This window comes from Hibiscus syriacus, unplaced genomic scaffold, assembly GCF_006381635.1.
Source record: "Hibiscus syriacus cultivar Baekdansim isolate YM2019G1 unplaced genomic scaffold, ASM638163v2 tig00110160_pilon, whole genome shotgun sequence".
In the NCBI taxonomy this organism is placed as follows: domain Eukaryota; kingdom Viridiplantae; phylum Streptophyta; class Magnoliopsida; order Malvales; family Malvaceae; genus Hibiscus; species Hibiscus syriacus.
Window position 1 is genome coordinate 1,389,984 of NW_024062608.1, and position 63,337 is coordinate 1,453,320.

Sequence of the window (63,337 nt, forward strand, 5' to 3'; positions counted from 1 at the left end):
TTTAATTGGGTTTAAAATTAATTGAGTTTAAAAATATTAATGGGTATAAGGTTAAAATTTATTAAGTCTTAACATTTCAAACGGGGTTTGGAGAACATAAACTAATGAACATAAACGAAAAAATATAAATGAAAATAAATGGACGGATTAACGAACGTTCACGAACATAAATGAATGAACGAGCCTTTTTCGTGTTCGTTTATTTAATTAAATGAACATAAAATCTTGTTCATGTTCGTTCATTTAATAAATAAATGAACTTCTCGTCGAACGGTTCACGAATGGTTCGTTGAACGTTCTATTCATATATTGGCCTACATATTACTTTTCTTGAGAAAAAAATGTGAGAATGTGTTTGGGGGACTCTACTTAAAAAAAATTAGCAGATGGCTGTGTAGTTAGGGGCTTATTAGGTTGTGTCTACATATGTCATATTTGGTTGTTTTACGAGTTAATCTCTGTATGAAATAGGTTTTGTAGTCAACTTTTGTTATAAGCATGGTCTTGGTTACTTTTCGTACATAGAGACCACACTAGGCTTTATAGAACATTCCTTATTTTCTTCAACATTCAGATTGACATTGCTCTTTAATTTCAAACTCGGCATCATTCGGAGATTCTCATGTTTATACATTTTATTGTTTTGAAGTATTGCTTTATTTTTTGGTTTGTAGCTTTGTAGATATTTATTAGACTTTTACATTTTATTTTGAACATATTTTGAAAGTGTAATTAATTTTAAATTATGTATAATGACTATAAAGTCTTGGGTGTTACGATACTAATGTTATGTGATTAACCATTCTCATATAGAAATAAGCAATGAATTATAAAATATAACTTGATCTCATATAGTAGCAATAATAATTCTCACAATAAGCTTCAATAAAAGGTTGTCTGATTTCACATATCATTATGCTAATTATGCATAGATAATACAACACTCAATAAGACTCACAGGCCACATATATCACACAACCATTTAAGGTAGATTTATTACACGAATATTGGTTCAAAATCAATCAAGTGGGGATACTTCTCATTTTTATTCTTAACATTTTTGCATTAAACAATTCCATTTTCATACTCGTTATTAGTAAGCTTAAGATGTGACTTACACATTATTGATTCATTTTTCTCTTCTATTACCAGTTACTTAAGGGCATTTTTCTAATTTTACTTACTTAGGGTATTTTCGTAATCTACCCCATTCGAGGGTGTTTTATTCATATTAGCATATTTAGACCTCACTCTAATCTTAATTAATCATTATGAACCATCATTTAATCTATAATTCATTTTAAAAGTTAAACTTAACCTTTTTGAAGTATTGAGTATCGATGCCAAACAAAAGGTATTGATACTTAATCTTAGAGTATTGATACTTATTTTGAGTATCGATATCGATTTCATATTCGAAATAACTTTATTTCACATAGGTCTTGATACTCCAATACAAGTATTGGTACTCACCCTTTGGGTATCGATACTCATCTTAAGTACATAAACCATTTTTAATCTAGATGATTCAATTAAACTCCTTGATATTGACGTCTTACACTCAATATCGATACCCTATGAGCGATATTGATACCTTCATAAATAGTATCAATACTCACAATTATTTTTCTCAAGTTTCTACATATTCATATGGTATTAGTACCTGATGAACAATATTGATACAAAAACACATAAATGATCCTTTTAAAGCTTGAAAATTACTCCAACACCCTCTCGAACATATGAGACATGACCCAATTGATTTTTATGCCTTTTAAAGAAAAAAGGTGTCATTTAACACAAATATAGCACATGTTAAACATTAAGTACCACATATTGAATCCAGAGCATGCTTTATCTCTTAAACACCCAATAAGCATACACAACAAGCAAAACATCATATTAAGGGATCACATGTAGTATTTCAAAGTTAGAAGTGTATTACCTTGATATTAGAATCCCAAAATGAAGTTTATTGTTCAACTTCCACCAAATGTCTCTTTCTTCTTGCATTATATGGTTCTACAAACTTTTTCACTAATAACTATGCATGGAACCAATTACCAACATGACTAAGGGCTTAAAAGGAATATGAAAATACATTTAGTATGTGTAATACCCTAAATTTCATACTAATAGTTTCAGGTTTACCCGTGAGGTATGTGGGCCTCGATAATTTCATAATTGAAGTCTTTAAGTCGAGTGTGGGTTTAATTGGATGAGGATTTGGGCCCAATTAACCATAAAAAGTGGATTTCTATTATAAAACAAAATATGAAGGATTAAAGGTTGGATTCTCTCATTTGTTAGAAGATGCGGGTTTTATATTCTCCTTTATATTCTTCTCCTTATTTTATTTTTTCTATTTTTCCTTCTCACCCTCTTCTCCAAATGTCATAGCTACAGGTGTGTCCTTTGAGCCATTTTATACTTATTTTAAGCTTTACTTTCATTCCTAATCCCTCCAGTAACTTTGTTTTAATGATTCAAAGCCTTGGGTTCTTTGGTTGTAAGAATAAGTGAGGGTTTTATCATCCAAGTCTTGGAGAAGAGTGATAGCTGGCTAAAAGAGCTTCATTCTGGGATTCTTTAACCAAGATAGTATATTTCTAATCCTTTTATTGTGTTATGAACTTTCTAAACATGATGCCTTGTTGAGGATATGGGTATTTGAGCATATTTGGGGGGTTTACTTGATTTATGTTACATGATGTTTTAGGGTGTAAAGATAGTGTTTTTATTGTGCTAAAAGACCCTAAATAACTACTCTAAACTTTAAAACATGTTTTGGGACAAAACTAGGGCATGTGGAAGAATTTTTAGTGTTTCTCAAGCTTATTTCTAGGTTTTCTAGGTTAAAGTATCGATATTGGATGAGCTGTATGGATAATCGATGACCTAGGATGTTTTCTAATATTTTATGTAGGGATTATCGATACTCTAAGAAGTAGTATCGATACTGTAGCCTTGGTATCGATATTGAGGGTAATATTATCGATACTAAGGCCATTTTTGTAATCCAATAGCTGTTTTTGGTATTCGATACTCAAAGGGGTATCGATACTTAGCCTAGGAGCATCGATACTACCTGTAGGGTATTGATACTAATAATTTTGGATGGATCGTAAGAGTTAAGAATGACCCGTAATGGTGGGACTTAGTCCATGATCGACCTAAATGGCAAAATGTGCCTATAAACACTTTGGAAGTGGGTTACATTTGAAGTAACCATATTAGGTGAAATACATTCGAGTATCTTCGATCGAACATGCATTGAGTATTCATAAATGAATGATCATTTTGAAAGATGTACCCGCGAGTAAAACGATGAATGATGTGACTAGAGTAAAAAAGGAATATAGGTATTACGTGGATACCTATGATCAAATATGTGTAAGTTGCCCTATCGGCTCAAGGATGAATCGATGGGAAGTGTGATGAGAATGACTAGGGAGTCATTGTCAGTGAACTATACTCGAACTAAGTGTTGGGATGGTTATAATATACCAAGTGGGTAGCTATGAATATGAATTTCATTAAATGTATAAAACACTAAAATTCTAATAAGTTATTGCATAATGTTCTAGGTGAAAGAACAAGCGAAACAGTAAGTGAGGGAGCGATCTCACCTAATTGTATTGTAATTAATAATAATGAAAAGATAACCACGTAAGAATAATGATATATATTTTATAACCATAAGAACCCTATGATGTAAGATTGCATAAGGCTTATGCCTTCGTTTGACACTCGGGAAACAATAAGGACACCAGAGCTACTTGTATGTATGATGATCGTCTAAAATGTACGTATGTGAAATATCCAAAAATATTTCTATCAGTACCGAGACACTTTAGTATCAGTGCTAATGAACTTTCATCCTAGTGTTGAGATATTTTAGTACCAGTGCTAAGGCACTTCCTTTAAACGATGGTAATACCACAACATACATATACACACACACAATACATATTTGATATTTTTCTATGTCTCATGCGTATTGAATTTTGTTTGTTATTGAGGTTAGAGACCCACTATATGTATACTCATGGCAAGGCTCTTAGGAGAAGACTAAAGGGAACATGAGGCTTAAACTATAGCAATAGAGTTGTAAAATCTTAAGTAGGTTGCACTTGATTATGATTATGAATGTACTTACTGCTTAGTACCATGTCTTCTAGTATGTTATTGTTTATGAGATTCATATGCTACTCTAGATTAGTGATTTTACTATTGGGCTTCATAAGCTCAGCATTCAGATGTTTCAATTTGCATGTTAATAAATTGAGTCGTTCGAGGAGCACAGTCGTCGTAGGATTTCTAGTATTCCTCTCAGAGTATTATTTGATTACTTTTAGTGGGTATGTGTATTCATAGGAATGTTTCTTATGTATTGGGATTTGTAAACTTTGAGTTGTATTATTTGTTTTAAACCATGTTTTACAAAGCTCCATTTTATAAACGTATTTTATAACTATTTTGAACTATTGATTTTTAAATCATGATTATGAGTATTGATTTAAAAAAAATGGTTAGCCACTCCAGTGGTTCCGTGTAATATCTAAACCTTCTGAAGTTCATGTCAGATTGAATTTAGGTGTTACTTTTAGCGGTATCAAAGCGTTAGGTTGAGTTGGTCCTATGATCTAGTGGTAAGTTATAGTAAGGTATCAATGAATACATGCTCCTAGATACTGAAGGTACTTTTATAAGACTATAATTTTGATGGTGCTTCCTCTTTGTAACTGTTTTAATCAAAGTGGATATGGTTTAGGTTCTGAGCGTTGTCTCGATGGTAGGATGGAGAGTCGTGTCTCTCATCCCGATAACTTTTTGTGATGAGTTCCTACCCAAGGTAGAGAATCACAAGGTTCCAGTGTTTTTGAGTCATTAAGACGATAATCTTTAGAGGTTTGAGCCTCATCGCTTAGAGAAGTAGTGGCAAAAGTAAGATTAATGTGAATTGGTTTGACAAAAAGAGGGAGTCAAACAATGAAACTTTGGAATACACAAACTTTGTTTGGTTATTAATGAATCAATCTTTTAGTTTCTACCCTCGTCCAAACGATAAATCAACATTGAATAGCCACTCACTATCATTAAAATTATATTAATTGCTCTTTAATTTCTAATAATTCCCTAGTTTTTGTTAAAGCATTTTGCCATCAACAATCCTAGTTTTGTTAGCATTCAATAGTAGAACCTTGATGTTGTTAATATCTAGTTCAAGAAACTCTGCAACTTTGGTTATTGTTTCGTGTTTGTGGAACAAAAGGGTTGGAGAGAATTCACAGAGCATTACTTATTGGATATTGGATCTCTTTAGTTTTTTATTTGAAGATATTGGCATGTTCCATGTGCTAATTTTTTTATAGAAGTGTTTCGGAGACTGAATAGGCCTACACTAGAGCGGAAGATGATGGTGATGATGTTTCAGCTAGTAGGAAAAAGAAAAGAGAAACCAAATTTTTTATGTCCACTCTTTCAAATGAAAACGAGAACTAATTCACCATGTAAAACTGGTAATGGTTCGAAGTTAGAGAGTTTATCATCACAAATTATCCTTGATGACCTCAGCTCTAGAAGAATTAAGTTTGGTGAGGCATATATGAATGTCTTGAGGATGCAATCATTCCAACTGATTAAGGAGATAGTAAAATGTGCGAGTATAAAAGAGATTTCCCTTGTTTAACTCAGTATGCTTCGAAATTGTTTCCAACTGAGTCCATAAGGTATAAAAGGTACCCTAAGGGGCTTTGTATAGGTATCTAGATGCAATGGCGATATACCTGCCTAAATTATTCCCGAGGTTAAACTGACGAGTGAAGGCCATAGAGAGGATTTAAAATATAAGGATAAGTTTTGTAGACGACCTCAATTGGATGAGTATGAGGACTTCAATACTGGTGTACCTATCTCATTCGATTTTCCAAGAAGGCCAGAGACTCTCATGAGCAAAGGATGGCAAAATCAGTTCAGTTGTACTAATTGAGTTGGAGGTCTAAAGTAGATCTCATATGGGATCACTAACTTCACCACTTGAAGCAAGTGAGAAGTCCCGATAGGGTAATAAATTATTTAAAATAGAGCATTGTTGAGTGAGGCATCGAGGAAGATGCTTTAGACTCTCTATGATGTGTTAAAATATGGATCCTTAGAGCTTTATGTAAGAGACTGGCCTAAATTGGGGAGTGACCCCAGTAGCCCAGTTTGGCAGAGAATCTGTACAAAAAAATGTCAATGCAATGGTCAGACGAGAGAGCGATGGAATGGATCAGCATGTTCCCAGCTTACTTGCATATATCTTAACTTGCTAGGTCACCATAGGTTTTTTTAGAGGAAATTGATGTCACAGTTTAGATGTCAAGTATGCTTTGAAAGATTCTAGTGGATGATGTTATATTAATAAATGTAAGTTCATCCATGCATTTGTGGTGTCCATGTGAACTATGTAGGAAGAGTATTCATGTAGAAGTTCCTGGCGTACGGATCCAAGTGCCTATTTCTATGGGCCTTAGTGGGGCAGACAATGTCTACCTTAGATGTCCATCGAGGGCTTGAGTCGGGCTCAGTAGCTGACCTAACAAAGTTATCATGAGTGTTACTCTGACCTTGGGGTTGTAAATCTGGGATTATAAATTACAGTAATCATGGGAAAGCCTTTTATTGTTCTTTGTTGAGTTGATGATCAACTAAAAGGAAACATTTGGTAGTACAACCATCCACCCGAGAGTAATCCGTGAGGGAGCAACTAAGTATCTCTTCAAGGGTAAGACTAAGAATTTAGGAGCAAGCGTTTATTTCAAGAGTTGATGGTTTGTGTGACCAGTTCCGTGGAGCCTGAGTAATCCTAAGTTTTGATTTAAAATCTAATGTCTCTAAGGAAAGCTTAAATGACGTTGAGTTGTTGCGTTGTTGGTCATTGATTAATTGAATACTTAGATTTTCTATGAGTCGAGTTGAGGAGTTAGCCATATGGGGGTTATTGGATGGACCCTCCTAACGTGAGTGTGTCTAGTTCCCATTCAGATTAACTTTGTTAGTAAACATGTAGGGTATAAGTCTTGCGATGTTGTGTGACCCAGACTACACCATAAAGTCTTCTTGTGTGGTTAAATAAGAGCTTGAGTTTCTGACCCCAAACTTCATATTTTTTATCTTTGTGTTGTTATAATAGCGTGATCTTTATACAACACCTAATGTTATGCGAGTCTGAGTAACACAATGGATTAGAGTTCTTGAGACAAAGCGAGATCAAGCACCTCAAGTGTTAAGTGTCTAGCATTGCGACATGGAGTAGCACATTATAGTAAGCTATTGTGGGTACAAGGCACAGAGTCATAAAATCTTTCAAGTTAGAGAGCGGTTACAAGAAATTTCTGCTCTATTATGTGTGTTATTCAGGAGAGTTAGGTGTTTCTAGTTTTGTTAAGCGATTAACTGACTTTCAGTTGCGGTTACCTTAGATGCACGATCTGGTGATTAGCGTGTGTATGAACTACAAGGAAAATAGAAATCAATAGGGTAACATTGATGAATATTGAACCAGAGTTGTGCAGCGGAGGCATAAAAGTCGACGCTTAAGAAGTCGAGAATTGTTATCATATATTTAGTGGACAACATAGAGACTGTGGATGAAAAATGTTCGTAAGATCTCATAATGTAGTATGGTGAGCTACCTATGTTCAATAAGAGAGACTTATAGATTTCAAACAGTCTACATATTGGTTGTGTCGAGTTAGATAACGAAAAGGATTTACGGTAGCAGTTGAAATTGTGGAGTAGTGTTGCCCTCGTAAACATTCCAAGTATTATTTGTTAGATCGACCAAAATGTGACTTGGTGTTTTGCCTCCTAGAAGGGTTTTGCTTAAGTTTTGACGTAGCTAACGCCTTTTAGAAAATTGTAGATATTTTTGAAGGGTTTTAAGTTGCATGTTATGTTGTGGGAACTTTTTCCCTAAAAATCAAACTTGATAAGAGCTTAGGTGCTTCGAGGATTATCAGTGTTTGACCTATGGGTAGGTCGTTATTTAATCAAAGTAAATTTTAATGAGGAGAGAGTTATAACACCCCAAATTCTGGACTACTAGTTTCGGGTTTAATCGAGAGGTATGTGAGACTCGAAGATTTTGTAATTGAAGTCATTGGGACGAGTGTCGATTTAATTGGATGAGGATTTGGGCCTAATTCACCATAAAAGGGGATTTTTATTATAAGATAAAATATGAAGGAGCAAAGGTGTGATTCTCCCATTTGTTGGAAGATGAGGGTTGTATATGCTCCTTCATATTCTTTTCCTTATTTAACTTTTTCTCATTCTTTCTTTCTCACAATTCCTTTCCAAGTTTCATAGCTAAAGGTGAGTCCTTTGAGCCTTTTTATACTTATTCTAAGCTTCAATTTCGTTCCTAATCCTTCATGCGACTTTATTTTAGTGATTCAAACCCTTGAGATCTTTGGTTGCAAGAATAAGTGGGGGTTTTGTCATCTAAGTCTTAGAGAAGAATGATAGCTAGCTAAAAGAGTTTCATTTTGGGATTCTTTAATCAAGGTAGTGTAGTTCTAATCCTTTGTTGTGTTATGAACTTTCTAAACATGATGTCTTGTTGAATTTGGGTGTTTGGGCATATTTAGGGATTTTTGCTTAATTCATGCTAGATGATGTTTTTTGTGTAAAGATGGTGTTTTTATGGTACTAAAAGATCCTAACTAAATTTCTTAAACTTTAAAACATATTTAGGGACAAAACTAGGGCATGTGAGAGGATTTTGAGTGTTTCTCGAGCATATTTCTGTGTTTTATGGGTTAAAGTATCAATATTGGATGAACAATATAGATACTTGATGAACTAAGATGTTTTCTAACATTTTATACAGGGAGTATCGATACTATAAGGAGTAGTATCGATATTGCATCCCTAGTATCAATAATGAGGGTAACAGTATTGATATCGGGGGTCATTTTTGTAATCCAATAGTCATTTTTTGTATCAATACTCAAAGAGGTATCGATACTGCCTGTAGGGTATCGATACTACTCATTTTGGATAGTTAGATTCTACTTCATTAAGGCCCGTAAGAGTTAAGAATAACCCATAATGGTGGGACTTAGTCCGTGAGGGACCTAAATGGCAAAAGGTGCCTAGAAACACTCTAGGAGTGGATTACAACTGAAGTAGCCATATTAGGCGAAATACTTTCAAGTATCTTCGACCAAACACGTATTGAGTAATCATAAACAAAGGATCGTTCCGTAAGATGTTCATGCGAGTGAGACGATGAATTATGTAACTAGCATAATAAAGGAATTCGAGTACTACATGGATATCTATGATCAAATATGTATAAGTTGCCCTATCGGTTCAAGGGCGAACCAATGGAAAATGTGATGAGAACAACTAGGGAGTCATTGTTAGTGAATTATCCCTAAATTGAGTGTTGATCTAGTTATAATATACCAAGTGGATAGCTATGAATATGAACTGGCTTAAGAGCATAAAATACTAATAAGTTCTTGCATAACATTCTAGGTGAAAGAATGAATGAAATAGTTGTGAGGGGGCGATCTCACCTACTTGTGTTGTAATCGATAATAATGACAAGATAACCACATGAGAATAATGATATATATGATTGATGGCCATAAGAACCTTATAATGTAAGATTCTATAAGACTTGCACCTTCGTTTGAAATTCGGGAAACAATAAGGACACCCGAGCTACTTATATGCATGACGATCATCTAAAGTATATATATGTGAAATATTCGAATATATCTATATCAGTGCTGAGGCACTTTAGTATTAGTGCTAATGCACTTCTGTATCAGTGATGAGGTACTTTAGTATCAATGTTGATGCACTTCTGTATCAGTGTTGAGGCACTTTAATATCAGTGCTAAGGCACTTTCATTAAATGATGGCAATGCCACCACACAGACACACACACACACAGAGATATATATATATATATATATATATATATATTCAATATTTTTGCTATGTCTCATGCTTATTGCATTTTATCATTGTTTGGTATTACGGTTAGAGACCCACTATATGTATACTTATAGCAAGGCTCTTAGGAGGAGACTAAAGGGAGCTTGAGGCTCAAACTATAACGATAGATTTGTTAAACCTTAAGTAAGTTGCACTTGATTATGATCATGTATGTACCTACTGCTTAGTACCATATCTTCTAGCATGTTGTTGTTTATGAGATTCATATGCTGCTTTAGATTAGTGATTATATTACTAGGCTTCGTGAGCTCAGCATTTGAATGTTTTCGTTTGCATGTTAATATATTGAGTCGTTCAAGGAGCACCATCACCGCAGGATTTCCAGCATTCCTCTCAGAGTACTGTTTGATTACTTTTAGTGGACATGTGTATTCATAGGACTCTTACTTATGTATTGGGATTTGTAAACTTTGAGTTGTATTATTTGTTTTAAACCATGGTCACGGAGCTTCAATTTATAAACATATTTTATAATTGTTTTGAACCATTGATTTTTTAAATGATGATTATGAATGTTGATTTTAAAAAATGGTTAGTCCCTTTAGTGGTTCCATGTAATATCCAAACTCTCTATAGTTCATGTCGGATCGGATTTGGGTGTTATAGTATGTCTAAAATGGATTAAAATGAGTTGGGCTAACTCAAGAATTCAAAACTCTTATAAAACCCTCACTTGCCACCTCCATCTTCTATGAAATATATTGATCTTATCTTTAAGGTCAAGATGTGTTGATTCAACACTTACTTTCACTAATCATCCTCATGTTTGGGGGAGTTTATGAGGAAATAAGTTTAGCATGGAGCGTGAAGTTGTGCCACATTATCGTGAAAACGGATAGTAAGGAAGTGTTGAACTTGCTAAAAGAAGGTACTAGCATGACACGCTTATCTCCCATGGTACCACATATTGATATCATTGATCTCGTCAATAGAGATTGGAATATACAGTTTTTCTTTACCCCCTCGCGAAGAAAATAAAGTAGCAGATGTGATGGCGAAGTTGGCCTAGGGATTATCGTTCGGACTTAAGACATACACACACCCACCGAAAACAGTCAAGCTGCTGCTGCAAGGAGATGATTTGGTAGAGATATACACACTACTCGTGGCAGTGGAGATTAGGCGTTTGTTTTCTTAATTTCTTCTCTTATTCAAAAAATAATAATAATAAGGCTATTTTAATGTATTTTCAAATAATGAAATATTTTTTGTTTGGAAAAAATATGAAAATTTATAAAATAATAAAACAACAACTTAATTGATAAGCATACTTAATGTAAATTAATAAATATTTTTTATATAGAAGATACAAATAAATGTGCAGAAGTTTGATTCAATTTTCAATAAAAATGATTGAATTATTTAATAATTAATATTGACTTGTATATATATATGTATGTAGACACACAAATATTTCCAGGGCCTAAAAAAAGGGATTTACTTGCTTTGACCTTGAGACATACCCCCTGAATGTAATAGATGAAGAGGGAATTTTGCCAGACCCATCTGCTGATAAAGATTATTATAGATTGAAGCCACGAACCTGGTGCAACATCACATCTTCATATTAACCAAAGCTTTAGTCAGTTTTTATATGTTAGTCTGCCATTGTAAACTCTAAAGTTCTACTTGTTTGATTGCAGGTAAGAACATTTACCTCAGATTTGTAAGTTCATGCAGGGACTTCATTGGACACCTTTCAATCCGTCAGTTCTTGTGTAATTAGGCCTTCTGGCCTCACTTTCAATTAAAACAAAGTATACTTTCACGTTATACTTAGGTCATTATTATTGTATTAATAATATTTGTAATGAAGTGCAATTAAGTTAATGAAATGGGAAGATGAGGACAGAGAAATGGGGGGTGATAATTAATAAAGAAGGTTGGCCAATAGAATCTGACGATGGAAATGGGACCTTAAATCCTACTAATTTACTTTAGTGTTCACATCATGACAAAATCCCAGGAAAATGGGCTTCCAGCATAAACCTTGTAGGGTATGAACTTTGGGTTTTATTACGATTGGGCTACAGCACCTTTATTTATTGTTCATTCATTACCAAGTATTGCCCATTAAACTCGCCTATGCTTCCTCTTGCTTGCTTACGTGGTTTCTTAAATCTTTAAACCCTTCTCAATTGTAATCAGCCAGAAGCAGTTTACTAATCCAATACAGTTATAGAATTTTTTTTATTAAGTTAAGGTGATTACAAAATAGTATCTGTTCTGAATATTCTCAACTATTTGATAATGAACGCTCAACACCCCTACTGTAGTCACTGGTGCTCGAACTCAAAACTTCTAGGAACAACAACGATTTCTTTAGGCACTGAGATAAGTTGGTTCATGCTGTTATAGAACTCTTACAAAAATAATCCATGTATTATAAATATATAAGTATTAGATAATAACATATTATTAAAAATAAATTTAAATATATATAAATTTTAAATTTTGTATGTGTGTGTATATATATATACTTTAGACAACGCGTGCTTTAACTTTGAAATGATCCACGAGGTCTTGTCCCCATATGAAGCCAAACCTAAAACTAGGAAAAAGTAAGGATATTCATATCTGATTTATTCATAGAATATAACTTTATATATTATCCAATTAAAAAACTTTATATATTATTAATAAATTATTTTAAAATATTATGAATAAATTACATAATATATAAAACTTAATTTCTGAATTTATTACTTTTAAAAAAATTAAGGACGTATAATTTATTTTTATACATTATCAAACCATTAAATGTAGACCTGATTTTTATTAGCGTATTCCTGAGTTTTTCTTAAACAAACAATATGTTAAACTATTCCACTTACCTTGAGAATCAATCCGACTCTTACCCTTCAAAGGGCTCAAAGGCTGAATTGTTTGTTCGCCTGCAGGGGATGGGATTTGTACTTCACATTATTACTCTCATGCCATGCGCCTCCCCACTTAACACAGTTTATTTGGCTGGTTCTTGCAGCATAGAATCTTTATATTGTTTAAAAGGCTGCGGGAGTCTGCACTCAACGTGGATAGTAAGAGGCGGGTGGGAGCGGTCTCTTCCTTACAAATTTTAAATTAGTATATATATTAAGTTTTTTATATTTTTAATTAATAATTTATTTTTATCTCCTAAAATTTTATAAATTCATACTCTTAAAATTTTAAAAGTTTACCCTAATATAAAATCATCGTTTCAGTCTCTGCCCTCACTAATCACTTTTACAACCGTTTTTCAAGCTTTTAAAAAGGTTACATCATCACTTAAACCACACTTTTCCCCTTGCAGTTAAAAGAAGATTAAAGAGCATTCAATGAAGCTAATTAAAAAAAGGTTCAAGGGACAACATCTCCCTAGGTTGTGGAGGATAGTTGCCAAGTTGCCGACTTTATATTTAATATAATATCTTTTTTCATACACAATAAGATTTGGGGTTGGTCCAAGATTCTTTAGTTTTATATCACCGCCTTTTGAAAGTATAAACTTATCTTAATTTCACTTTGTTTTCTTCTATATTTGTTTAATAGTAGGCTTTATTAGAGACGAGCCCTTGAAGTATGACCTTTTTTTCTTAATTTTAGATACTTCAATTATTTTCACATATTCTAAGTATTAAACGTCATTTATATCATTATTATTCAATTTCATCCAACATGATGATGTTAAATGGAAGATGAAACTAAAATCCAAAGCCTTCATCGAAAATTGATTTAAATGGAAAAGAAGTCCAGTCCCCTTTCTTTTTGTCTCTTAATTCTGATTTGTTAATTCCTTCATCTCTACTTGTTATTAGTGCTATTTTAAAAGGCATAGTTTTTTTTTTGTGGGAGGTTGAAAATGAAGATGAGGTTTACTCCATGTGAGGCGGTCTAAGCGCGCAAAAATCAAGCATGGAGTTTCAAACATCAAGGAAGATTACGTGAAACACATGTGAAATTTGGACAAGAGAGAATATAAAATGGAGTTTGTCGAATGCGGAATCCCTTTCCTTTAGTTTTCGCCTCCAGACAAAGTGAAGAAGTTCACAGCTAGCTTAGCTTGCAAAGGCAAAGCTGTCAGGGAAATCATGTTTGCTTCTTACAACTTTTCCTTACTTTCTCAGCTGCACAACCACTTCAAGACCCATTATATTTTCGAATGTCTCTCTTTAAATAAAAACCAAGTTGGTACTTGCAGTATTTTTAACATGTGACGAGTTTCACAATAAAAAAAATGATTATTTTTTAACAAAACCAAAAATAAAAAGGAGTCGCACATCTAGTCCGCTCCCCACTTCTCTCTAATAATATTTGGTTTGTTTTTAAAATTTTAATTTAACGTTCTCATATAATTATATTTATAAATATTATTATTATTTAAAAGTTTATCATTTTACAGGCACAAATTTTAGTATATATAAAAGAAGTTGCATGGGCCATGCATACCATTGACTCCTTAATCCCTCAGTTTGAAAGAGAAGTAACTTTGACCGCATGCTCTCTTTTCGTGACTTACCTCTAGTTTCTCTACTTTTAACTATAACGATCTTACAGCCATATGAGTTTGATCAGCTTTATAGGTAAGGTGTGTAGATTATTATTACATTAAGAATTTTTTTTACATATATTACATTATAATTATCCCAGATAATTTAAAAAAAAAAACTAATGATCTTATGATTTTTGACATACCTCCTGATAAAAAAAATTGAAAGTCTAGTGTAGTTAAATCATTTTTTACAGCAATTAGTTAATATATTTAAAACCACTTGTAAAATAGTCTATTAAATTGATTCTTTCCATTTTTATACCTACATTAATATTGCATCTAGTTTTAAATAGACACAAGTAGATTATTTATAGTTTCTAGGTTTTTTTTTTCTTGAAAAGTGAAACATGTATTTAATGGAAGGTTTTGGTTTTATTTTCTTTGCGCCCTTTAAATTTTTATGTTGGGGTTGTGTTGATTTTGTTTTTTCTTTCCTTTCTTTTTTTGCATTTATTTTCTAAGTAATGTGGTTGGTTTTATTTTTTATTTGGTTATTGTTAAGTAAAGAAACTGCCCTAAGTTATGTCATATGGTTCTTGGTGTGCTCAGTGTTGATACGTTATTGTTAGGGATGGACTTAAGGAGCGGGGACAATTGTCCCTTTAAAAAATTTAAATTAGAATATATTTTATATATTTCTTTGTATTTTAATTGATAATTTATTTTTTCTTTAAATTTTATAAATTCGTCATTCTTAAATTTTTAAAAGTTCGTCTCTTAACAGATCATGCGTTTGTCCATGATTCTTAAGCTTAAAAGGACGTACTAATTAAGCAAAGTTTGGAATATATTTTCCGTAGGACATTTTTTTACATGGAAAATATTTTATTTATTATAAGATTCACATGCAATAGATATAAAATGGTTCCTATGGAATCCATACAAAGTACACGGCAAAATAACAAACAGTCAAAAGGATGCGAGAATTAGAACTTGTAAGCATAATCCAATGCACTAGTTAAGATTAAGAATAGGCTACCTTTACGTTTTGGGAATTGTAATTAAGAGTAAGCAAGATTATGTATGAACAAGTTTGAAGACATTGAGAGAGGCCGAAATTGATCGCAAACATTAATATGATTAAAAATGGGGATACAAATAGAAGCAGAAAAGCAAGAATATAAAAAGGAATATATGAAACTGCATACGACTAAGAAACTAAGTAGGTAGGTACAACGCCTACAATAATAGAAATATGTTAATGGTGATCAATGGCCTGCTCCAGGGCTATGTCCAGGGGTTGTAGGTCGAAAAGCGTCTACGTATTCTTCCAAGGACCTGAAAACATGGCGCCAAGAGCTTTGAATGGCTACATTATCGTTGTTATTCTTCCCCACAGCCAGTCTTCCACCCAGTACACTCACAATTTTCTTCAGCTCCAAGCTCCTTCCCTCCGTAAAAATAAGTGTTTCACAGGACAAAACGAGTATTATTAGTAGGAAAAACAAAAAACTGCATCTCACATTGGCCATGCCTACAATGCTCAAGTTATAAAAAACAATTATTAAAGTTTTATACCGCCAAGCTATGGTTGGATTCAATGTCTTAGCTCTATTTATAGTGCATGAAAGGTTAGGGAAAAGGGCTAAAATATTGTAGGAAGAAAGAGAGTGGGGGAAGTAGGTGCAGTCATGTGGCTTGTTAGGGCCCAATGGCAAGGCATTTTCAGATGCAATGTCCCAAGTGTACTCTAAATATGCTGAAAAAAAATATGCAAGTGTAACAATTCCATTAAAATTAAGGCTTCAAAAACTTCACTAATGGACCACATGTTGTTGGCAATTTCTCATGGACAGTTTGATCAGGTCGATAATAATCATAATAAAACAGGAAAACACGTTATCACAATTTTTTAGCTTTTATTTTGAAAATATTTTTGTTGTTGGGGAGAACGTGGCTTCGACTTTGTCACAGTATTGAAGAAGAATCCAAAGGCACCCAACCTTTGAAGTACTTACTGCAAAAAGAAACCCTAAAAGGGTCGCACATGGAGAAGTTTTGGACAGTCTACTACTAATGAGGTTTTACCTTTCTTCTCCTTACTGGCTGCGAAGGACAGTGCCTGTGGGATTCCATTGATTCTCTGAAAACTTGTCTGCAAACCAAGTAATTATGAAATAAATAAAATAAGAAAACTTGTCTGCAAACCAAGTAATTAAGAAATAAATAAAATAAGAAAACTTATCAGATGCCTCAAAGGTCGAAAAGGGTTGAGGGCAATAACATTTATTATTGATTTCTTAACTCAAATATAAACTAATGGATTAAGTATAAAAAGATGATCAATCTAGGTATGTATTTTCAGTTTAGTACCTAATATTTATTTCGTTTTAATATTTTTACAGTTTAGTACCTAATATTTATTTCGTTTTAATTTTTTGTTACGTTACTCAAAATGAATCAATTCGTGACGGACCATTAAATTTAATCGTTAACTCATTAAAAATATCACTTGACATATTGATTAATATTAAAAAATAATTTCTGAAAATAAGAAATTAATTAAAATGAAAAATTAAACCTTATTTCCACTGCTAATCCCAGTCTCTTGTCTTCTTCCTCCATTCCCACAACTCCCACGTCACCATACCCGCACTCTTCCGGTCTGACCCACTTCTTCCCACCACCATCTTGTAACGGCACTGGACGACGGTCTTGGAGGCGGGGTGGTCGAAGAGGCCGCAACGAGTGGCGGTGGTTAAAGCGACTTCCTCCCATTGGTAACCCTGAATAATAACGCCAAACAAGTCAAAGCAACATTATTTCCTCTAAAATTCTACTTTCTCCCTGTTTCTGATTTTCGTTACCCATTTTTGTTCATTTGATTTTGCTGTGTTTTGGTTTCACTGTTTGGATTCTGTTAAAAACATTATCATTCAACGAGGAACTATAGTACTAAATTGCGGCCACAGCACACCGTAACGCCCGCATCATAACGTTTTTTAAGGTTACCGCGACGTAATATCGGCGCAACGCGATAAGGGAATTGAATCACGATTGTTGTGGTAAAAAAGCGTTACGTAACACTGCAACACGCTATAAATTGTGCCGCATCGCCGTAGGCCGTAACAAACTTTAAATTATTTGAAATATAAAATTAAATAGATGAATTGTTCTAATTTAATTCTTAAAATTGGATTATAAATATATATTTTTAATAATATCGTAATAACTATGTTTAAAATTAGTTAGTTAAATTTGAATTAATTAAATTATTTATTAATGTTATTTTAAAATTAATTTAATTTAAATTTAAATTAAATTTTTCTCATATATAAAATTGACAGATTAATTTTAAATTAAATTTTTATATTAACATTAAGTATTATAATTATATGTTTATTTATTATTATATTGAAAAATAATTCATAGACGATGAAGTAAACAACTTCATAATAATTTACATTATGCTGGTACGTTATAAAACTTTTAAATTTAAATTGTGATATTTTGTTTAGATATTTATTACGCTATTTTTTATGTAGGATATTTTTTAAATCAACAATTTCTATACGGAGGCAATTCCACAAGTGAAGTGATTCGTGAAACTATGAATGAAGTTAGAAATGTCATACAGAGGATAGAACCCAACTTGAATGATCAAATTCTTGCAATGAACCATGTATGTATTTTATATACTTAAATTGTTTGAAAAAAAAACTCATAAATTATCATGTTTAAACTATTAATTTATTTATTTTTAGTTGTTGCTATATCAAGACAAAATGGATTCTTTTGGAACATCATTAGCTTAAGCTGCAATTTTGAAGACTAATCATGGTAAACAAAAAGAATTTATCCTCTATAGTTTTGTAGATAATAAAGATATTTGTATAAATACTTTATTAATTATATCTTAATATTTATTTTTTTAGCTGAATGGTAGATTAATTATGGAAATTGTGCACCGCATCTTCAACGCATCGCTGTCAAAGTTTTGAGTCAAACAACTTTATCTTCAAATTGTGAGCGTAATTGGAGTACTTTTAGTTTGATCCATACAAAGAAGAGAAATAGACTCAAGCATAAAAAGTTTCAAAATTTGGTTTATGTCCATTATAATATGAGGTTGAAGCTGAGACACATGCAAAGAAAAAGTGCACAAGAATTAGAAATGGGTTTTAATACGATTAATCTTGAAAATATTTTTGAAGAAGATGACCTACTAAATACATGGATTGAAGAAAGAGAGAATGCTACACTTGATAGTGAACAAAATTTCTCATGGTTACCTGAGGAGTTACTTAATGAAACTGGTGAATAAACTCAAGGTGAAGATATGAACAGTTCACATACTCCATCTAATGAGGAAAATGTTCAACTATTGACGTCAAGTTATGATTATGATAATGATGACGATGATGATGGTGGTTGTGATGATCATGGTGGTGATAATGAAGGTACGTACCAACCAGAATATGTGCACATTTATTCTACTGCTTCTCATGGAGATCAAGGTATGTTCATATATCCTTATGATGATAATTTAGGTTTGTATAGAACAAATGCATCACAAAATAGAAGAGATGATGATAATAGAACTCATAGGAGGATGGGAGAACACTTTTATGATTCATTTGCAGGTTCATCGTCATATAGTTCAGCTATAAATGATAATGAAATTAGTGAATCATCTCATGGGTCTCATTCTTACCAACCAAATTCATGTTATCCACCTTGCCTTGAACAAAATCCAAGTTATGAATTTTTTTGTTATCATTTATCATACAACATGTTTCCTACCAATGATGCATCTTATGATGCACATAATATGATGTCTTCTTCACTTGGAATAGGAAGGAATCAAAACCAAGACAATGACGAAGGTGGAAATGCTTTAGATCCGTCACGCCATTCATTTTGGTGGTGAACTGTAAGATATATAATTTTTATATTTGTAGTTATGTATTTTTTTTCTAAGTTATGTAAAATGAACATTTTTATGTTACAATATAAAAATTTTGATTTGATTTTAGTGATATTGTTTATATGTTATTCATTAACATTATAATTGTTATTATCCATTATTCATTATGATAACACTTCTATGGTTTATATTTGTTTTTAATAAATTTTTATCTATGAAATTAAATTTTTATTTTTAAAATAAAATATTAAAAGAGTATATTAATATTAATATATTAAAAGATAACTATAAAATGTATAAATATAATATTTTAGACGTATTGTGATTTTTGAGAAAACGTTCGCAGCATCCGCAACAAAATTTGCAACCGCAATTTGATACTATGCGAGGAACATACCAATATCGAATAAAAAATACCCTTTTATTTAATGTCTCATCAGATAATCCTCAGGACCCCGACCCATACCGTCTACCGATCACAGCCGCTGCTGTAAAGTCATCCCACGTCTTTGTCCGGCGTGACTATGGAAGCCATAGAAGCAGTCCGACGAAGAGTGCGAACTTTGGGAAATTTTGTAGGGGACGACGGTCGAGTGCGCGGCTGTTTGCTGTTGTTTCCCTTGCGGGATAGCAAACCTTATGGTCCTAGTGATTTATAAAGTCCTGGCAGGGCTATGCTGCCGTGCTTTCCGCTTGAAAAGGCGGCGGTCGAAGAAAGGACTGGTTCAACCGAGGAACGGTTGTGGATGTGAAGAGGGCTAATTGAGTGATGGGTCCATAGTTTGTGTTAAAGATATTTTATTGGATATGAAGGTTTCAGCGGAAGATGATGAAGCTTTGTTTATTCATGGTACGGCGGCAAAAGAAAGGTTTAATTTTTTATTTAATTAATTTTTTATTTTCTGAAATTATTTTTTAATATTAAAAAAATATGTCAAATGATATTTTTAATAGATTAACGATTAAATTTAACGGTCAATCATAATATAATTTATTTTAAATAATAAAATAAAACATTAGACATTAAATTAAAATAAAATAAACATTAGACACTAGACTTCTATATACTCAAGCCTAAGCGAATCTATGGAAACCGACGATTATCGTACAAGATTCTCATGGAATTTTCTTTCTTAAAGATTTGCGGCCGCCCTCCCCTCTTCCTTTCAAAGTACTAAACTATACTAAATATTGCTTTGGGGGGCTGCCACTAGCTGTTACGCATGCGAGGCTTCGTTGGTTCTAGCAAACAAGCAACTTTAGTGCTCCCTCAAAATCATGTTTATATATATAATTAATTATACTAAATACCACTTAATTTTAGGTGAGTTTTATTTATAATAATCAACTTTCAATTGTTTTTATTATAAAATTAGATTGTTAATTAAAAAACAACACGATGATATGAACAATAATTTTATTATTGTGATGATATAACCATAACAATATTTATTTTATTGTGATTATATTAATTTGCGTTTAATATTTAATTTCAATAATATGATGCATGAAAATCTGAGACCACATCTTAGGTATTGATAATTTTTGAATTGTATTATATTTTTCAAACACTAAATTCAGTTTTTTATCAACAATATAAATATTAATGCAAATGTATCGATACCTTATTGAAGTTTTCCACTGTTAGGAACATATACCTTAATTATGGTGTAAATACCTTGAAAATATATTGATAGTATGACTTTAATTTTTATATTTTTTTAAACATCGAAGTTCAAAAATATTACTGATAGTCTTCATATGTATCAATACTTTAATGAAATTTCTGAAAATTTTAGTTTTACCTCAAAACTTTCATAGTTTTGCAAAAATGTCATTTTTTTATAGAAGCAACTAATTTTATTCAAAATAGGAATATCCAAATTACAATAAAGATTTACAATCACAATCGTAAATTAAGCATATAATTAGGAAAATTTCCTATAATCATTGAAACAAAACTAGTAACTTAAGATCACATAAGGACTATACAAGGAAAGATTAAATCTAACCAAGAAACTCGAACAAAGATAGATACAAATATATCTGATCGGGCTATTGACAGACCACTGACAAACTGCAAATCAGACTCGAGCGATATGAAAAACTATCCACGAATGCAAATCGGGTATTCAAATCCAATCCGAGGGTCCAAAGTAGGGAGGATCACACGATATCAGATAAGTGTCATCTTGATCAGTCGTGACGATCTCAAATCAACTCTTAGAAAAATTATAAATAAAAAACGGCCAAAGATTTGAAAAACATGTCAAAAAAGCATAAGAAAACTTGCCATAAAAGGCAAATGAAAATGTCATTGAAATATTGATACATCTTGATTGTTTTGAATCTTGATTTAGTTCAATTACATGATCATCATGTTTGTTTAATAATTGCAATGAATCCCTTTCGTATTGAAATATGCCATGATTGTTTTAAAAGTTTCAATTTAATCCATGTTTCGCTCTAGCTCATGAATGTGGCATCTCTTACCTAAGTAATGCTATCGAACCATGGAGGATATGTTAAGAAAACTAAACAAATTATTTTACCTTATTTTTAAAATTGTCAACCAAACAGTTAACAATAAAGATGAACAAAGTCTAAGGAATGGATTAAGATTTTAAAATATAAATAGGCTTTAATATACAAAAGGTGTCCAACGTATGCCTAATTTTCCAGTTCAGTGTCTAAGGTTTTTTTTCGTTCCAATTGTGCCTAACGTTAGATTCCGTAACTCAGAATGGCCGTGACGGACCTTTAATATTCGTCGTTAAGTGACATGTGTCACAATCTGGTAATTTTAAAAATTCCTTTTAAAAAATAAATATTAAAAATATTATTATATTTATAAAAAAACTCTTATTTCTTTAAATTACAAAATAGCCCAAATCCTCACACCGAAGTGTACCCACGGTGGCGGACGGTGACTTCGATGTGACCCACCGGTTGGGTTTTGAACGGAGGTTTGAGGAGACCGAAATCGTCCAAAATCCGAGGTGTCGAGGTGGGTTTTCGACGAAACAATTCCGTCGAACGGTGACGGCTATCCACGAATTATTTTGGGGGTTTTGATCATGGTGGCGAGGCGCTTCGATTGGGCTGGGTGGTGACAGGAACAAATGAGCGACGGTGGCAGTTGGTCGGAATCCCAAAACTTTAAAAACCTTTATTTCAACCCCAAAACCCACGTCGATCGCCTCCTTCGCTCGTCCGTTCCTGTCACTGTCTAGTCCAATCGAAGCGCCTCGCCGCCATGATCAAAACCCCCAAAACAATTCGTGGATAGTTGACGCCATTCGTCGAAATCGTTTCGTCGAAAACCCACCCCGACGCCTCGGATTTTGGACGATTCCAGCCACCTCGGACCTCCGTTCGCCTCACCGCCACCATATTTAGCTTCCTCGTCGCCGTCCGCTCAAAACTCAACTGATGGGTCACGTCGTAATCGCTGTCCGCCGCCGTGGGTAAGCTTCGGTGTGAGGATTTGGGTTTTTTTGTAATTTAAAAGAAATGAGGGTTTTTTTTATAAATATAATAATATTTTTAATATTTATTTTTAAAAATAAAATTTTAAAATTACCAGATTATGACACATGTCACTTAACGATGAATATTAATGGTCTGTAACGGCATGACCCATTCTGAGTTACGGAATGTTATGTTAGGCACTAAACTGAAACGAAAAAAACCTTAGGCACTGAACTAAAAAACGGACATACGTTAAGCACCTTTTGTATATTAAAGCCTAAAAAATAATACAATGATTCAATTTTATAGAAATAAAGTACTAGCGTTAACTTTTAAAAGAATAAAATAATTTTTGACATCTTTAAACCTAAAAATTCATATGATAGTATTTTCATCTTTTCATACTTGTAATTTATTTTTAAAAAACAACTAAATTAGATGTGTTTGAAAAGTCACTATTGCCAATTAATCATACGTTTAAAAAGAATTATTTGAATATTCTAACACAATTATAAGTTAGTTATGTTATGAAATCTTTCGTTAGCTATTGATAACGTGTACACACCCTATATATATGCAGTTTCAGAAATTCAAGAGTTTTAAGGAGTATTGTTATCCCTTTTATCACTTAGATCGCTCATTAAATTCAAATAATTTCTAATAAGCTTCTATAAACATCAATTCAGAGTACTCATGTTTTATTTTATCACACTAATAAATTAATTAATGCTTTTCTCCTTTGATGGAAGATAATAAGGTGGTGTTTGTTTTCACTGTGCAACCTCTTCAAACCACTTATGTCTGCGTCGCGCAGACCACGCGCAGACATTAGGCTTCGCAGACTGTTTGTTTTTTAGAAGACAGAAGCTCTTCAAACGTCTGCGCGAGCTCTTCTTGGTGCAGACTTGGTTTTATGTCTTCAAAGGTCTTCAAACATCTTCAAGAACAATTATAAAATATAGTTATTTATTAAAATAATTTTAAATAATTTAATAAGGTTATTTATTTTAAAATAATTTATTTTAAAATAATTTATTATAAAATAATTTATTTTAATTATTTTAAAATAATTTATTATAAAATATGGATTGATTTATTTTAAAATAATTTATTAGTATGGATTAATTTATTTTAAATAAATTATTAGTATGGATTGATTTATTTTAAAATATGGATTGATTTATTTTAAATAATTTATTAGTATGGATTGATTTATTTTAAAATATGGATTGATTTATTATTGTAGTTGTATGTATTGATTTATTTTAAATAATTTATTAGTATGGATTGATTTATTTTAAAATATGGATTGATTTATTTTAAATAATTTATTAGTATGAATTTGATTTATTTTAAATAATTTATTTGTATGGATTGATTGATTTATTTTAAAATATGGATTGATTTCTTATTGTAGTTGTATGGATTGTTTTATTTTAAATAATTTATTAGTATGGATTGATTTATTTTAAATAATTTATTTGTATAGATTGATTGATTTATTTTAAAATATGGATTGATTTATTATTGTAGTTGTATGGATTGATTTATTTTAAATAATTTATTAGTATGGATTGATTTATTTTAAATAATTTATTAGTATGGATTGATTGATTTATTTTAAAAATATGGATTGATTTATTATTGTAGTTGTATGGATCGATTTATTTTAAATAATTTATTAGTATGGATTGATTTATTTTAAAATATGGATTGATTTATTTTAAATAATTTATTAGTATGGATTGATTTATTTTAAATAATTTATTTGTATGGATTGATTGATTTATTTTAAAATATGGATTGATTTATTATTGTAGTTGTATGGATTGATTTATTTTAAATAATTTATTAGTATAGATTGATTTATTTTAAATAATTTATTTGTATGGATTGATTGATTTATTTTAAAATATGGATTGATTTATTTTAAATAATTTATTAGTATGGATTGATTTATTTTAAAATATGGATTGATTTATTTTAATAATTTATTAGTATGGATTGATTATTTAAATAATTATTGCATGGATTGATTGATTTATTTTAAAATATGGATTGATTTATTATTGTAGTTGTATGGATTGTTTATTTTAAATAATTTATTAGTATGGATTGATTTATTTTAAATAATTTATTTGTATGGATTGATTGATTTATTTTAAAATATGGATTGATTTATTATTGTAGTTGTATGGATTGATTTATTTTAAATAATTTATTAGTATGGATTGATTTATTTTAAAATATAGATTGATTTATTTTAAATAATTTATTAGTATGGACTGATTTATTTTAAAATATGGATTGATTTATTTTAAATAATTTATTATTGTAGTTGTATGGATTATTTAAATTTCAGTATTGTAAAACTAAAATTATTTAAATCTCAGTGTTGCAAAACTCTTTTAAATTTAAAAAATCAGTTTATTTATATTTCAGTTCATTTTAACAGTTTGCAGACGTTAAAAAACAAACAGTCTTCTTCTTGCAGACTGCAGACTTTTGGTCCACCTCTTCTGCTGCAGATGCCTGCAGATGTGGTCCGCAGACTGCAGACCTTTTACCTCTGCAAAAACAAACACCACCTAAGTTTATATTAATTATCATTGAGGAAAGTACGGTATCATGGGCCTGGGGTTAGTTAGGTTTAGGCATTCATGTGCATAAATCACTTCGGACCACTCTTTCATCGATTTGCATAGCTTCTTTTCTCCTTATTAAAATCAAGAACAAAAGGCTTTAATTGGTTCTTCCACGTCCAAGCGACCTTTTCATATACATTCCTTAATAATATTAAATTCCCATCAATTACCTTTCACACTATTTTGGGGTTCCTTTCCTTTTTTTTTAGTTTTTTTTTTGTTAATCTATATATTTTTAAGGATTGCTAGTGACATACGTCGTAATTGTCAAATAATTATTTTTTTTTTCATAAATGAAATAAATTAAAACGTAGTATATAAGAGAAATGGTCAATCCGTAGGGTCTTACAATTTTCAATATCAAATTTTGTTGATCCTGATCCAAGTAAACTAAAAATAAAAAGAAGGGTAAATTATATCGTTCTTCACTCTACTTTACTCTCTCTCTTATTTGCTCACCGAACTTTCAATTTTTCTAATTTGCTCACTGAACTTTAAAATTGAATCTTTTGCTCACTCTCTCATTTTCTCTCTAACGACTGATTTTTTATTATTTAATATTAAATAATTAAAAATAAAATAAAAAAAAAAGGTGGTTGGATGCCACCGCTGACCACCATTGACCGTCGTAGATGGTGGTTGTTTGGTCCCAAAATGGGATGGGTCGCTTCACCTCGATGTTGTGAGTTCGAATCTGACCTCCATTTTGTCAAAAGTTGCTGCAAAGTCCACGAATTTGAGATTGAAAGTGAGGAAATTGAAATATTTAAGTCCAAATTCATGGGTTTTGGGACATTTTTCGGTGAAACAACCACTAGATCCAGACTCAGGGGTCGAGACGAGCCAACATATCCCATTTTTGTACTGAACGACCACCATCTACAGTGGTCGATGGTGGCCGAAATGAAAATAACGTGGTGGCCGGTGGAGAGAAAATAGAGAAGAGAAGGAAAAAGGGTAAATTACACCATGAGTCATTAAACTTTACTTTATCTCATATTTTAATCCCCAAAACGACGTCATTTTAGAGTATATTTGAGTTTTTCAAAATGACATCGTTTTAATTCATGTACCACGTCATAACGCAGTTAAAAAGTTAACCACGCCATAACGCGGTTAAAAAGTTAATGGAAAAGTGAGCAAAATGATTCAATATGTAAAGTACAGTGACTAAATTAGAAAAATTGAAAGTTTGGTGAGCAAAATAGGAGAGAGAGTAAAGTAGAGTTAGGAACCATGCAATTTACCCTAAAAAGAAAAGGGGTTTAGTGATATAAAAACTAAGTAAAATGAATTAAGTAAAAAATGACAAAAAATGAGAGTAAATAGTTGAAAAGAATAATGACGAAAAATAACCTCAAGCCTCACTTTGCTTCAATTCATTTTGATCATCGATAGAGATTTTATAACACCCTAATCTAGTCTGACACAAATATCGAAGGATTAAAGCTCACACGGGACCACCGAAGTAGCTAACCGAATATATTTCTTTTATATCAATTGTAAAACATATATAAAACCATCTAAGGGAAAATAAATAAAACATAATAATGAGTTTAAAAATATGGGGAGCTCCCAATACATCTCAAAATACAAAATATTGAGTTTTATTAAAATAGAGTTACGACTGAATATAAAAGGGTCTATAAATAGTATATGCCCTCTAATATAAATCAAGATGTACTTTGAAGCCTCGGTTGAATATGGAATATCTGATGACGATAACGTTTCTTGACTAGTCGCCTAAGAACCTACGCACAGAAACACATTTTGAACGCTTAGCTTACGAGCTCAGTGCCACACTAATAGTTGTACTGTACTACATGCATTCACTAAACGGGCATCTAGTGGCATAGGTATGAAGACATAAGAATACTATCATGAGATGTTGAAAGAGGCATCATGGTGTAGCTGATGGTTCTGCATCTCGGAGCACACACCCCTCTAGCCTTTCTAAAATACCCTCGGATATTTGGGGTGAGATCTAGAACTGTATCAAAAACGTACACCCAACCAACTTACTTCGTCAAGTCTTGGGGTATTTGCGGCCAGTCGGCAACTGAAGTGCCTTGGCATTGACTAGGATATATCCACACAAGACGATCATATTCTGCTAAAGTAACTCAGATGTATCGATACTGACCTCTAAGTATTGATACCGACCTCTAGGTATCAATACTAACTGGATATTGAGAACTAAGATAAAGGGGTATTATCGATAGTCTAGTTTGAGTATCGATACTTTTGTACTGGGTATTGATAGTATCATGATTATCGATATCAAATTTTGTTTTTATGTTCTAAAAATACCTTAGTATCGATACCCCTACTGAGGTTATCTATTCTCTACCCTTAGTGTCATACTCCCATGAGTACTGATACCACAAATGGCTACTGGAATTTGCAACATAAGAATAGTATCGATACTTCACTCTGGGTATCGATACTCTACTATCAGTATCGATACCCGTTGAACGAGTATCAATAGTCATTGTCTAAAAACCCTTGTTTTTAGGCTATCTGATGAATAATATCGGTATTGTTCTTTCAGTATCGATACTCATGCCCAAAAATACCCTATTTTAGGTAAGAAAATGACTCATCATTTTACCCAAAAGCCTTATTGGGATTCTCAAAAGTTATTAAAGTTTTATGGAGGTTAAAAGGGGTCAAAATAGGTTTATAAACTAACTGAAAAAATCAAAGATTGATATCTATCATGGACATGCTTCATAACTCAGGTAACCTACCAAAACATACCTACTGATCTCATGCGGTAGAGTTAAGTTAGAAGTGAGTTACCTCGATACCCTAAGCTGCTGAAAGTGTCCAAAGCTCAACCAAAAGGTATTACTAACTTGCTTAGGAGGTTGGCAAGAGGTTAAGAATGATTTCTAAGGCTTGAGCTCTCTAAAACCGGATTAAACATTTGAGTTCCTTAAATCCCCTAAAAACCCCATATTTGGTTACCATAACCAAAACTTGCAAGGGAGGGCTTGAAATAAAGTTTGGAAAGAAGAGATTAAAGTTCTTACCTTTAGAATCTCAGAACAAGCTTGATAGGTCACCAAGTTGTTACATTTCTTAAGTTATAATGGAATAAAAGGGAGAGTTTGAAGAGAAAAAGAAGACAAGGGTGAAGAAAAATATATATGAGGGAGGTGCAGACGTGAGATCATCATTCTTAATAGATATTCAACCTTTGAAAATAAAATTGGTAGAATTAATTCCTTGGTCATTCAAGCTTTGGTCACCATTCAAAAACACCATTTTTAAAGCTCTCCACTCAAACTTGGGTCAAAGCTTCCTACAAGCTAAAGGATTTATTCAAGGCCCTCTCGGGTTAGCCCGAACTACTAACCCATGATTTGGGGGATTACAGATTTTACTTCGAGATTCATGTCGGTTACATTCTACAAGCCCCAACCCTTGTAACTTACTTTTCTCTTCGGTAAATCAATATTCCTAAGTCTATCTTCAGAATTCAGTCATTGCTTGGACTAACCACAGTTATCACCATTAGCACCAATACAACTTTAAGCGCTGAAAATGCCCGACTTGAGTTATGTTGTCTCAATGAGAATTGAATCCAATCTCAATTTCCCTTAACGAACCTTGTTAAGTGTGTTCATAGAAAGTCGAATTTGCTACCAGGTGACTCTTCCACCCAACTGTAAATCAGAACAACTTTCAAACCGGTGAGCTCTTTTGAAATGAAAGTGTTGAGATTTTTAAAGGAAAGGTCGATTGCCAATCAAAGTTTCCAGAAAATTAAGAATAACATCCGAAGATATTAAGTGCTTTTCAATTCTCACCAAATGAATTGAGTCATTGTTAAGTCATCGACAAATTAAAAGTTTAACTAAGCATGATGGAAACCATACTTAGCTTTTTTAGAAAACAAAGTAAAAAACTTAAAATAAAAGAAGAAAAATAACTTTAACAAAAACCAATAGGATTTTTATAAAAAATGAAAGAAAGAAGTACATGTGCAATCAATACCCGAAGGTGTATTTAGTCTTCTAAAACCCTAAAAAAGGAACAAGTAAAATCAAAATAAAAAGATAATCCAAAAATAAAATAAATCCCTAAAGTATTTTAAATTCAAACTTAATTCCTAAGATAAATCTCCCTAAGATAGCTTTGTTCGTCCACCTTCTAGATTAATACTGACTGGATCTTCTAAAAGTTGTTGCTGACTGGATCTTCTATAAACTTCCATGTCGGATCGCGTCATGCCCATGTTTCTAGCCATGATTCCAGAAAATAAAAAAATGCAGAATCGTCCCTTTTTAATGTTGTTTCTGGAAAATATGCTCCTGCACAAAAATTAATGAAACAAAACCAAATCAACAGTAAAAGTTGATGATATGAGAATATTACAAGTAAACATCTTTAATTTAAAACACTCATCAACTACTTAGGGGTGAGTATTCGTTCGAGTCGAGTCCATTAAAAAATTATGTTATTCCAGTTAACGAGTCTTATTTTATAACTCGAAGTTGATTTGAATTTTTTAGTCAAGTCGAGTTTATAAAATTCGATTCAAGTTGAATAGAGTTGAATTTTTGAGTTTCTGTTTAAATTTAAGGGTTAACTACATGGTAGTCACTCATCTTTTACTTTTGTACACTTTTGGTCACTGATTTCAAAATTCATAGGATATGGTCTCTTACGTTTTTATTTAAATAAGATTTGGTCACCCAGAGCTAACAACCGTTAACGACAGTTAAATATTTTGATATATTCACACATTTGGTCCCTATTATTTACATATTCCCTCAATTTAGTCATATTTTTAATAAATTAAAATAAATTATATATTTTTAAATGAAAATAAAAATAAAATATTTTTAAATTAAGTTAATAGTAAAATATATTTAATAAGTTAATACAAAAATATCTTAAGTTAATATATATATATAATTATATTATATATAATTTGGGTCACGGGTACCCGATTCATAATTTTTTATTTTCTCTTTAAATTATATTATTTTTTGAAAATTATATAAAAAATATATTTAAAAGTATATAATATATATAATCCACACATAAAGTTCAAAATTCAAATTATATAATTGAAATAAAATTTTATTTAAATTTAAAATAAAGAAATATAATTAAATTTCAAATGTTTTGAAGTTAAAATAAATATTTTAGAAAATTAATGTGAAATAATTTAAGAAATTAAGAATTTAGAACGTTATGGTGTCAAAATTTAAGAAATTAAGATTTTAGAATGTTAGAGTGAAATAATTCGAGGTTTATGAATAAAAATTTAATATAAATAAAAATGAAAATATATAATAATCGGGCATCGGGTCAGAGGGTACTCGGTTAACCAACATTTTGTGACCCATGCTCGACCCATAAACCTGGTTGGGTACCCGACCCGGAAAATCGGGTATTTTATTATAAATACCCAATATTTTTTAATTGGGTCAGCAAGTCGATGGGTAAGCTCAATGGGGTCGAGTATTTTTTAACAAACTTACTGGCATGGCATGTGGCATCGTTCGATTGGATGATTAAATTTATTTTAATTTATTAAAAGTATGACTAAATTGAGAGAATATGCAATAACAATGATCAAATGTATAATTATCAAAAAAATTAACTGTTGTTAACGTCAGTTAACTCGGGATGACCACTTAATTAAATAAAAAAGAAAGTGACAATATCTTAATTAAATAAAAACTTAAGTGACCATATCTTATGTATTTTGAAATCAATGACCAAAGTGGACAAAATTGAAAGACAAGTGATCAACCTTGTAGTTAACCCTAAATTAATTTTAAATATTACAATATTATGATATTATTTGATTGTAGTTTAAATGGTTTTTTATAGCCGTAATATATATATAACTCGACTCAACTCTTGAAACCAAGCCATTAATTACTAAAATTTTGAGTTATTTGAGTTGTATTTTACAACTCGATTTGAACTTGGACTTTTTTCGAGTCGAGTCAAATTTATGAAATTACAACTCGAACAATTGGAGTCGAGTAAACAAATCGACTTTTCGAGTCGAGTTTTGCTCACCTCTATTACTAGGGCGAGCATTCGATCAAGTCGAGTCGAGTAGAGTCAAAAAATTTTGAGTTATTCGAGTTGACGAGTCCTATTTACAACTTGAAGTTGACTTAAAAATTTAAATCGAGTCGAGTCGAATTTTGAGTTTTTGTTTAAATTTAATATAATATTATATATTATTTGATTTCAATTTAAATGGTTTTTTATGATCATATACAATACGTATGTATGTATGTATATATATATATATATAACAATTCATTTTTGTGTATTTTTATAAAAAAATACAATACATGTATATTTCTTTCATATGTAATATACATATATTATAGAAAATTGAGGGACTCAACTCAAACTTGAAAATTCATCTATTAATTACTAAAACAAATTGAGTTATTTGAGTTGTATTTTACAACTAGATTTGAACTTGAAATTTTTTCGAGTCGAGTCGAGTTTATGAAATTACAATTTGAAGTTATTCGAGTCAAGTCGAAAAATCGATTTTTCGAGTCGAGTCGAGCTTTGCTCACCCCTACCTATTACCGCTTACCTCAAATAGAAAATATTTATCTTTATTTTATTTGATGGTCTCCATCATATTCAGGACCACCGGAGGAAGAGAGAGGTCTCAGTACATTAAACAGCAACAATAGCCTTTAAACAAAAAGAAACAATTTATTAAGATGGTTGAAGGAATACATTGCAAAGAATCATGTACAAATTGCAATACATGATGGGTTTATTATACATTGCAAAGAGTTATTTACAGTACATTAATAAGCCTTAATGACATAGTGATATATACATGTACAATTGGTAAGCAAATCCCAGGCGAGTGAACACTTGCAGGTTCTTAATCTATGACCCATTCATCGTTGCTTGTGGGGGGCATTTACATGCATGTTTTATGCATTTGGTTCAGAATTTTGGCTTGGGTAAACATGACCAACACCAGGGCTGTGTCCAGGGTTGGTGGGTCGGAAATCTTTTTTAGCTCCTGCAATTGAATGCTTACCATTGCCCTGCATGCTAAAGCTTCCTGCTTTTCTTTCAATATCTTCATCATCTTCTTGGAAAGCATGTCCAGCACCAGGGCTGTTCCCTGGTGTGGTGGGTCGAAAATCATCTTTATCTCCTTCAATCGAATGCTTGCCGGGTTTTTGTTCTACAATAGCTTCATCATCTCCTGCAAATGAATGTCCAGCACCAGGGCTATTCCCGGGTGTAGTGGGTCTAAAATCCTCTTCGTACCCTTCAACGGAGTCTGAGGTTTTAGTAGGTGTAGGGGGTGGCAATACTTGCTTTGAATCATTTTTGCTCAATGATTTTAGCAGTCTTCCCTCAACTGAGAGGACTAAATGAAAGGTAATTAGGAGAAAGACAGCAAATTTATGCATGGTTCTGAATTCCATAAGTAGGAAATCAATAACTTGAACGTCACTTTTAAGTTATAGTATGAGAATGCTTAGAGAAGAAAGAACTAAGCACTATGAAGTGAGTTCTGCTTTGAACCCCTGGGATTTATAATGACAATGTGGGGATGAATTTGCAATAATGGATGGTTTGAATAATTTTTTTAAATCCTCTTTTCTCAACAAATTTTTTTATACAATAATGAGGAAATATGGCATTTCCTCTCTTGAAGATTAATATATAGTTCATAATTTGCATCTCTGTTACAACTATTCTTCTCTGTCCCACCAAATGCAATATTTGCTTCTCTTGAACAATATCTTCCCATATATATGTTGCATATCTTGTCTGTATTATTCTCACTGCCCCACTAGTTGTGCTCTTAGTTTATGCTTTTCCCTAAGAATAATAGTACTCTAATAATTACCTTCGAGAAGGAGGAGGGAACCCATATACTGAATGAACCACCGGAGGAATTGTGGCCGCTGCTGAGGGCGGATGTGAAAGGGGAAAGATGTTTTAAATTTAATCACTAATGTTACACTTATGTGCCCAAAAAAATAGTACTCTAATAACCACCTCTGACTAAATTATGCAAATTAATTTAAAGATTTATGGAATATACGGACATATATATCTTTTAAATTTAATCACTAATATTTGATTTATTAATTTACTAATTCAAATCAGATATCTCTACGTATCGTAGAGATGTATTATGGACAATCCTCTAACCCATTTTCGTACATGCATATTTTAACGTTCTGTTTCTTGGTATTTGAAGCATCAGACATACTTAACATTAATTTCGAAATATGGAGTAGCCAAAAAATGTGAATATGAACAAAAGCCTCGCTTGAAACTTGAAGTTGGATCCTTAACCTTTCATGGTACTGAAATGTGTGATTTAAGTGAGTAGGGCAATCTAAATAAAATATTTAGAAGCTGACGGCGTTGGTCTGTAAACCCTATTCCCCTCGAGATAACAAATAACTAGGAAATATTGAACTAGCCCCACCATCGAAATGCACCGAAAAGGCAAAGGAATCTCCTATTATACTTCTCCACTTGCAAATGCATATATAAATAGTAGTATCAATATTATATAGCGACGGCTGTTGTGCAAGCCTAGAATTGTTGTTGTCGACAAATTATAGTGAAACACCTCTGTCCTGCAGCTCTCTTGTCGAAATCCGTTGTTGACGATAATTGCAAACTTTCAAATTTCAACTAAATGCGTGGTGGAATGATTGCTTGGCTGCTGAACGTTGAAAGGTTTGCTGCTGGAAATCAATAGTAATTAATTAAATTGTTGATACAGAAGCAACTTCTGGTTCTGGTTTATTTGCGACGAGTTACCTTGGAAGAGTGATGGTTGGCATCTCTGAATTTTATAGTATGTTCTAAAACAGAATTATTTAGCTTGGAACATAAACACTAATTTAAGAAAAAGTTGTGAAAGCACTATAGTAATGAAAATGTTTTAATTGACAGAACTGGTTGAGTTTAGCTTCCACAGTTCCACTAATGGCAAAAAGGAAAAGATGTCATAAAGGATGGTTCATAGGAGAGCCGGAATTTGACCAAGTATCAGTGTCATAAGTTGATATTGATTTGAATCTTGCTTTTGCTTCTTTATGGAATTTGAAGTACTAAAAGTTTCTCTCCCCATGGCGTGGGGAGCTCTTGTCTTTATCGAACTCACGCCATCAAAGACATGTCACATCAACAATTTAGAATTGTCCACCATATGACGCTTACATAGATTGCTCAACTAGGTGACTTGAACAAGCAGCTAGATAGCAAAGTATATCAAAGACAGTTTTCATGTATGAGACTGTATAATTTAACAGTGGAGCCAGCTGCAAGCTTGACTTATTTTCTAAACTAGTAGTCAATTGAGAAACTTCTTTAACCTAGTCCATGCAATCAAAATGCAAGAGACTGAAGTCATTGTTGTTTAATTTGCAGAAAAACAGAATCATCAATACTCTTTCCACAGGGATGCACAAAGAGGTTGTTGGGGTGCAGTCCCATCTGTAAAAATTTTAAATTCCTTTACATTTTATTTATTTATTTATTTTGTATTTTCTATTGAATATCTAATTTCACACCTTGATATTTTATAATTTTACATCCCTAAATTTCAAATAAAATTTCTTAAGTTCGTACCCTCTAACATTAATTATTGCATCGTCCATGTTCTTTCGATATTAATTAAGATGACTTTGCATATATATATATATATATATATATATATGTATTCATGCATGCTTGTCTTTTTATTTCATTGGTTTTAGTTATTTTTTGATTGTGGTAAATAAAGGAGGATGTTCATAATTAATCGAAAGATGAAGAGCGCCAACCAAAGAGATGTCCCTCCACTTACATTTCTTTATACTAAAGAAATAGTGCATTTGTCTTGGTCGATCAAGTCAAAACTCAAAACCAAGGGACCAATCTACCGTCCTAAAACCGCCGTCAAAGTTAAAACCCTCAACTTGGGGAAGAATAATTGATTATATAATGAAGAATCTTTTAAAAGGGCTTTTTTTTTCAGTTAAAAAAAAGTTGGTTGTTTCCTGCATCTGAGTAAGTCTCCATCCTCTGGTAACCCTTGAAAGACTGCTAGTAACATTTTTAACCCTTTGCAAAGACACAACAAGAGCACAAAACTCATTTCAAAACTTTGAATTTGGATTTCTTCTTAAGAGAACAATGTTTCTTACCATTACACCAACACTTGAGGTGCATTTTGACTCATAAAATTTGACTCGGTTAACTGACTAATTAATTGGAAAAATATTTGATTAAATTCAAAGCAAATGCTAACTTGTGTTAGTTCTCCCTTTAAATAGAAAACCTTGAGGAACTGTAAAATTATTACATATAAAAGGAATGAACATCGGAAGGTGAATATATATCAGTTGTTCTTTGATGTTTGCAATCAGGCATTTAAGTATTTTTGTCGTCTGTAATTGTATTTGTTAATAAGAAGAAGAGAGTAACAATAAGAGAGAAATATGAAAACCCTCGAATTTCATTAATAAGCTAATTGACTTGACTAATATTTTTACAAAAGTCTTTCTTTCAAGATTTCAGCTACAACGTACAAAGTACAAATGATTTATTTCCCAACTTTCAAGCCTAAGGCACTCCAACTGAAACTAGAACCAAACATATACAAAATACAAAAACCTAAATGATCAGGAAGAAATCTTTCGAGGATCGAAGCTACTGTCACCATGAATGATAAAATGATATCCGTTTGCAATGCACGGTGATCAAGAACTTTTGGAGCTAGTTTTGAAGGGAATTGCCCGCTCCTGGACTGTGGCCAGGATCAGTAGGCCTGAAATCGTTTTCATATTTGGGTGGCTGGGTTTGACTTCCTCCTACTGGTGTTGTTGGTGAAGGCGGAGACTGCGTGTTGGCATTCGCTGCTTTGCCAACGATATTCCCTGTTTCCTTCTGGTCCAATAATAAATGCCTTCCTACAGTGAACTGATTTTGTAGGAATAAAACAAGCACAAAAAGAACAAGAAGAGAGAGTTGTTTGTTTTGTGCCATAATGTGAGTTATTTCTTTTGTAAGTGTTTGTATGGTAGCGGGAGAAAAGAGAGGGAAGATAACCAAGCAATAACTCAACAAAGCTTGCTTTCAATATCTTTAAGAATTCAACGAAGAGAGAGTTGTTTGTTTTGTGCCATAATGTGAGTTATTTCTTTTGTAAGTGTTTGTATGGTAGCGGGAGAAAAGAGAGGGAAGATAACCAAGCAATAACTCAACAAAGCTTGCTTTCAATATCTTTAAGAATTCAACGAGGGAAGAAGACGCTTGATCAGCAGCTTTGCCTGTAGACCTTTCTCACCGCGGATTGCTATTTATACACGATCCCAAGGAAGAACAAGTTGTAACAATATTTAGCATGTTTAATATTCATATCATAATTTGTAATTATGTTGAAATTACAACGAGTAATAATAAATGAAGGATATTTGTAAATATTGTTAAAACTAATCACTCCCTACAATAACTATCCAACTTACAAGATATATTTTTCAAAAATATCATTTTAATAAATAATGTTTCTTATATTTATTTTATAATGTATTATCAAAATTAAACAATTATCACTTACAACTCTATCATAAGTATATAATATTAAAATAAAAATATAATTTATCCTATATATTCATTATATACTTATTAATAATAAACATGTTTTAAAAATATTATTTTGGCATCACACAGGAGTTCTAGTAATAAATAAAAGCCTTAAATTACTCATATCTTTATTCACATGCGACTGTCTTATTCTCTTTAACAGTATTTTGCATGGCCCATGCAACTGTTCATTATTTATTTAATCTTCTTTCTTTTTCTATCATTTCATTTTTCCTTTTGCTCAATATATAATCTCTTTTTTGTCTCTTGGTAACATGCAAAGGGTGATATTTTAGTTCAACATCCTCATATTTTCTGGGGTGGATTATTTACTCCAACCAACAAGATGTCTAATGATAAGATCATTAATATTAATAACGGGAAATTAAATTCCTATATTTTTCATGCATTTAGAATCTTATCATTATATTTTTATTTTTATACATTTAATCAATTTATTTTTTATTTAAAAATTTAGATTAAATTATTGAAAAAGTTAAATTTTTTTTCTTCAATTCAATTTTATTATAATGTCAAAATTTTGCTTATAAGTATGTCAAGTTACTTTTTTTTATTTTAAGAGCTTATATTAATATATGTTAACCAAATAGTATGCGTAAACTGAGGGTTGGTTATGTTGAATGGTTAGTCAGCTATTGACAGATGTTAGTTGATTATTAGAATGCATGGGTTGCGTGACTTGGTTATTGGGGGTGCATGGGTGTCAGGGACATCTCATTTCCATGAGATAACCCTAACAATAACTCAATGGTGGATCGAGTAGATGCGATCGTTAGCCAATGAAAAGCTTGAAGAATGAAGATTGAGGGCATGTTAAGGTAATGGTCTTAGTTCAGACATTCCAACGCGTACTGGTGTCATAGCTAGTAAGTTTCTTTAGCTCTTTAAGGGGAAGTGATATGGTGTTGGGTCTCCATCATCCCCCTCACCTTGAGCTAGCATGTGGAGCTATCATGGTGTAAGCGACATTCTCCTAGGTTCATGTGGAACCTAGGTGTGCGGGCATCGGGATCAAGTGGATGGTACGATGTCTCTTTAGGATGATACCTAGAGATGGTTTGGGGCCAATAGGCCCCGTATCACGCTCTTGGTAGAGGAGTTAGGTTGAAACCTAATATTCGCTACGCCCCGTGGGATATTATTTCCAAGAGTACTTATGGCTTTGGGATCATATTATGGCTTGGGACTAATGTGTGCCTTGTCTGTTCGGACAGGATACTGTGGGATCGACTAATAAACTGAGGGATGATTCTTAGCCAATGTGACTTGGCTTCATGATGATTTAATTCGAGGCGTGGATCTATATTGGGAAAGACTGACTTGTCTGGGAGTTGTTTGAGGATTCATGTCGAGCGCTTCAATGTAAGGAGTAGGCAAGGGGACAGAGTTCATATCGATCTCTTCCAGAAGGGAGTAGGCAGGATAACCTAATCTTACGCCGAGTGCTCTAACATGTGAAATAGGCATGCTATTCATGTTTCACGCCAAGCGCTTCAACGTTGGGAGTAGGTAGGGGAGACAAAGTTTATGCGGAGTGCTTCCAGAGAGTAAGTAGCTAGGATGACATGATCTTACACTGAGCGCTCCAACGTGTGGAGTAGGCATGGTGCTTTAATATCACGCCAAGCGTTTCAACTTGTGGGGTAGGTAGGGTAGATAGAGTTCATGCTGAGCGCTTCCAGAGGGGAGTAGGCAGGATGACCTGATCTTACGCCGAGCGCCCTAACGTGTGGAATAGACAAGGTGAAATAATTTGATCTTGAACAGAGATGCTTAATTTGTTAAGTTCGCGTAAGGGTGTATGTGGTTTTAATACAGAGGTGCTCGTTAGATGTTTGTGCAGAGGCATTTGGTCTTGATGGCACAAGGGATATTGATTTATAATCTTTACGCATAAATTCTTATTCTTCGTGGCAATGTGATGCTTAATTTCTTTATCTTGTGTAGGACACTCATTCTTTTGAGAATATTGGTGCTCATTGGGTTTTTGAGGGAATCGGGAACAAGAGTTGATGGGTCAAGAACCATAACAATGTTGAGGATCCTTGAGAGCCAAAGTGGGTTGGGAAATCATCGAATGAAAAAAGGTCTTGATAGTGACTCTAATAATGTGAATGCTTCTAGGTGACCAGATCAAATTGTTCTCTACACATGTTCGAATTGGCTATTCGTGCAGACACACCATCTATGTAGTTAATGCACTAAGTTTGGGATAAAAAGGTATAAAGATGTAATTGTGTCAATAAAATATTATTTGACATTTTATTTATTGTAGGGAAAATACCATGAAGCATGATTGGACTTGTGACGAGGACGTCATCAAAAGTTGGGTGAGAGAGAAGATCGAGGCACATATTAGGGATTAAGTGTACAATTCATGGGTATGATGCACGAGGATGTTCATGAAGAGGGCATCATGAGATCGAGTGGATGAGAAAGTAGAGCTGTAAGTTTAGAGCAGTATAGTAAATGATGTTCATGACGAGGTCGTTATGAGAATAAATGGAGGAGAAGATGGAGTCGCAAGATGTAGATTCAAAAAGAATGGTTTGAGCAAGGCAAATCACTTTATATGGTGCCAATAAGTGATAATCGTAGAGAATGGTAAACCTAAAGTACTTTGGTATCTTGGTATGAGGTATTTAGATTTGTGTTATATTTATATTAGTGAATGTTCTTGAGATGGTATATCTGGAGTCGTATTATATTTTGGGCTAACAAATGTGTTTGTTAGTGGTGGTTAGTGTTTAGTAATGAAACATGTTTATCATTACTATTGTGAAAGCCTTGGATAAAAATAAAGGTAGGCAAACCTTTATTCTTTATTGGAGATGTAGTTTGGACGGTGCGTCTATGAAGGGCCAAGAGGACCTCAGTTGGGAAATGTCTAACATGTTTGAATGGCCATATGTTTAGAGTCAGTATGGTACTATTGGGAGTGATTACCCTTACCTTGTCATGCGTGATACATCTCCGTAAATGCCGCTAAGCAGTACGTAAGCGAATGGTGGAACACCAAGTGATACATCGTATGGTTTTGGATGATGTGATGGTATTCGAGATATTAGACATAACAACGAGGGTTTATCAAGGTTATATCCTTAAAAATAATAATAATAATAAGCTCGATAACACTGAGAGAAAATAAAGGTAAGTGGGTTGGCTCTACCCAAACTTGTGAGTTTGGTGTCCCGTAGAACAAATCATGGTCTTAGTCCTTGAGGGCAAGTGATGGACCTCATGAGTAGGGCCAACTCTATACAACAAGGTAATTGAAATATGGTTTTATTGTCGATAAGAACATCGACCAAAGTGAGTGGGAGAGAATGTCAGGGACATCTCATTTTCTATGAGATAACCTTGACAATAACCCGATGGTGGACCGAGTAGATGCGATTGTGAGCCAAGGAAAAGCTTGAAGAGTGAAGATTGAGGGTATGTTAAGGTAATGACCTCAGTTCAGATATTCCAACGCGTACTGGTGTCATAACTGGTAAGTTTCTTTAGCTCTTTAGGGGGAAGTGAACTGGTGTTAGGTCTCCACCATCCCCCTCACCATGAGCTAGTATGTAGAGCTACCATGGTGTAAGTGACCTTCTCTTAGGTTCATATAAAACCTAGGTGTACGGGTATTAGAACCAAGCGGATGATAGGATGTCTCTCTAAGATGATACTTAGGAACGATTTGGGGCCAATAGACCCCATATCACGCTCTTAGTGGAGGAGTGAGGTTGCAACCTAACAATCGTTATGCCTGCAGGATCTCCCTTCCAAAGTACTTGTGGCTTTTGGATTGTATTATGGCTTGGGACTAATGTGTGGCTTATCTGTTCGGAGAGGATGTTGTGGGATCGACTAATGAACTTATGGATGATTCTTGGCCAATGTGACTTGGCTTCATGACGATTTAATTCGAGGCGTGGATCTATGTTGGGAAATGATGACTTGTCTGGAAGTTGTCTCATTCAAGTGTCGTACGACATAACAACAAGGCCGAGACATTATGTCCATGACACATGGGTTGCATGATCTCATGCCTATATATATAATAGGTTATATTGTTGTGTTTTGTATTCTTTTTAATATAATAAAATAAAAGCTTTAAAAGTCAAAATGGTATCAGACCTTTTTCGATTCTCATGGCTTTCTTATTTCTTTTCCATTAGTGTCGATGTCTATTTTGATGACCTTTAGTATTGCTCACAGAGGTAGCATGTTCAAAAACAAAAGAGTGAATGTCACTCTTGATTAATCCAACTACATGTTATGAAAGCAACGATAAACCGAACTCTTGTTTCACCCAAATGGAGACGGACGGTTGTTGATGAATAAGAGGGCCTTATGAAAAATGGCACATTAAAATGGTTCATTTCCCTTAAAATAGGACATCGATTGGTTGTAAGTGGCTATTTCGTGTAAAACGAAATCTGAATGGTTCGATGGCTTTTATAAGGCTAAACTTGTTGTGAAAGGATTTTCTCAAGTTCCTGAACAAGATTTTCGTGACATATTTTGTTTGGTTGTGAAATCTTTAACGGTGAATATGGTGTTGTCTTTAGCGATGCAAAAAAATTGGAAGCTTCGGCAGGTGGACGTGAATAATGCATTTCTTAATGGTGAATTGAATGAGGACGTATTCATGGTACAACCACCTAATTTTGAGCAAGGGTCGATTGTTGGGGAACACTTGGTGTGTAAGTTGGAGACAATGACAGAACTAAATATAGTTCCAGGGGGACACTGCCCCATTTTCTATTATTAAAAATATATTTAAATAATACCTATTTAGACCTTCAAGTTTTGATTTATTTTGATTTTGCCCCTCATATTTTTTATTGTTAATTATATTTTGTTCCCCTTAAACTAAAATTCTGGCTCCGTCCCTGGTTGGATAAGGCTTTCAATGGGTTGAAACAAGCTCCTAAAAATTGGTATTCTAAACTTTAGACCTTTTTACATAGTATTGGCTTTGTTGGCATGCAAGCTTATGTGTCTTGTTTGTTAAACGTAATGGTGATCGATATGTTTATGTTCTCGTTTATGTTGATGATATTATTATCACCGGTAGTTGTCATAAATTGATCGAGAGAGTTATTAGGCCTTGAAGTTGATTGTTATGAGGGGGTTTTACTTTTAAGTCAACGCAAATATATTCATGAGCTTTTAGAGTGTGCGGATATGGGTGATGCTAGACCTGCTCCTACACCTATGCTATCTTCTCCCAAGCTTTCTCGTGATGGTGGTCGTCTTATTGATGAATCTCTACTATATCAAAGTGAGGTGGGTGACTTATTGTATGTTAGTCATACTAGATCTGACATTTTATTTAGTATTAGTTTTATTGCTCAGTACATGCATCAACCATGTGAGTTGTATTAGTTAGCAGTAAAACGTGTTTTACATTATTTGAATGGTAGGATAGATTATGGGTTATTGTTTTGTGTTTCTTAGAGTAATTTTGTGTTACATGCATTTTTATATGTGGATTGGAAAAGTAATACAGATGATAAAAGGCCAGTGTCAGGATATTGCATGTATATTAGTGATAATATGGTTTCTTGGTATTTGATGAAACAAAGATACGTTTCTCGATCTACGGCGGAGGCTGAGTATCGTGGGATAACTGATGTGGTATATGAGTTTATGTGGCTGAAAGCTTTACTTTGTGATATGGGTATTGAATGTACTGAAGCTCTAGTTGTTATAAGTGATAGTACCGGTGAGTGCCAACCCTGATTTCCATGTTTATTCTAAACATGTTAAGTTTGATGTTCATTTCGTTAAGAAGAAAGTTGCAAATTGATCGATTTGTGTTAACTATGTTTTCGGTTGATTTCAGCTTATGGGTTGCTTCACCAAGCCACTTTCTAAGTCATATTTTCCTACTTTTCGATAAAGGCTTAATTTTGTTAGTAGTGTCGCCTCTTGAGTTTTGACTAAGTAGGGTGAATGTGAACAAATAGTATATGTGAGCTGAGAGTTGGTTGTGTTGAGTGGTTAGTCAGCTGTTGACAGCTGTGAGTTGGTTATTGGGTTGCATGGGTTACGTTAGTTGGTTATTATTGTGCATGAGTTGAGCGATCTCATACCTATATATGATAGGTTATATTGTTGTGTGCTGTAACCTTTTTCAATATAATAAAAGAAAACCTTTAAAAGTTAACAATACATTTTTTAACAACACAGTTTTTTAAAATTATTCATTACAACATTTTAGTTACAAAAAAAAAAAAATCAAATCAATTTTACATAAAAATGACTTATTTTATACTTTTTTCAAAATTATATTTAATTTTAAAATTGATTTTAGAAAATGAAACATGATGAAGTCTTAAAAGAAAATTTTAAAATACAACTTGTTAATATAAGGTAAAGAAACAATAGAAATTAATTACGATCGAAACTTTTAGCAAGAGCTTAACTTTTAGGTTAGACATGATAACCTTTTCAAGTTGAACTGAAAATATTATAAATTTATATAACATTGTAAAATGAACAAGACAACACTCTGTTAAAACTAAAAAGTACCTCAATATAATATTTTTTTTATTTTAACTGTAAAATATTATAAATTTATATAACATTGTAAAATGAACAAGACAACACTTTGTTAAAACTAAAATTAATTTTAAGTTAGTTACTACACAATAGAACCTCCCAAATATTAAGCTTCCAAGGAAAGAAAAAGAAAAGTAGGATCAGCATGTCTGGTTCATAGGACAAATTTCGACCAAATATCATTCATAGTTGATAGGGTTTAACAAAACTCGACTCAAAAAATTTATTTATTTTTTATTTTGAATTATTCGAATCAACTTGAATTATGAATTTAATTTTTAAGTTTGAGTCTCTTAAGAAACTAGAAAAGATGAAAGGAATAATTGTGATTTTATTATGTATAATAGCCTCACGTTTTTACACAGAAGAGGTAAACATATATACATGAATAGCACCTAGTTTTTTAGACTTAATTAACCAACTATGCTGAGCTGGCAAGAGTAGACTGACGCAAGCAAGCTACCAGAATAGATTCTAGAATAATGCCAATCTAGAATACTCTTAACATCCTGCTCTTCCACGTTTCTGAAAGAAAGAAACTTAACATTCTCCCTTCTGTTTCGCGTCTTCAAACGAACAGATACCAAGCTTCTGACGAAACATAACAAAGTAATCCTTAGTTAATGCCTTGGTCAATCCATCAACCACTTGATGTTCAGAGGGAACGTAGTTTACGTTCAGCTTGCCTGCTGCCGTTTTCTCCCTAACAAAGTGAATATCTAATTCAACATGTTTGGTTTTTGAATGATACATTGGGTTTGCACTCATCGCTATTGCGCTAGAGTTATCACACTATATGACCGGTGCAGCTTGCACTTTAGCCTCCATTATCTTCCAAAAACGTACCCAGCCATGTTACATCTAAAGTTACATCTGCCAAGCTTCGGTATTCTGCTTCTGTGGTAGATTTTAACACGGTTTTCTGTTTTTTTTAACTCCACATAACCACATTATCTCCTAGATACACACAGTTGCCGGATATTGAACGTTTATCATCCGAACATCCACTCCAATCTGCATTAGTGAACACAATCAACCATAGAGGCAGGGGCGGACCTATGTGACCCATGAGATAGCAGTTGCAGTACATTTTCCTTAAAAAAATATCAACACTTAATATACTATATTAAAACTTCAAAATTCTGCCCACCTTGTTTTTTACTTCTTTGCCCACTTTGTTTTGTAGTTGAAATTTGTGCTCTTTTCTGTACACTTTGTTTTGTTGTTGAAATTTGTGCTCGTGAGTGAGTAGGAAGCTGTCAATCTATTCCATATTTTCAATTAAAACCCATTGATTAAAATAATATATATCATTTAAAAAAATTTCATTTAAGCTATTACTAATACTAAAGCTTCTATTTTGCGTTCAAACCCACAGACTCCAACCCCACTGCTACTCAATTCTCATTTCTCAGTCTTTTGTTTGTGCCTAAACCACCCGCCACGATGCCGTTCACGGGGGATTTTCCGGTGAACTTCCTCAACCAAGTCGCCGGTAAGTGGTTGCTCTTTTCTTTTCCTCAGATAGTCTGGTTCTTCACTCATTCTTTTACCCTCTTAAATTTAGTTAAATTTATATTTGAGTTTTTAAGTTTTGAAATTTATTTTTTTAATTTGAGTGAGTTAAAATTAAGAGATAAAATTAAATTTTGAATCAATTTAATAGATTTTAGTGATTTTATGAAAAATATTTGAATGTTAAATTGTGATATGTAAAATTACTAATGTATTTTTGGGAAGGAGAAAAAATGGTATATTAAATTTGTGTAATTTAAGTAGAAGCAATTTAGATATGTTAATTTTAAGTTGAATCCATTAATATTATTAATTAGTAATTAAGATCTTACTTCTTTGATAATAAATATAATTACTAATAGTGAATTATAATCAATAATTATTGTGATTTGTAAATTTTGTAATTGTAGTAGTAAGAGGATGAATGATGAAAAGATGAACTCTCAACGAAAGAAGAAGAATGGAACGTTGGATTGGTTTGTTCAAAAGTCCAAAAAGAATGATGTAAGTTCTTCCCAAGTGCCAATTTGTGTCTCATCACCGACTCAACCTTCAGCAACTCAAGTCGAACAAGAATTTTCTTTCCCTTCAAATAATATGCCCCAAACTCAAGAAACCGAAATGAGATCTACATGTATTGCACAAGATGATAGTACAACATTTGCATCAAGAGAGGTGAAAAGCCAAGTTAATGATATCTCTATTCCACATGATCCGGCTAAAAGAAAAAAATTTATTGATTATCATCCAATGGATCGAGAAACAGTGAGGAAAGAATACATACAAAGAGGTGCTTGCCAACCAAAGAAGCACAAATTTCCTCAAACAAACTTCGGAGGAGGTACATTACGTCGCTTTAATAAATCTTGGTTTAATAAGCATTCTTGGCTTGAGTATAGTGTTTCAAAAGATGTTGCATTTTTCTTTGTTTGTTACTTGTTTAAAAATGAAACTACCAAAGTTGTAGGAGGAGATGCATTTTTTGTTAATGGGTTTAGAGGTTGGAATAGGCAGTTCGGTTTAGAAAACATGTTGGTGGAATTAATAGTGCTCATAATCAATCTTTTCAAAAGTTTGAGAATTTAAAGAACTTTAAGTCATCCTTGAAAGTTTCTTTACACCAACAAACCGAGCAAGCTAAAAGTGACTACCAAATCTGATTGACTACTTCTCTTCATTGTTTGAGATTTCTTTTACATTAAGGATTGACATTTCGTGGTCACGATGAATGTGATGAATCAAGTAACAAGGGAAATTTTCTTGAACTTTTGAATTTGATTGCGGAAAAGAATGATGATGTGGGAAATGTTGTTTTGAAAATTGCACCTAAAAATAATCAAATGATTGCACCTTTGATTCAAAAAGAGCTTATCAATTGTTGTGCAAAAGAAACTACCAAGGCAATTGTGGAAGATCTTGGTAAGGATTATTTTGGAATACTAGTACATGCGTCAAGTGATTTATCTCAAAAAGAACAAATAGCTTTGTGTTTCCGTTATGTTGATAAAAAAGGAATGATAAAGGAATGGTTTCTTGGAATTGTTCATGTTGGAGATACCACATCTTTGTCTCTTAAAGAAACGATCTTTTCTTTGCTTGATGAGGATTCTTTGAGTTTTTCAAGAATTCACGGACAAGGGTACGATGGAGCTAGTAATATGAATGGTGAACTTAATGGTCTCAAAACTCTAATCATGAGAGAAACACAATCTGTATACTACATACATTGTTTTGCTCACCAACTTCAATTAACTCTTGTTGTCGTTTTTAAGAAAAATAAAGACTGTGGTTGGTTTTTTGATACACTTGGAGTTTTGTTGAATGTTGTTGGATCATCATGTAGGCGAAAAGATTTGCTTAAAGGAAAACAAACTGAAAAATTGTAAAAGCCTTTGAAAATGGTGAAATTGTGACTAGAAAAGGTTTAAATCAAGAGCTTGGTTTAGGTAGGTTGGGTGATACACATTGGGGTCTCATTATAAGTTGATTTTTAATGTGATTTATTTGTATTCTACAATACATGAGGTTCTTGATTTGATTGGTAACGATGCTCGAAATGTCCATGATGCTCGAAAAGCCGATAATGTGAGTTTTGCAATAGAGTCATTTGATTTTATTTTCATGATTCACTTGATGAAGAGAATATTTAAGATTATGAATGAATTAAACAAAGCTTTACAGAGAAAAGATCAAGATATTGTCAATGTTATGTCACTTGTTACTTTAACTAAAGAAAAATTACAAACTATGACGGAAAACGAGTGGGAGTCTTTTTTTTGCTACAATCACTTCATTTTGTAAAAAGAATGAAATTGATATTCTTAATATGGATGTTGTGTATACTCCTCTGGGAAGAAAGAAACATTGTCGTTTGGATACTACTAATATTCATCATTTTCGAATTGAAGTATTCTTTGGAGTTATTGATCTTCAACTTCAAGAGTTAAACAACCGATTTGATTAGGTTAGTATAGAGTTATTGACTTGTATGGATTCTTTGAGTCCACTTGATAAATTTTCTTCTTTTGAAAAACAAAAGATACTTAGACTTGCTGAATTATATCCCGATGAATTTACAAGTGTTGATAGACTAGCCCTTGATGATCAACTTGATAATTATATTGTTGATATGCGGAGGATTGATAGATTATGGGTATTGAAAGATATGGGTGAACTTTCCATGAAGTTTGTCGAGACAAAGAAACATCAAGTGTACCAACAAGTCTATTTGCTCATAAAGTTGGTATTGATTCTCCCTGTAGCAACCACAAGTATGGAAAGGGCATTTTCTAAAATGAACATCGTGAAGAATAAGTTGTGAAATAGCATAGGTGATCAATTTCTAAATGATTGTTTGGTCACTTATATATAAATAGATGTTCTTGTCCAAATCGATGATGAAAAAAATCTTGAAACGATTTCAAGGAATGAAAGCTCGTCGAGAACAATTGTAATTGTTTAGTATTTTTTTGTGATTTTTGAATGAATTGTTATTTTGGATTTTTAATTATGTAACTTTTTTTATTAATGAATATTATAATATTTATTTTGGACCCCCATTTTTTAATTCCTAGATCCGCTACTGCATAGAGGTTCTTCACTAGCCGAGAAAACCTACCTATAATCAAGTATCATGTTCAAATAACGTAACACTCGCTTTACTGCTACCATATGCTTCTTATGTGGTGAATGCATAAATTGTGCAAGTTTATTCACATTATTCATATTATCTGGCCTCGTATGACATGCATACAATAAAGAGCCTACCAAGCTTCGATACTCTTTTTCATTACTCAACACACTCTTTACATCTTTAGTGAGTTTGAGAGAAATTACTATGGGTGTAAGTGTAGAAACTGCATTATTCATGCGAGCCTTGGCTAATAGCCCCAAAATATATTTCTTTTGACTCAGAAATAGAGCATCACCTACACGTTTTACTTCAATACCCAGGAAGAATTTTAGTTTCCCGATATCTTTTAAAGAAAACTTTTCTCCAAGTGATCTAATAACTCTTTTAACATCATCATTAGAGCTCCTTGTGATGATAATATTATCTACATATACTAAGATATATGCCATGCTTCCACCTTTATTGTTAACAAAGAGTGAATTGTCAACTTGTGAAAACTAAAAACTAAAGATCAAGCTCTTCAAGTATTTCAAAAGTTTAATGAAATGGTTAAGACTCGGTTCAATAATGTGATAAAGGAGATTCAGAGTGATTAGGGTGGGGAATACCACCCTCTTTCTTTGTTGTTGACGAGTATTGGGGTTAATCACCGGTTATCGTGTCCTCACACTTCTGAACAAAACGGAGTCATCGAAAGAAAAAATCAGCATATTATAGAGTTGGCTCTTATTTTGATGGCACAAGCGTCTCTACCATTTCTGTTTTGGACTTATGCTATATGCACAGCGGTTCATCTTATAAATCATCTTCCTACACATGTATTATAGGGCAAGTCTCTTTTGAGAGGTTATATAACAAGATACCAAATTATGAGTTCGTGAGGGTGTTTGGTTGTCGGTGCTCCCCTCACTTACGACCGTTTCAGAATCATAAATTAAGCTTTAGATCTCAGTCATACACTATTCTTTGTTACAACCCTCAACACAAATGGTATCAATGCATGGCATCGGATAGAAAAGTTTATACTTCCAGACGTGTAATTTTTTATGAAACTTATTTTCCTTTCGCAGGAGAGCACAAGCATGATTCACGTGCCCAAGAAGTTGAACGAGAGTCAAGCAAAGTTTCATCTTTGTTTCCGATTATTGATAGTGCATGAGAGGTCTGCATGAAGTCAACCACGTTGCATGAAAACCAAAATGAGGTGGTTGTTAATTCATGTGAAGCAACTAGCAATAATGTGCCTCTGTTTTTTGTCCAACTAGAAGTTGAGTAATATTATTTGTGGGCATGTTAGCAGGTCTAACGTTTTCTGGGATTTCCGTCGTCACTCCGGTGGGTTTGTCTGGTTTGCTCGGCCTCTTTCATTCTCTCTCTTCATCGTTCCCTGCCCAGACTGATTATTTCATGGATTGTAGGAAACTGTTCGTCAGTTCGATAGGGCAAGACTTGGAATTTTCCCCCCAAAATCGAGCGATGGTTCTCTGTTGATCCAACCGCCACCTGAGGTCTTTGAAGAGGGGATTGCTAATTGGATGCTTTTGTTAGTAGGACAATTTCTTGGGCCACCTCCTAATTATGCCACTATGCAGAAAATAATCGATACCATGTAGAAGAAAGCTCTCAAAGGCAATAGTGCTCAAATTAGCTTGGCAGGTAACAACATTTACGTTTTCTCATTTAATTCTGAAGATGCTAGGAATTGGGTGTTAGAAAATAGTCTTTGGCATATTTTTAATAACCCTTTGATCCTTAGGAAATGGGATTCAAATCTAAAAAAATTAGACTTTGATCATACTAAAATCCCAGTTTGGATTCATCTTTACAATGTGCCTTTTGAACTCTACTCTCGAGCTGGACTAAGCTATATTGCAAGTGGCATCGGAGAGCCTCTATCTATGGACTTTGTTACTGCATCTAGGAAAAGGTTAGAGTATGCTAAATTATACATTGAGATTGGTTTGAATGATAATATTCCTGAGTATGTGGATGTGCTTTTGAATGATGGATCTGTTACCTCAATACTTGTTGAGATACCTTGGCTTCCACCACGTTGTAAGAACTGTAGAGTGTTTGGGCATAGTGATAAAAACTGTAAAGAACAAAAACAAACAACTCAAATTACTACTCAAGTATAGAAAAAGAAAGAAGTTACTCTTAATACTTCTGTAGTAACTCCATTAGAAGGAGGAGTTGAACTTCTTCGGGAGAGTATGCAAACAGGAGATAATGGAACTGAGGAGCATATTCCTAAACATGTTTGTTCAGATTCTGATAAAATCAATGGTCCTTCTGATCACATAGATGCCACTGATACTAATGTTGTTGTTAATTTTGTTTCTAATGATCACATAGATGCCACTGATACTAATGTTGTTGTTAATTCTGTCTCTAATAAACCTCCAATGGATAACATTACTATTGTTCCTGAACTATCTTTTGTTAAGAAGGGTAGATGTAGTCCTCCAAAAGATAACCCTAAAATTGTTCTTACTGGTTCAAAGAATAGATTTGCAGTTTTATCTACAGCCGAGGATCCTGTTTCTTCTCCAACAGATGCTTTCATAAAGAAAAGAGCTGCATCTTCTGGAGTTACTGCCCTAGTAAACGAATTGAAATCAAAGAAAAATGACAGAATGGAAAAAGTATAGAATGTTGAAGTGAGTAATAGTATGGCTGCCACTTCTACTTCCTCTCAATGATTGTTGGTTTTTAGAACATTAAAGGACTTAATAGTCCTCTAAAGCAAGTAGGTGTACTGAAAAGAGCTGCACTTAATAAAATTGATGTTTTGTGTCTTTTGGAAACTATAGTGAAAGCTAGTAATGCTTATGCAATTCTTGACAATAAATCTGAGCATTGTCATTCTTGTACCAACTATGATTTTGCTGAAAATGGAAGGATTTGGATCCTTTGGAAAAAAGGTCTGGATTTCTCTATTACTCATGTTTCTGGCCAATGTATCTCCATCAAAGGTCAATACCTCAATGTCCCTCTGATCATTACATCAGTCTATGGAAGCAATGATGGAATTCTAAGAAGACAACTTTGGCAACATCTTTCTGATTTGGGAAAATTGTATGGTAACCTCCCTTGGATTATGGGAGGAGATTTTAATGTCATTCTTAACTCCAATGAAAGCTCTAACTCTGCCCTTTTAGGGCCTTTTCTTTCCTCTTACATGAAGGAATTCCAAGATGCTCTCTTTGACTTAGAAATTTTTGATCACCCTTTCTTTGGCCCCACATTCACTTGGAGCAACAAAACAAGAGTCTTACCTTGCAAGGAAGCTTAACAGGGTCATTGTCAACCTTAAGTGGTTTAGATCCTTTCCGAAATCCCATGTGGAATTCCAAGCTCCGGAAATTTCTGACCACTGTTTGGATTTGGCTTGGTTAACTAAAGAGACTTTTGTTGACCATTCAAAACCTTTTAAATTCTTTAACTTCTGGGCTCAACATCCACAATTCATGAATGTGGTGAGACAAGCATGACAAACTTCTTCACAAGGCAGCCCCATGCAGAATCTATTTTTCAAGTTAAATCGCCTAAAAACCAGCTTGAAATCCCTCAATCAGCTCTACTATAGTGTCATTTCAGCTCGAATATAGTGACATTTCAGTTCGTGTTAAACAAAAGAAATTGGAGTTGGAAACACAACAACTTTATCTCTAAGAGCTGAAGATTCCTTCCATAAAGAGCTTCTTATGCAAAATGAGTTGAAAATCTTAGAAGAGGCTGAAAATATGTTCTTATGGCAAAAGTCTAAAGTCCAATGGCTTAAAAATGATGACAAGTGCACAAATTTCTTTCATTCGGTAGTTGCTGCTAAAACTAAGAGGAAAACTATCAGAGTTCTTGTTGATGACAATGGGAACAAACTCGAATCCTATGATACTATGGCTTTTGAATTGATAGAGTATTTCACAAACTTGATTGGAACTGAAAATCCTGAAGTTAAAGTTTGTGACCAGAATTTACTTCAGGAACTTCTTCAATACTCTTTGGATTCTGATACTACCAATGAACTTATAAAAAAGTAACAATAGATGAGATTAAAGAAGCGTTTTTCTGTCAAGGTAATGAAAAAGATCCAGGACCAGATGAGTACACTCCTTATTTCTTTAAGAGCATATGGTCTATTATTGAAGATGATGTGGTTGCTGCTATTACTCAATTTTTCAAGGAATCTACTATGTTGCCTGCTTTTAATGCGACTTCAATCACTTTGGTTCCTAAAGTCCCAAATCCTTGAAAAGTCAAGGATTTCAGACCTATTTCCTGTTGTTCAGTGGTATACAAAGTTGTTACAAAAATCTTGGTTCAAAGAAACTCATTTACTCCCTGATATTATTTCCCTCAATCAACATGCTTTTGTTAAAGGAATGAACATTATTGATAACACTTCACTTGCACATGAGCTTGTTAAAGGCTATGGTAGGAAGACTATCTCTCCTAGGTGCTCATTGAAAATTGACATCCACAAGGCTTTCGATTCTCTGCATTGGGGATTTATATCGGTTGTCCTTAATGCTATTAGCCTTCCTCTTACTTTCAACAAGTGGGTTGAAGCTTGTTTCACAGGAGCTCGGTACTCTATCTCGTTCAATGGAAGTCTCATAGGTTATTTCAAAGGGGCCAAAGGCTTACGACAAGGTGATCCAATCTCACCCCTGCTATTCGTCCTTTCCATGAACGTGCTATCCCAAATTCTCTTTGAGGAATTTTTGGCTTTCACCCTAGATGCAGAAAAATTGGTTTAACTCACCTCACTTTTGTCGATAATCTACTTATTTTTTGTAAAGCTAATGTTGGATCAGTTGTGGGAATTATTAGTGTTTTAGAACACTTTTATGTAATTTATGGCCTTAAAATCAATGCACAAAAATGTGAATCTATGCTGCTGGAATATCCCCTAGGTAAATTGATGAAATCAAGCGAATTACTGGGTTCAATCAAGGTTGTTTACCAGTTAGATACCTGAGAATTCCTCTAGTTTCTAGGAAACTCTTGGACAAAGATTGTGTAGCTCTCATTGATAATATCAGTGAACGTCTTTATCAATGGTCATGAAGACACTTGAGTTATGCTGGTAGATTAGAGCTTATCAAAACTGTTCTGCTTAGCATCACGAATTTTTGGTGTAGGTAGTTAATCCTACCCCAATCTGTCCTTAACAGAATTGAGCAATTATGTTCACGGTTATTTTGGAAAGGTTTGGACAAGGCAGCTTCGGGTGCAAGAGTGAGCTATGGGAAATTTTGTCTTCTAAAATTAAAATGGGGTTTAGGACATAAAGACATAAAGTCCTGGAACAAAGCTTGTATGATGCATTTGATTAGGAAGGTGCTTGCGGGTGAAGGATCATTATGGATAGCCTGGATTAGGAGTTATATTATTAAAAATTTAGATTTTTGGAATATGGAGATTGGAATTAATATGAACTGGAGCTTCCGATGCTTGCTAAACATGAGGTCTCAAGCTTCGACTGTTCTTTCTTTGGGAGCTATCATTATCAAGAACTTTTGGCTTCAAATTAGAAATAGGGAGGAGAAAATCAATTGGCACAAGTTAATATGGTTCCTACTCCATATCCCTAAGTTTAGCATTATTACTTGGATGGCTTTGTTAAATAGACTTTCAACTAAAGATAGGTTGATTAGAATGGGATTTGAGATTGATGATAAATGTGTTCTTTGCAATGACTCTTTAGAATCTAGGGATCACTTATTTCTTCATTGTGCTTTGTCTAGTTCACTATGGGATGCAGTTTTGAACCCTAAATGGTTTTCGAAAAAGACCATGCTCTTGGGATGATCTCGTATCTTGGGCTTGTGCTAAATGGAAAGGTAAATCACTACTCGTTACTATCATGAAGCTAAAGCTTGGACTACTTTTACTTATACTATATGGGAAGAGAGGAACAAAAGATTATTTACAGGTTACTCACGATCTTTTGAAGCTTTGTTCCATGCCATTCAAGATATCGTTTGTTGTTAAATTACGGGGTAGAAGCATTAATAGGAATGATAGTGTTAATATCACACTTTGTAATCAATGGGGTATAGATTATTGAAGTTTGTTTTGTTGTAAATATTGAATGTAAGTTCTCGATCCTTTTGTAATAACTCACTGTTTATGTAGCAGTTATCTGCTCTTTGGATAATTAAAATGATTTATCCAAAAAAAATGTGCCTCAACCTATTTTTACATAAAATAATATAGAGAATTGTACCACCAATTCTCAACCTGTTTTCGAGAAGGAACACAGTCCAATAGCTGGCGGGAATATAGTCATATATCTAGTAGTTCTATGCCTAGTCTCAATCATGATTCAAGTGGCGTGGAACTCCAATCTGTGGGAGATAATTTCAACACTAGAAGATAAAATGAGGTTTTATATAAGAAAATCACGTGCATTAAGCTGACTCGATGATAGATGTCCATGTACCTATGACAGACGTGCCTGAACCTATTACCGGACATCCTATGCTCACTAGGAGCTGTTATAATAGTAACTTCATTGAAGAGTTGTAAACCAACCTGCAAGACTTTTATTGAATTACACCACTGCTTATATACAATAAATTACAGTCTCTATAACTACTCATAACAACCAATAATTAACATTTAAGAATTGTCCTTAACAGCTTCCTAACTATACAACTAACTACATACGTCAGCAACATCTTCCATCATTCAATATTCTCTCTACTTCTTCTTCTTTCTTCCCGAGAAAAGACTAAACATTCACCCTAGCTTTAAAAACTTCAAATCGAGCTGCAGCTAGAAGCTTTGTGAATCCATCAACAACCTGATACTACCTGGCACATAGTTCACCAACACTTGCTTCAATGCCACCTTCTCACGAACAAAGTGAAAATCAAGGTCTACATGCTTACTCTATGCATGATAGATAGAATTAGCTGTCATGGCCACAACACTGCTGTTATCACACTAAACAATTGGTACTTTTTACCTTGCAACCCCCAAATCAGTCAGAAGAGCATCCACCTATGTCGTTTCAGCGGTAATATATGCAATACTTCTATACTTAGCATCCATAGTAGGCCTGGAAATTGACTTTTGCTTCATAGAGTTTCACATTACTAGATTATCACCTACAAATACACAATAACCAGATATAGACTTACGATCATCAGTGTTTGCAGCCCAATCAACATCAGCAAAGGCTACAACATTGAATCTTGCCACTGCAGGTGCTATGACCAAGCCATGATTAATCGTTCCCACAAAGTACCTCAAAATCCTTTTAATTACAACAAGATGTTCTTGTCTTGAAGCATGCATATATTGTGTTGCCTTATTAACACTAAATGCAATGTCTGGATGAGTGTGGCATACATATAGCAATGCACCTACAGTACTTCAATACTCATAGGTATTCTGAAGCAACACCTCTGCACCTTGACTCAACTTAGCAGACATAAGCATGGATGTAGATACAGGATTAGCAGTACTCATTTTTGTCTTCATCAACAGCTTTAGAATAAACTTCTGTTGGCTAAGAATTAATGAAGTACCACAACGCTTAACCTTTATGCCCATGAAATAATGTAGATCACCAAGATCTTTCAAGGCAAATTCACTCTTAACCTTTACATACACAAGTATGTAAACACACTGACTGTCCACCCAATGGACAAACAATAATGTGTCTGCTAAAGATTCTTTAAACCCAATCTTAATTAGGAAATTTTATAGTTTGTCATGCCAGTTTCGAGGAGCTTGGCGTAAACCATACAATGCCTTTTTTTAACCTACACACCAAGGGACTGACATCAGCAGCTACTTGCTCGAACCTAGGTAGTTGTTGCATGAACACCTCTTTATACAGATCACTATACAGAAATCCATTGTTTACGTCCACCTGGAACAGCTTCCAGCTATTCGTAATAGCCAATGAAAGAAAAACATTCAACGTTGCAAATTTGACAACCGGACTGAATGTTTCACTAAAATCATGTCCTGGCACTTATGAGAACCCTTTAGTTACTAGCCTAGCTTTATACTTGCTAATGGAGCCATCAGGATTCATTTTTAACTTGAAAATCCATTTACATCCAACCACTGACTGTCTTTCAGGAAGTTTTACTAGGGTCCATGTACCATTCTTCCTCAAAGCTTCAACTTCTGCATGCACTGCTACTCTCCAATGAGAAGACTGAAGTGATTCATAAACATTCACAGGTTTCATATCATCATAGCTAGCCAAATACAACTTAGGCTTAAATATTCCACACTTACTTCTTGTCAGCATCGAATGTTGATTTAAAGAGTCTGCATCATCTCTTGAAGGAGCAACATTGTCAAAAGAATCAGTCACTGCCACAAGTTGCACTTGACTTACTAGTCCAACATCTTTGGCTGTATTGACTGAAGTTGCACCACCTTCTTCTTGTTGGACTACATCTTCTAGAGAATTTTCACTCATATCTATTGTGGCACTAATCAACACTTCCTTCACTGGCACTAACTACCTCTTGTTGAACTGCTACACTTAGAGGAGCAACACCATCATCCAAATCAGCCTGATTCATACCACCAGAACACGTTCCTTGACCTACACAAGTCTTGTTGTTTTAAATTACCTCATAGCAGTTATAAGCTCAAGCTCTATAGACTTCTGTTTATTAGACACAGATGCATTACTCGAACTATCAATCCCTTCAAATGGAAAAGTAAACTCATCAAAAATTATATGTCTAGAAACATATATCTTGTCACTGGCTACTAGACACTGGCTGCTAGACAATTGTATCCTTTGTGCTGAGGTCTATAACCTAGAAATATACATGATTGATAATGAAAATCAAGCTTGTGCTGTTGAAATAGTCTCAAGTGAGGGAAATATTTGCACCAAAAAACCTTCATGAATTCATACTCTGGTTTTCCCCATAACTTCTCGTGAGGTAACAACCCATCCAAGACCCTAGTAAGAAGCCTATTGATGAGAAACACTACAATAACAGTTGTATAGTACCAATAACGTAAAGGCATAGTAGCCTGAGCTAGCAATACCAAGGCCAGTTCAATGATGTGTCGATGTTTCCTTTCTGCCACACCATTCTGATCGGATGTGTGAGGACAAGCAACACGATGTACAATCCCATCTTTTAACAACACAGATGATAGACTGCGATACTCCCCACCCCAGTTACTTTGCAAACCTTCACAGACAGTCCAATTGAGTAGCAACCATTTGTTGAAACAACTTAAACGTATTTACCGCCTGCGATCGTGCTTTCAAAAAATAGACCCAAGTATGTCTTGAATAAACATCAATAAATTAGAAGTAATAGTAATATCCATTAGAAGCTACATAAGTTGGTCCCCATATATCAGTGTAAACAAGTTGAAAGGGTTCGGTATAAACATAATTTGAATAAAAGAAAGGCAATTTATGAGTTTTACTAATACATCAAGCTTCACAAATCTTATTCACATCTTTATTAACTCATACATCAATAGTTTGGCATACACTAGCAATTGTATCATATAATGCATGCCCTCATCTTCTGTGCAAAAGACTGTAAACATATCAACCACAATAGAATTTACACATATATTTTAAAACACTTGATGTAGTAACACTAGGAAACAAATAAAGTCCCTATTGCATATGTCCTCGGAGAAGCACCTCTCCAATGACTGCATCACGAACACAACAACATTGTGCATGGAATTCAATACGACATTGTTGTCCCTAGCAAACTTGGATACAGACAACAAATTCTGAGTTATGCCAGGTACATGGAGCAAATCATTAACTAACAACACTGTAGAAGAAGACTTTATGATTGTATTACCAACTAAATCAACAGGTAATGAAACATCATCACCCACAACCAGCTTACTTGGACCACTACGACAGTTCTGTGAGTTATAACAACCACATGTAGAGTGACATGGTGGGTAGCACCAGAGTCAACAACCCACTGATCCTGCTCAACCACTGAAGGATAAGCACTAGTCGAAGTATGAAGTTGAGAGCCCTTCGAAGAACACATACAACTACACTTATTATACACAACAGTGTGAGCTTGAGCAGAATCTTTATCATATCTGGATTGATTGATACTATCGATCTGGAAACCTTCATCATAATGATGCCAACGATCAACTAAGTCCCGATCTTGCCACACAGTTGACACTGAACGCACGGTCGACCACGTCCTCGACCCGCTCGACCACCAGACCTGCCACCTGACTGAGCAATAGATATATGATCTCTATCATAGTTTGAATATGACCGTTTAGAGTAGTCACCTGAACAAGTTCCATGAGTAAGATGAGTTGTAGCCATCACAGTTTCTTCTTAAGCAGCAAACCCATCAATCTGCGTTTCTGCATCTATAAGCATGGTACAAACCTTATATAAGGCAATGTGTCACTGCTTGAAGTAATAACAACCATAAATGGCTAATACTCACGTGGTAATCCCTTCAAAATGATAGCAATATGACCTACCAGAGGAATCAGACTTCCATATGAAGCCAAGGCATCACAAACTTCTTTAACATTGGCAATGTACACACGCATATTGTCTTCGCCCTTCTTGAGAGACTGAAGTTTTCAATGTAAACTCATCACCGAGGTTGAAGACCTAGTTGCAAAATATTGCAACACCATAGCCCAGATAGATGATGTTGTCTTATCTCCCACAAATTGAGACAATAGGTGTAGACTAATGGTAGAAAGTAACCACGATGCTAACACACTGTCTTGGGTTACAAAATCATCATAAGCTTCATTAGGAACAAGGCTGCCATTAGGGGTGTGCATTATCGGATATCGGATATTATCCGATCCGAATTTTTGGATATCTGAAAATTTCGGATACCTAAGGTAATGATCCGTATCTGATCTGAAAAAATCGGATATCCGAATATCCGGATCCGAATCTGATTTTTTTTTTTGCAAAAAATTCAAAAAATTAACATAAATTAAAATACATACGGGTCTTTCTAAAAACATAGTAAAAGCAGAAAACAATAGGTGGAACACAAAAAGAAATGTGAAATAAGCAAGGTGGAACACAAACAATTAAACTATCTCCATATATTGGGAAATTATATACAAATACACTAAACAACAACGTTAATGTATATTTCATGAAGAAAATTACTAGGGCTAGACTGCTGTATATTTCGCTTCCCATCCCGCAGCCATCTTTCCATCCATTAATGTATAGATTCCAACCACTTCAAGCTTCAATAAATTCTTACCATATAAATCCTTTAATCCATAAATAACTTCAGAAAACATAACTTTACCTTCCATTTAAACTCTAGAATGTCCCATCTCAAATCTAAATTAATTTGTTACATTAGCGATGAGAGATAAGTTATTCAAAGAACTCAGTGACCTGGTCCTCAAGAGAACATAGATAAGAGTAACTATCACCAAAGTACCATTTCAGAAGTGTACCAGAGGTTCAATATCTTAAAAACAGTACAAGCGACCTCTTGAACCATATTGCTAAAAATTTCTTAAACCGGAATTACCTAGTAAGAAGAAAATTGCAATTCTTTGTGAAATATTTTTCTTAAAGCTAATATCTTTCCTGTCAATTCACTTAAATTATTTATTTAAGAAATCCACTGGAATTAAATAACAAGTAAAAATATAACCCAAAAGACAAAAATGGTTATGGTGCAAGTTCTGAAACTAAAGCAACTCTCATTTTTCTAAGACAAAGATCAACTTTGTTTAACCTACATCTTCCATAAAGGCAATCCAACACAAAACCATCAGAACTCAGAAGCTAACAAGGAAACCTAAATGTTTAACCTACACAATACAGATCAGATTAAAAAATCCGAGATCAATCACTAATTAACTTGAATAACATAAACGACGAAACAATCCATACAACAACGGGAAACAAAGTTTGTAACCATTTCATAAACCCTATTTAGAGAAGATTCGAATAGATGAAGGAGATAATATAAATAAATAAATGATTTCAAATGAATAAAAAGTTAGTTCAACAACAACAACAACAAAAAAGTAAAAAATTTACCTTTAGAGGCGGCGGCCGAGAGAAGAGACGAAGAATTTCTAGCCAAAATTTCCAACTTGAAAGAGTCGGAAGAAATCGAAGAAGAAACTTGATTAGAGAAAGAGAAACAAAAAAGGAAAAAGAAAGAAACTTGATTATTTGGCACTAATACATTACCCGTACTTCTCTGGGTTTGGGTTTGAAAGAATGCATAGCCCAAACAGCTCTGGGTTTGAAACATATTAATATACCCAATTTTTTTCCATTTTTGGATAATCCGAAACGGATTTTCATCGATCCGTATCCAATCCGAAAATCCGAAAAAAAATTCGGAATCCGATCCGAACTATCCGAAAATTGAAAAATGGATCGGATATTTTTGCACACCCCTAGCTGCCATCTTCATCAACAATCATCTCCGGTGGAGATTGCATACGAACGCTCAAGCCGATGACTGCGAACAGTAAGTAAAAAATTTTGTTTCCACAATAAAAAGTTGTTTCATCAACACCACATTGCTTCTTGTTAGTAAACATGAAGCACAACACTCAGTAGAAAGATAACCAAGAATCGCATAAAGAACTGTTACAAGCAGAACACCATACCAAATCACTTAACAATCACCTCTTGCATACGAACAACACGATGAACTAACACGAAACCCTAGAGTTACGCAGCAAAGAAAGCGAGAAACTCCAAGATCTATGGTGATTGACCATGTTAGAATAGTAACTTCATTGAAGAGTTTTAAACCAAGATGTATGACTTTTATTGAATTACAACACTGCTTATATACAAGAAATTACAGCCTCTATAACTACTCATAACAACTAACAACTAACATTTAACAACTGCCCTTAACAGCTTCGAACAACACGATGAACTAACACGAAACACCTAGTTACGCAGCAAAGAAAGCGAGAAACTCCAAGATCTATGGTGATTGATACCATGTTAGAATAGTAACTTCATTGAAGAGTTTTAAACCAAGATGTATGACTTTTATTGAATTACAACACTGCTTATATACAAGAAATTACAGCCTCTATAACTACTCATAACAACTAACAACTAACATTTAACAACTGCCCTTAACAGCTTCCTAACTATAACCCGATACAATACATGAGGCGCTTCAATCTCCTCTTCGGTGAGATGTAGTTCACGCTGAGTATGAAGCGGGGAATAAATAATACGGACTTTAGTTCCTTTGCCCGAAGGACGGTCAGCTGTAGGGTGCAAGTGGTTGTTCAGAGTTAAAAGAAATGCATATGGAAATATTGAGATATACAAAGAAAGGCTTGTAGCTAAGGGTGTCTCCCAAGTTCCTGGCCAAGATTTTCAAGATACCTTTAGCCCTATGGTTAAACCAGCTACAATTAAGTCTTTCTGCTTGTAATTCAGCAAATGGGAACTGAGGGAGGTTGATATAAATAACGCCTTTTTAAATGGTGATCTTCAGAAGATGTTTTCATGCAACAGCCTCAAGGGTTCAAGAAAGACAGATGATGGTTATAGCTTATTTGTAAGCTACAAAAAGCTTTGTAAGGGCTTTGGTGAGCACCACGAAATTGGTTATGAGCTATGTTCTTAACATAGGTTTTAAGAATTCACAAGCTTCCATAATATATTCTAGAATAATGACAATCTAGAATACTCTTATTAGAGTCGAGTTGAAATTTAAAAATTTTACAAAAAAATTGACAGATTATTTGACATTTTTGTGATTTAGTCCATGATTTCCTTTTCCTTCATTCATCCATCTTTTTAAGTCCAATTTTATCAAATTTGAACCATATATCCTAAACAATCTTAAAATACTTATGTTCTTTTAATTCTTCTTTTTGAAATATTTTTTATTTTTTAATTTAGTCCTCAACTTTTCATGATTTTTATTTCTCAATTCATCATCATTTCAAGTCTATTTTTTTACCAAAATTGAACCACATGCTCCTATAGCCTAAAAACACCTATGGAACTTCAATTCCTATTTTTACTAAAAAAGATACTCTCACTTTTTAGTTAGTTTTAACTTTGCATTTTACTATACTTGGTCTTTTGATCACAATTGTTTGCAAATTCTTTCTTCCCATAGATTTCTTGACTATTTTATACTTTATCAATACTTTACCTTAAAAAATATCTTCTTTAAAATATAATATTGTAAATACATTTTATAAATTTATATTGTATTTGATATATTAAATAACATTATTATATAAAAAGAATATGAAGATATATATATATGTGTGTGTGTATGTATGTGTGTTTATTGAAAATCAAAAAATTAAAATTAATCCTTATCATAATATTATTTTTTAATGAGGCCTTCGATTTAAGTTTAATGAGGCCTTGGATTTAAGTTTTGGAATTTATAACCTATTAATAAAAACCTATATTTGCCCATAAAAATAATGCTATAAACAATTATAATAAAATTTATATAGAAATTTAAATAATTTAAAATTTTTTAATTTGATTCGAATCGATATAATGTTTATCCTATGATATTTGACATTGATATGAATGTTGCTTTTACTTTTTGCAGGTTTGCAAATACCAAAAAACACCTCCAATACTACTTTATGGAATATGAAAATCGTCGCTCTTCCTATGGAGTGGGAGTTTCTGTCTTTAAGAACTCAAGCCATCAAAAAAAAAATTAAAGGCAGGTCACATCAACAGTCGAGATCCGTCCATTGTATGAAAACTACTGCATAGATTGCTCTACTATAGGAATTTAAAAAAATCAATAGTATAGTATCAAAGGCAGTTGTCATGATGATTGAGAGGCGGAATTATTAGGAATGACAAATTAATATAAGAATAAAAAACAATGTAATTGAAAATATAAAAAAATCTTAACAAAATAGATTTAGCAGTACTTAAAATGTTAATTCATTTGCAATATATTGAGTTGTAATTATTTTAA

At 33.3% G+C, this 63,337-nt stretch overlaps 2 protein-coding genes across 2 annotated transcripts; one reads left to right on the forward strand and one right to left on the reverse strand.

Annotated features, from left to right (window-relative positions):
* Positions 1 to 32,424: 32,424 nt before the first annotated feature.
* On the reverse strand, positions 32,425 to 32,970 carry LOC120216497 (precursor of CEP9-like). Its single transcript, XM_039213902.1, has one exon. The coding sequence runs from the start codon at positions 32,968 to 32,970 to the stop codon at positions 32,479 to 32,481; it is 492 nt and encodes a 163-aa protein (XP_039069833.1). The 3' UTR covers positions 32,425 to 32,478.
* Positions 32,971 to 45,667: 12,697 nt separating this feature from the next.
* Positions 45,668 to 47,133, forward strand: LOC120216498 (zinc finger MYM-type protein 1-like). Its single transcript, XM_039213903.1, has 2 exons — positions 45,668 to 46,088; positions 46,451 to 47,133. Exons 1-2 carry the CDS (start codon positions 45,668 to 45,670, stop codon positions 47,131 to 47,133), a joined length of 1,104 nt encoding a protein of 367 aa, XP_039069834.1.
* Positions 47,134 to 63,337: the final 16,204 nt, after the last annotated feature.

What these genes read in the sequence shown, in the direction of transcription:
- LOC120216498 (XM_039213903.1), top strand. Translation starts at nt 45,668, where the DNA reads ATGAATGATGAAAAGATGAACTCTCAACGAAAGAAGAAGAATGGAACG. An exon ending in TCAAACAAACTTCGGAGGAG is followed by an intron (nt 46,089 to 46,450) that starts GTACATTACGTC and finishes TTTTACATTAAG; the next exon opens with GATTGACATTTCGTGGTCAC.
- LOC120216497 (XM_039213902.1), bottom strand. Translation starts at nt 32,970, where the DNA reads ATGCATAAATTTGCTGTCTTTCTCCTAATTACCTTTCATTTAGTCCTC.